Source organism: Bicyclus anynana, chromosome 1 (genome assembly GCF_947172395.1).
Source record: "Bicyclus anynana chromosome 1, ilBicAnyn1.1, whole genome shotgun sequence".
Taxonomy (NCBI): domain Eukaryota; kingdom Metazoa; phylum Arthropoda; class Insecta; order Lepidoptera; family Nymphalidae; genus Bicyclus; species Bicyclus anynana.
In genome coordinates, this window is record NC_069083.1 from 3751231 (window position 1) to 3823319 (window position 72089).

At 36.2% G+C, this 72089-nt stretch overlaps 2 non-coding genes across 2 annotated transcripts; both read left to right on the plus strand.

Moving 5' to 3' along the window:
• Window positions 1-18881: 18881 nt before the first annotated feature.
• Trnav-aac (transfer RNA valine (anticodon AAC)) lies at window positions 18882-18954 on the plus strand. The gene has a single exon. It is a non-coding gene; the product is annotated as a tRNA-Val (tRNA).
• A 3652-nt stretch (window positions 18955-22606) lies between these two features.
• Trnav-aac (transfer RNA valine (anticodon AAC)) lies at window positions 22607-22679 on the plus strand. The gene has a single exon. It is a non-coding gene; the product is annotated as a tRNA-Val (tRNA).
• The last annotated feature ends 49410 nt before the right edge of the window (window positions 22680-72089 follow it).

The following is a 72089-nucleotide window of genomic DNA, read 5'->3' on the forward strand; positions in this document are numbered from 1 at the left end:
TGTCGAAAGAAGAAAAATAAATTTGGAAAAGTCTGAACCCTTCCTAAGCTCACATCCGGGCAGGGATAACGTTCTTTCTTCCGGTACCAAGATGTTTTCTATTAGAATCTGTTTGAACAAGAAATTGAATTTATTACGATGTTGTGGACAGTGTTTTAATCGTAAGATAATGCGAGTAAACAGTCCTGAATTTTTGTTGTTTTATAGTCACTAGATGATGCCGCGCGGTTTTACCCGCGTGGTTCCCGTTCCCGTAAGAATATGGGGATATTATATAGCCTATAGCCTTCCTCGATAAATGGGCTATCTAACACTGAAAGAAGTTTTCAAATAGACCAGTAGTTCCTGAGATTAGCGCGTCCAATCAAATAGACTCTTCAGCTTTATAATATTAGTATACATTGAAACGTTAAAGTTTTTTTTGGCTAAACCTCGGAAAATTATAAGGCAGAATTTTCTTTTATTTCATCAAAGGAGGGGTGCCAACCGAGCTTGTATCCAAGTTTTAGGGAACCTTACCCGTCCGTCATAAGCATCAACTGCCATGTTGAAATGGATCGTTTGTTCTAGAAGCCGATCTATACAACTCACAAAAAAATACAAAGACATGTCTAGTAAGAAATTAAATTTCCTACAACTTTAATTTCATAACGTTTTGTCATAGAATCCAAAATATAAAGGTTATAAACTAAAATCCGTGCCAAAAATTTCCAAAATTAGTCGGACGAAATCTGCAGCAACGTAATAGAAATGAACGAAATATTCGTAGAAGACTTTTCAGGATGAAATTTCATCTATGACGCCCCGTCCTACGGCGATCATTCCTCAAAATTTCGATTTCCTGCAAAAACGTCTTTAGGTTTTTTTATGTTATGCCATATTTGTTGGAATAACCCTACAACCATTCCGTTTAGACCGCATCTTGGAGGCACAAATAAGCACCGATAACAATATTTCCCTGGACAAGCTCTGTCACTAAATACATTTTTATGTAATGTGTTAGTAAATCATCATTTTCGGCTCACTGCTGAGCTCGAGCTTCCTCTCAGAATGAGAGGGTTTTGGCCAATAGTCCACCACGCTGGCCCAATGCGGATTGGCAGACTTCACACACGCAGAGAATTACGAAAATTCTCAAAAGCAGGTTTCCTCGCGATGTTTTTTCTTCGCCGTTTTGAGACACGTGATATTTAATTTCTTAAAATGCACACAACTGAAAAAGTTGGAGGTGCATGACCCCGACCGGATTCGAACCCTCGGGTTTCGGAGGCAGAGGTCATATCCACTGGGCTATCGCAGCTCGCAGTGTTAGTAGATATTGCTGAGGCACGCCATTAACGATCAATCATTCTCACGCTTTTGCAGCACCCACGACTATAACTGATCGTGTATTGGTCGCTTCGTGCATGACGGCTCGACTCGTTTGCGCTGCAGAAACGTGAGAATAATTGACCGTCAATGGCTGACATTAAGTTTTCTTATCTACATTTATGTATATACCCGCAGATCTCAACAAGTTTTGATGGAGTGATATTAAAGTTGCTAATCAAGTCGTCTACAAAGTTATGCGTACTGTGAAACAATGTAACAGTTTTGCACTTAATAGAAATTTCAATTACACCGATAGTTTCGAGGTTACATCACAGCTGTGTTGGGTTTAGGGTGGGGTTAATTTTGAAAATAAATAAATAATAAATAAATAAATAAATATACTTAAACAATACACATCACTATCTAGCCCCAAAGTAAGCATACAGAGTAGCTTGTGTTATGGGTACTAAGATAGTTGATATTATAATATTCATATACATTTATATACTACATAGAAATACTTATATAATATATAAATACACACAGACACTGGAAAACACCCATGCTCATCACACAAATATTTTCCAGTTGTGGGAATCGAACCCACGACCGTGGATGCAGAAAGCAGGGTCACTACCTACTGCGCCACGCGGCCAAAATGGATTGTGAATTTTGATGCGTACTCTCAAATGCAAAGTTCAACTTCCAAAGTCAAGTCTGTTTAAAATAAGCCATCATTTTCATCATTATCAACATATTTTACGTCCCATTACATATGACCGGCAGGCTAATTCACTAACTCTGACGTATGTTAGTTGACATAGGTATACGAAATTGAGATTCTATGTAACAAATGTCATCCAGTGCCTATTGACAACCTTTCGTGGATATCATGAGTAGGTAGATGTTCTCAGTTGACTTGATATTTATTTTAATAGGTTGACCGATCTGGGGCATTGCACCTCCAGCTTTTCCAGAAGGAAACCTGCATACCAGAGAATTTCCTTTATCTTTATATATATATATCTCTATTTTCTTTATCTATATATCTCTATTTTCTTTATATATCTCCAGGGGTTCGTAAAAAATTCGTATTATTTCCATTTTGTAAGTTTTAACATAACTCGTAACTTATACACAGCACCGTTTTATGTGATCGCGTATAAGGATATTCAGTAATTAGGCTCCCATATCGCGTCCTCGATCTTCCGCCAAGCAAACTTCTTTGACAAGCTATCCGTCATCAAGAAAAGCAATTATTACTTTCCACGGAGCGTCGTTTGTAACAGTATAATAAGGCATTTTGATATGAAGATGTTTGCTTTGACGACGCCAGAATAACTTAATGTTAACACAAATTGATAAAGTTTCGAGGTTGTAAGTAATAATTGGAACGGGAACTATGTACTACAACTGATTGATGAACTTTGAACAATAGTTAAATTAAACTCGATGTATAAAGTTTGTGAACATTATCTGATATTGCTCATTTTGCCTTAAAGTTTATATAGATCATCGATTATCATTCAAATTACTTGTCTAAAACAGTTGACAATATACCTAGTTTATTTTTTGCCCATTGGAGAATTATTAACATAACTGCACACGCAGACTACGCGGTCTACTTCCGGGTATGTGTCACTATGTCTAAGAATAGTCCGGCCAATTTAGGCATTCATAGGTGCATAAAATTCCAACAAGCTGAAAATCAGTAAAATTAATCAAAACATAATTATAAACAATATTTAAAAGTTCCCCATCTTTCCCGTGTATGTAAAAATTTTATTCAAGTCAAAGATGAAAAAAATGAGTTTTTCACGATTTTCAGCAAATGGTAAGTTTTATTTTAAAAGTAATATAGACAAAAACTGTAGATTATAAAATTATCTATAAAAACGTATCAATACTTTTTTCTTACGAGCCACCGTTTGTGAAATATTACGATTTAAAAAGTTATAAAAATAGTGATTTTTTCTTCGGGACCCATCAGGCGATACTTCAGCGCTCGTTCGAATACCGTGATGCCGCTGCCGATCCCATTAAGGAGCCTACGGCACTTTCACATTTAGGTAAGAAATGCAAGACTTTTAGAACTTTTAGTCTTCATAAAATGACAGTTACAACAAGCTTATCTAATCCCTTAAAAACGTGAACTAATCCTTTAAAAAACGTGAAGGGTGTACCTACGTCATCCAAACCGCATACTCGAAATACATTAGCCATAGTTGAGGGCCGCCACCCTCCATTTAGAGCCTATAATAATGCCTAATTGTTCCCTAAACAGACAGGAAGGGGGAATAACTTCATTAGTAAGATGTCTGGCTGCTGTTTGATAATGTTTGAAGCGTACTATGTCGACTTATCTGAACGAGTGTTTACTGTTTATGTTATTATTCATTGAAATTTTTAAAGATACTTATACTTACTTAAAATCAAGACATGGATTATATCCTACTATCTATATCCTACTAGTATTATAAACGCAAAAGTTTGTATGGATGTTTGGATGTACGTTTGGATGTTTGTTACTCATTATCGCTGAACTACTAAACCGATTTGGCTGAAATTTGGAATGGAAATAAATTTTACTCTGGATTAACACTTAGGCTACTTTTTATCCCGAAAAAATCCTTGGATTCACGAGAATTACGAAAACTTTATGATTTTGATGGTATGAGTGTTTATTACTCTTTCACGCCTCGGCTACTAAACCGAATCGCCTGAAATTTGAAGTAGAGATAGATTATTGTCTGGATTAACACATAGGCTACACTTTATCCCGAAAAAAATCCATGGATCCCGAGGGATTTGTGAAAAAGTAAATTCTACGCAGACGAAGTCGCGGGCATCCGCTAGATAATATTATAAAGCTGAAGAGTTTGTTTGCTTGATTGCGCTAATCTCAAGAACTACTGGACCGATTTGAAAAATTACTTCAGTGTTAGATAACCCATTTAACGAGGATTATCGAGGATCAGCTATATATTATCCCCGTAACGTAGAGAATGAATAAACCTCCTATTTTTGATCGGTTAAACCGTATGCCGTTGCTACCGCATTTGGTATAGTAGCCTATGTGGTTTCATGTCACTAATTCTTGGGTTCAAGTTTAAGTCGGCATTTAAATCCTTCAACTTTAGGTGTGAAAGACATATTGCGGTCAAGCAGTACCTATATTAATTATCCATTGAAAAAATAAGAATTAATATTGTCATTATATCTAATAATAATGTAAAATATTAATAAATAAATAATCCATCTCAAACGGTTGAGTTACATCAGTGACCCTGGCTTATAATATTAAAATATAAAATAATTGAAAACAATCAAAAAGAAAATATAAAATAAAGTCAAAAGTTTCATAAATCACAAGGAATATTCTTTTATTCCGGGGACCTTTAGAAAATCCTCCAACAAAGGAACAAATGTACCTTTGTTGATAAACAATAAAAAAAGGGTTGAAGTTCAAAGAAACGTTTAAGGCGTAATTTATTCGTAGGGAAAATGGATGGAACGAGTACTTTAGACTCCCTTGATGTTTTACAGGAGCAATCAATGTCACGAGACCGTGTAAGGTCGGTATACACTGCGGTTATAAGAAGATGCGTAGCTAAGGATATGTCATCAGGCCATTTCATTACGGCTAGTACAGGGTACAGGTCTCTTTATAGGAGAGGATATGGAGCTTAGACCCATCACGCATTTCCGATGCAGGTTGGGCTTGGGGGCAACGCAACGCAACGATCACAATCAGACCTGAACCAACAGGCCATAGGGTAAAAACCCGTGGCCCCTGCCATAAACCACCAATTTCTCAACTAAGATGCTGCTGGAGATGTCTTTGATCTTAGAAGACAGAAATCTAATATTTTATAGACCGATCCAGGATCTAGTTGTCTTTGTATCTATCTATATTCTATCTAAGCTATCCATTGAGCAAACGTATGATATTGCAGCTACGAATAATAATTGAGTAAACCATTAACTACTTAACTCGATCCATTTGCTTCACTATAGCTTCATCCGTCAAAATCCTTTCAGCCATCGGATGCAAGATAAGCTCTGAAATAAACCTATTCTACCCTGTTAGCTAAAGTTAAAAGGCTTAACACCTACAAGTACCTAAAGGTGATAAGCCTCAATTAATACCTGTAATTTAATTTCAATAGCAACCTTTTGGGCAGACTTCAAGTAATGCTGTGTGGAAAATATGGCGATAGTACCCACTTCCCGGATGAGTTGTCACAAATGAGCTCTGCCACTTTTCCAAGGTAAAGTGTTCGCTAGATTTTCTATAGCATAGCACTAGCTTGGAAGCAAGAACATAAAAAGGTTTCAATTTTAGAGAGCGTATTTGCTTTTCACATCATTTTGAAATTAAAAGATTCGTAAAGTAGGTACAAATTAAAAAGGAGTTCATGATTTTGCAGTTCGAGAAAAATAACAATTATCTGCGTTATATTGCGAAAAAAAATTACTCTTTTAGGATGTCAATCGTTAATAATAAAAATTTTAATAAAAAAAATACAACCGACTTCAAAACCTAAAAACATACGCACTAAACTAAAAAGTGAAAAATAACATCATAATATGTTCTACCTGCTGATCAGTACGAAGGCGGTGCTAAGCCGGTGATGTATTAATTCAAGCCATGTGAGAATATCTTATAGATTTAGATTTTGCAGACAGTGTTTTTCCATGTGGTCCTGTCCGAAATGGCCTAAATTAAGACAACACCGGCTAAGCACCGCCTTCAAACTGATCAGCAGGTAGAACATATTATGATGTTATTTTTCACTTTTTAGTTTAGTGCGTACGTTTTTAGGTTTTGAAGTCGGTTGTATTTTTTTTATTAAAATTTTTATTATTTTTCCATTTTTAGTGTAAAATTTCATCTCAAACGAATACATCAGACCCCTAATGACAGTCATAACCCATCTTGGTACAAAATTCTCTGCAATACAAATTAATCAAGCCCAAGCACAAGGTAGCTACCGTAAACCGTTAAGGGGTTCTCTTTATTGACCTTGGTCTTCATCATCAGACCCCTAATAACAGACAACTCATCTAGGTCGAAAGTTCTCAGCAATACGAATAAATCAAGGCCAAACACAAGGTAGTTACTGTAAACTGTTAAGGAGTTCCCTTAATTGTCCTTGGTCTTCATCACCAAACCCCTAAATGATAGTCACAACCTATCTATGTGGAAAGTTCTCATTAATACAAATTAATCAAGCCCAAACACAAGGTAACTGCTGTAAATCGCCAAGGAGTTCCCTCGTCTGTTTTATGACTCCATCATCAGATCGATTTTAAACCTTCATAATTTTGTATTTCTTAAAGGTACTAAATGGAAAAGTTTACGAACACACTAGACACCCATATAATTTTCGAAAGTTCCCCTCAATTTCTCCAGGTTTCCATCATCAGATCTTGTCATGATGGCAATGGGACCAAATGGGGACTATACCGTTTCAAACAAAAAAAGAATTTTTGAAATCGGTCGATGGATGTCCACTGCGAGACATAGGCGTTTTGTAGGGACTTCCAAAAATCACGATACTGAGCCACCTGTGTCCAGGGAATCGCTGCGACTTGCTTGATGTCTACTGTGATATGATGTTGATGTGTATGATACTTACTTGTTGGAATATTGTTATGGAAAATAATAAGGCAAGTCCTGACAGATACTTACCTAGTGAAGTAGACACCAACTGACAGCCACATATTATTGAGGATAACAAAGGTTATATGGCTACCACAGCTCTAGTAGTAAACATTCATTTGCCAGTAGAACGTCATACCTGCTATTTAGTATGTACACACGATAGATAGATATATTTAATAGCAGATATCTGCGGTCATACACTCCTATGTAGACTAGTTTAAAGCACTCACTATAATGCGGATGGAAAAATTGAATACATTCAAATCTGAACTTTATTACAATGACACAAGGTATAGCAGAGGGTTGGATGACGGAAAAGTTAGTTGTGTTATACAGGGTGAGAGGCGTCGCTGCGTGCATCTGTGTTCACAGGGTGTTGCTAATATGCCAGCTGCCGTGCCATTGAGTGCTGCGTACTGTTTGTTCGAGTAGGTGGATGAACCAGACGCGGTGTGTGATGATATGGAAATTGATATAAAGTTTCACGCAGTTGGCAATTTGAAGTTTCGAGTACGATAAGTACTCGAGACTGAAACTAACATTTACAGCTTTAAACAACTCTATCGTAAAAGAGCAGGTGAATTTGCAAGGGTTCTGTGCTAGGTTCACACAGTTCAATTTAAGACAGGTTTCCCGATGATCATAATAAAGGTACAGGCGCACCGTGGTTTGTACGCAATAACGACCTCCATAAAACTGGTTCCTGCGACAAATCACGGGCGCACAGTGGTTTGCACGCAATAACGACCTCCATAGAGAATTTACCTTCAATAGCTAGTTACATGAAACAGCTCTCTCGAAATAATTTCGACAGAGCTGCCATACATCCCAACCAAGTAGTGGTTGAAGCCTGCAACTACACCCAACCTTAACGCTAATTTCAAGCAGAGGCGTCCCAAAAACTTCCTTTACGATCCAGACGATGACGTGACGACCGACAATGCTTCTCGGGCACCACAATCACACAACACAGCGTCTTCGCCGGCGAAGACGAGGTCCCCGATATCTAACGTCACCCGGACGTGGGTTTTCTAACTCACGATCTCGGGGGCGTCTGACTGATTCACTCAGATCACGGTTACACCCTCCCGAATGGCCAACTAAGCCGAGGTAAGAGTCTCATAAGAGACGCCCTTACAGAGCCTTTCCGTCCTCTATCTTTATTTCAGCCTTCGAGTCTCATCAGGCGATGCTTCCGCGCTCGCCCAAATCCCCCGGTGACGGCACATCGGCACTTACTCAATACGGAAAATAAATAAATAAAGGTATAGTCAAAATCCACCCGCCTGCAGTAAAGCAGCATGGTGGCTAGTCTAAATCCCTCCTCTATCCCTCTATAACTAAAGAGACCATTCTACGAGGCTCATATTGACAATTTAATACAAAAAATATAGTATTTAAATATACATTCATAGGTGCTAGAGAAGTTATCCAAAGAACTATTCAGACTATAAATGGCACAATTTCAAACGACAATAGTGCAAAGTAATATATGACATAGCAAAGGCAATAGCGCGGAGTAAAAGGAAATGAAGTCCGAAAACTTATAAAATCTTTCAAAGGATCGCTTGCAATAGCTACGTTCATAGACCGCTTTCCTGGCGATTGTGTTGGAATTGTATTTCCTAGAAAAATTTATACTGATTCCGGTGTTTCTTTTTTCTCCGTTGCAAAAGAGGGTTTATTAGTTTCGAAAAATTCTAAAATTATTTATTGAAATACGAGTACAATCAAGTACATAAGTGCTTTTCCTAATTTATTACTAGCTTCAAAATTAGTGCAAATGTATCAACATCTTTAACAGCCCATGGACTTCTACTGCTGGAATAGGCCTCTTGGATGGGCTTCCAAACATTGTGAAAAACTAAATTTCACGCGGACAAAGTTGCGGGCGTCTGCTAGTATGTCAGAAATGAATTACGAGTAGGTAGCTTTTATCAAAATCCTAAAAATTACGCCCTTAGTTTCATTATTTTAGCCAACCCTATTGCTAAATGAATCTCTGCTATACGATAATATAAATTCAGTAGGTGTACAGTTTTATAAATAAAGAGATATAGATTTCATATTGCAATTAGTCTCCAAAGCAAACAGTATGCATTCTAAAGTATCTACCTATCCAATTCATTACGCACTGAAAATCATAAAATAATAATATAAATTTTGTTTTCGTCATTAACGGACCTTATTCACTGTCATTAATTAAAATGAATGTGTAAAATATTTCAACATAAGTGCTGTATTTATTGGTCTTGCTGATTTATCTTAATGATTTACTTTTGAATCTGATATTAATAATGATTGGGAGTCATAGTATGATAAGTTTATTTTTAAATCTTGACTTTTTGAATATTTAGAAAATACTAAAGAGTATAACTTTTATACGATGCTCTCCTGCTTTGAATATGATATTTGATTATAGACTACTTATCGTGTTTGAAGAGCTAGTTTGATCCCCTTTTGTCACTTAGTGTCCATTTACACGAGTGGCAACTGCAGTCGATTGCAGTCGTCAGTAGCAGCTGCCGCACGTGTAAATGAGCACTTAGGAATTCATTTCTGTACAAGTTAAAATTGTGCATTAGCAATTAGTTACTAAATTGTTACTGTAGGATACTTCACAAAATCAAAAAAAATATGACACTTTAAGACTCATAAACTCTGTAGATCTTGAACCAGAAAAGAATGTAATCGAAAAAAGTTAGGAAAATAACAATATACTCCTGAGAGCTGAGTTATAAATTTCAGTATTGAACTTTTCTTAACAAGTCAGTGTACAGGCTCCATTACAGTAACCTAGGGGTGGCTCAGTGCTCAGTCTGTTTGCACGCTCTAACAAGTTTATACAGGGCCGCTTGTGTACGTCTGCCACTTTATATTTTCACCTTACACACCTCTGATGCTACACCATCTATCACAACATGCATCCAAGATATGATAACTTAAATTTTGTACATGAAAATATCAAAATACAAAAACTTAAGCATTAAAAAAGTTGATAGTAGTCCTAATGATAGTGACGTTAAAACGTTATCACCCTTAGTTCACAACCCCACATTGGAACACCACGGTGGCTCTAAGCTCCAAGTACTCTCTGGAAAGGAGGGAGGCATATCCCAGTAGTGAACTTGTGTGTTCAATTCTATAAATTATAAAGACTTTGCTGATACTTAACAAATTGTAGTTTTTGATAGAGCTAAAGTACTGTATTATTTACCTACAGCCATCTAAGGATATTATAAGGATAATATAATAATAAGGATAGGTCTCACCCCGCGCGCCGTTTGGAGCATACAACAATGTTTGTATAATTGTAATCTGTAACCAAGTTGTGATTAACTAAAACCTCGGAGACTTTCCTACCTGGACTATAATTTCTTAGAAGAAGGAAAATATCCCGACCCAGGACTGGAACCCAGGAGCTTGTGATCTGAAGCCACTTAGGCTTATACTGGATCATCGAACCAAATGAAATGTTGTTTTTTCCATTTTTTACTCAGAATACTATATTGTAACTTATGCTAACTTATCCTATTAACTATACAAATCATGCCCACGTGGGATGGTGGCAAGAATACTGACTGCATTTTCGCGTTGGGCGAGGAGATTGATCCTTTGCGCAAAAAGTCAGCTCTTCTGTCCAGTCGAGGGAACTAGCCTATAGTTTTTGACGTGACAACGTCTTATAATTCGATGAAGCCAGATGCAAACTCGAAAAAAGATGACGTCATGCATCGTTCCCTCGTTCCGGTTGCCAACTTTTTTTACTAGAAATAAAGTATATCTCGCTCTTTCTTTTGAAAAATGTAACCATTCCATCAGTATTTTCTGATGTTGTCACGTTCAACTATCGTCTGTAAACCGACTTTACAGACAACCGATTTTTTAAATTAGATTTTTCACAAATTAAAATCTAATTAAAACTCGAGACGGAAGCTACGTGAGTAGTACTTATACCATTACGTCAGAAAACCGTTCCCTTTGTTTACATATAAAAACTTTCAGTTTATATAAAGTTGGAAGACGAGGAAATGTTTTGATCGCCGTTTAACTAGAACAAGGATTGACTTTATCAGAACTCTGTGTTTAATGGGAGAAGTTTTGTTTTTGCGTTTGCTTAAACGAAAACTTTCGCCAGTCTCTAGGCTGTGATTTCTATTAATATTAACTATATTAAATATTATAATACTTTAGCATTGTGATTTTTATTTATCTGACTCATCATCGAAAGGTCGAGGTTCGATCTTAGCCCGCTGGAATATTGTCGTAGTGTTATCCGACTGGTTGGAGGGGAATAGGAATATTGGTCATATTTAAAAGATATTAGATCATATTTAAAATAGTACAGTGGTGGTGATAAGTGTTTTTCTTATTCTTACTTGCTTTATACCGTCTAAAGGGCATTGATTTTCCTGATCAATGGGGAGGGGTGATGTTTTAATTGCATACTGTCCTTTAACATGTTCGCACTGATTTTTCTGAACTTTCCTCTGGTGCGGTACGAGGTTTTTTTGACCTCATACTAGATTTTTATCTGGTCCGGTACGCCGTCCATAGACCTCTTAACTCTTAATGACGCTAGACGTACGAGGTCAATTCACCTCGCACCGCAGCGAATGTGTTAAGATTCTGCTCATGGAATTATCATAACGCTCATACTTGCTTCCTTCATAAAGAGCTGGTCTAAAGGCTTATGAGAGTATTGGGCAGAGTTTCGGTAATCGTTAAACGAACGAGGACTGAGGGTTAATTTCAATAAACAGTAATCTCGCAACTCGAAAGAGAAGAAACGTGTCACGTAGATTGAAAGAGATAGAGATCTACCCACTTCTACTACTTAAAAAGTGTGTGTGAAACTTGGACGGATTAGATAGGGACCTGACTTGCTAGATGTTACCCCTCTGTCAAAATATAAGATCAACGATCAAAAGCGTTTATAAAAGCTGTTTAAGAATCGATGTTTCATTATTGTAATCGTTTTCGTCGTGTAAACAGTTCCCTGTGTGAATTTGGCGATTTGGCTAAAATTTGGAATGGAAATGGATTTTACTCTGGATTAACACCTGGGCTACTTTTTATCCCGAAAAAATCCATGGTTTACCAAGATTTGCGAAAACTGATGATTTTAATGATATGAATGTTTGTTACTCTTTCACGCCTCGACTACTTAACCGAATTAGCTGAAATTTGGTATTGAGATATATTATAGCATTGATTAACACATATGCTACTTTTTATCCCGGAAAAATCCATGGTTTCTGAGGGATTTGTTAAAAATAAATTCCACGCGCACGAAGTCGCGGGCGTCCGCTAGTACTCCAATATAAAAATCTTTTTTCAACAAACGAGCTAATTATATGTTTTTGCGCATGATGAAGATCAAATGATCACAAAGCACTGAATACATGCGATACAGTGCGATGCGAGAAGTACCCGCAGTTTACGATTATTGCTTCCGACGGTTAATGCGACACCAGTGATCCCGGTTTTATTGTTTAATATTCTTTCAAAGGGGAAACGGAATCGTGTCGCCTTAAACCAATAAAAGTTGTAAAATATCACTTGTTCTGCATTTTATGGCAACATCCATTATTGTTGAGGGATGTAAAATGATTATTGTGCCCTATTATGAGCAATATTAATTTCGTAATGGATTCCATGGAAGAAGGTTCCGAAATTTATAAATAAAAGTTTTATGGATTATAATAAAAAAACATTTATTTTTCAAAATGTCAAAAATGCTGTCGTCTGTTTTGTGACGTCACAATGTTACTTGATGTACTAATCGTCGAATTAATTTGTTAACTAAAATGTTTGTCAAATGATATGGTAAAGGATTTGTTAACGAGACGTCATGAAACAGTTAAAATATAATTACACCATCGAGGCCGACAGCGTTTTGGCTCATATTGTCAAAAATATTTAAAAATTAAAATTTTCATGCAGGTCATCACATCTCAAAAAATATCGAAGTATTTCATTTTAATCTAGTAGAAGGTTAATTAACAATTTAAGACCATTTAAAAAAAATTGTCAAAATTCTAAATTCAAAATTAATTTATTTCAATTAGGCTTAGTTTACAAGAACTTTTGAAAGGTCTGGTACATGTCAAAATTTAATTTAAGGTAATGGTGGTAATAATAGACGAAAACTTAAAATTAAAGTTACGAGGGTTCGAAACGCGCCTTGGTCCGAGAAGAGCTCACAACAAACTCAGCAACTCAGCCAAGGTTTATCAACTAGCCCATTCTGTTTTTTATAAATTCCGCGGGAATGTAGCCAATGTTCATCACTTATATGTATACCAAATTCCATCAGGATTCGTTTAGTGGCTTAGCCTTGAGAATGTACTAGACAGACAGACTTAGTTTCGCATTTACAATATTAGTATAGATTTCAGCAAACTATTTCACAACAGCCCCTTTATTTGTAACGATGGTTCGTTAATACGAGTAAGACCGCAATATTATAAACAATTTCAGCTCAAGATCCTCGTAACAATTTTCAGTATCAGTCGGGACTTACCACTGACATGTTTGTACTGCAATTTGATACAGCCAGACAAGGGTTGGCAATTTTCCTTATTTATCGCCCTGAGGAAATTTATGAACGCCCCTTAAGCCTTGTTAGGACGGACTTCTCGTGTGAGGCCGTATGGAGTCAGGTTTTTCTATTAATTTAGAGGCAAAATTTATTCTTGCATATTCCGTTTTTGTTTACGTAACCTTCAGTATGTCCAGTCACTCTAGCTGATGCGTTGCTTGTTTTCAATGCTCTAAATAGTAAATTATGGCATTTTTTAGAAAATCGCTCCGTTTTTTTTTGGGGAGCGTTTAGTGGGATAAGATATAAGAGAGAAATATAAGAGTTTCCTCGAATAGAAGTATTAGTAGAGAACATAAACTTACTTCTTTCAAAATAACATTTTCGCTACTTTTTTAGACATGAGGTATCGTTATCAAGGTCAAATCCTTGAAAAAAATTTTGATAAGTTAGTTGCAATACCAGAAATCATTCATAATTTTATATTTCTCTTAAGGGGTTATTCTTTTAATATAAATACAAATGTAACAAACAGGTAGTATGCATTAAGCATCCAGCAAACGAATTTCAGCACCCCTGTAGAAAACGAAACGCTCCAACCATACTAAAGCCAGTGCAAAAGAAAAGTTAAAACCCATTACAAATTCACAAACAAGTCCGGATACGACTCATTACGCCACTATTTATTATTTAGTGCGGCACTTGGATGCAGCTCAAATGCTCACAAAGCGCAGCATAAAACTGCGATACAGTCTGATCCGGCGCGCGGAAGCGTGCCGCACTTTACGATTATTGCTTCCGCTGTGTAGGTACTCTGTGTTACCAGAGGACTGGCTTTTATTATTCCGTGATTTGTACTGTGTTACTTGTAGTATAAGTTTTAACATCTTATTTGCTCAGATTGAATACTAGCTATACCTTGACAAGGTGCATGCTAACACTAGAAAAAAATATAGCATGCATAAGAAAAAAAAAATTATAATATGTAAAATGTGTATTTTAAATATATAATTAATTAAATAACGAATTTTACTAAACTGATAATCTAATTCTCCTTGCAAACTACTATAATAGCGATGCATTATACGTAACAGTAGGTAGAAAATAGGTACGAGTCCTATATCAAACAAAATTCAGCACCCCTGTAGAAAAAGAAACGCTCTAACCATACCAGTGCAAAAGAAAAGTTAAAACCCATTACCCATATTTAATAACGATTTTTACTAAAGTGATAATCTAATTCTCCTTCCAAACGACTATAAAAGCAAAACATTAAATGTAACAAATAAGTAGAAACTAGGTAAGAGTTCTATAAAAAACAATATTCAGCACCCCTGTAGAAAACGAAACGCTCCAACCATACTAAAGCCAGTGCGAAAGAAAAGTTAAAACCCATTACAAATTCACAAACAAGCCAGGATACGACTCATTACGCCACTATTTATTATTTAGTGCGGCACTTGGATGCAGCTCAAATGCTCACAAAGCGCAGCATAAAACTGCGATACAGTCTGATCCGGCGCGCGGAAGCGTGCCGCACTTTACGATTATTGCTTCCGCTGTGTACTCTGTGTTACCAGAGGACTGGCTTTTATTATTCCGTGATTTGTACTGTGTTACTTGTAGTATAAGTTTTAACATCTTATTTGCTCAAATTGAATACTAGCTATACCCTGACAAGGTGCATGCTAACACTAGAAAAAAATATAGCATGCATAAGAAAAAAAAATAATTATAATATGTAAAATGTGTATTTTAAATATATAATTAATTAAATAACGACTTTTACTAAACTGATAATCTAATTCCCCTTGTAAACTACAAAAATACCAACACACTAAATGTAACAAATAAGTAGAAACTAGGTAAGAGTTCTATAAAAAACAATATTCAGCACCCCTGTAGAAAACGAAACGCTCCAACCATGCTAAAGCCAGTGCGAAAGAAAAGTTAAAACCCATTACTAATTCACAAACAAGCCCGGATACGACTCATTACGCCACTATTTATTATTTAGTGCGGCACTTGGATGCAGCTCAAATGCTCACAAAGCGCAGCATAAAACTGCGATACAGTCTGATCCGGCGCGCGGAAGCGTGCCGCACTTTACGATTATTGCTTCCGCTGTGTACTCTGTGTTACCAGAGGACTGGCTTTTATTATTCCGTGATTTGTACCGTGTTATTATAAGTGTTAAACAACTTGTCAGTTAATAATACTAGCAATTAATAAAATGAAATAACAATTGAAAAATAAAATATGAACCGACTGAGTAAAATCAGCTTTGAATAAAAACTGAGAAGAAAAAGTTCAGTCCCAGAAGTGTACAATTTATTTAGTACCACATTGAAATTATTTCATAATAATAAAAATTAACCAACTTCTAAATCCCAAAAATGTTTCTACTAAACTAAAAATCAGAAAATAACATCTTGTGTATGTGTCTGTCTTGGCACCGCTTGCAAAGTGATCAACACTTTGCAGGCGGTGCCAAGACAGTGGCGGTAAATGGGACCTTGGAGCAAACAATAGGGTACTTTTTGACCCTAAAATAAAAATAGAAAGGGATGAAATAAAGGTTGAAAGATTGTATGGAAATTCCTTAATTTTTTTTTACAGTTACAGTTTAAAAAATTTGTTCATAATTCACAAAAAAAATACAAAATGCAATGTGATTGAAATAATCCGAAATAGTTTACATTGATTTCCACGCGGACCAAGTCGCAAGCGTCCGCTAGTTCAATTATATTATCAGTAATAACAAAATGTAATTTCTAGTCCTAATGTTAAAAAGTAAAGATTTTTTTTTAAGTTAGTCCTTGATTACAATCTCACCTGATGGTAAGTGATGATGCAATCTAAGATGGAAGCGGGCTAACTTGTTGGAGGAGGATGAAAATCCACACTCCTTTCGGTTTTTACACGACGTCGTACCAGAATGCTTAATCGCTTGGCGGTACGAGGTCTTTGTCGGTAGGGTGATAACTAGCCACGGCCGAAGCCTCCCACCAGCCAGACTTGGACCAATTAAGAAAACCTCAATCGGCCCAGCCGGGGATCAAACCCAGGACCTCCGTCTTGAAATCCACCGCGCATACCATTGCGCCACGGAGACCGTCAAAATCTTGAATTTAAAATTTAAAAAGTTATCTTAAGCCTAACCAAGTTTTTCCAACGGTTGATTGAAAGCACTCCCAGGGGATACACAGTAAAAAACGCATTTATCAAAACTTGGACACTTTCCGTTACTTTAAGATATCAGCACTTTGTTTCAGACATTAAGTGTTTAACGTGATTAATCATCGCTAACTTGGTTTAGGTAACTTTTTTGTATGAAAGATCACTATTTGTATCATGAAAATGTCCAAACTCTTGTTGAGTATACTTCGAAAGGTCAAATATTTTCTAGATACGGTGGAATATTAATGACATAGTTACAACTTACTAAAATAAAGATAGCCGCATAGCTGTTATACGTATATGTATATCATTTATCTTTACCTCATATTTTTACTTCGTTTTATTAGACTCAAGAAGATATAAAAAACAATAGGTAATAAAATTATCTATCTATATTACAAAGCTGAAGAGTTTCTTTGTTTGAATGCGCTAATCTCAGGAACTACTGGTCCGATATAAAAATTTTCCTTCAGTGTTAGATAACTCATTTATCGAGGAAGGCTTTAAGCTATATATTATCTCCGTATTCCTACAGGAACAGGAACCACGCGGGTGAAGCCGCGCAGCGTCAGCAGCATACTTATAAGAAGAATAGCTTGTTCTAATACACATTATCAATACTTTATTAAATTCAAATTGCATCTATGGAGGCAATACATGAACTGTTTGTAATTATTAATTATTAAGTCACTTAATTTTAATTATTATAGTAAGTATATCATTCTTTTGTTACGAAGTGTCTCATGAGGAATGGTGATTGAATCAATTAATATTATTTAAATACATATAGGCCATATTTTATTACCATGAAAAATAAAGAAATATTTTTTGGTAGCTTTGACGGCCGCGTGGCGCAGTGGGTAGTGACCCTGCTTTCTGCATCCACGGCCGTGGGTTCGATTCCCAAAACTGGAAAATATTTGTGTGATGAGCATTGGTATTTTCCAGTGTCTGTGTATATTTTTACTTTATATAATTATTTATATGTAGTATTGTATAAATGTATATGAATATGAATATCTTAGTACCCATAACACAAGCTACTCTGTATGCTTACTTTGGGGCTAGATAGTGATGTGTATTGTTTAAGTATATTTATTTAAAAAAAAAAAAACAAAAACAAGCTAAATATTTTAATAATATCTCTGTTAGGTTAACTACAATATTCTCCTGACAGAATTTCGAGGACGCCTTGCAATCTCACCGGTGACCAGACAACTACACAGGACGCTTGTACTATATACTATAGTGTATAGTACAAGCGTCCTGAACCTACCTTGTTCTAACGTATACGTTAGAACAAGGTTCTAGCTTCTTTGACATGGAAATGAGATAGCTTAAGTCAAAGAGGCTTTAGATGGGCAAGCTACATCTTAGATCATTTAACGTTTCTAAGTTTATGCTCAAACGAATGCCTTCCTTCTCAGATTTACTTTTTATTTATTTTGTTATGTAATATAAAACAACTTTATTGCATATTATATTTTTTTTTCTTTTGTTTGTTTTATCATAATAATATTATCTTTTAGCAAATAAAATTTGTAGGATTATGTGATCTCAATCGCTTCTAATCACCTTACCGACAAGTTTTATTACAGCGATTACAGCAAGTAATTGGATTAACTAAATTGATATCTATATCTATCTATCTATACTATAATAAAAGAGTAGAAATCGAGTGTCTGTACTTTGCCCAAATTTAACTAAAATCAAGTTAGGGCGATTAGAAATGAGCAATAGAATACAAAAATATTTTTTTTGATTTTCTTGTTTGTCTGTCTGTCTGTCTGTCCAGGGCAACATATAGGCGTTGTATCATTAAGATCAGATATATAGAAAAAAAGTTATCTTGAAAAAAAAACGAATTGCTATCTTTGACTATGCTAGTTGACTTATACGAAATTGAGATTCTATGTTACAAATGTCATCCGGTGCCTTCTGGTGGATATTTTATGTAGGTAGATGATATTTTGTCAATTGATTTGATGTTTATTTTAATAGTTTGATATTAAGGACCAAAATAGTGAATAGGCCAGCAATCTAAATGGCATTCTATCTTTTCCACGGCCTACTTATTTAAGTTTGGTGACCACTTGCTGATTAATGAGCTACTTACTTTCACATTGTACAACATAATAAAATATACTTTAGTATACTAAATTCGTGTCCACATATCAAGTTTCCGTGGTGTAGCGGTTATCACATCTGCCTAACACGCAGAAGGCCCCCGGTTCGATCCCGGGCGGAAACATAGTTTTTTGCAAATTCCTATCATATCATACACTGATGAATGAATGTCTATAATTTTATCAAAAGGTTATCAATATGTTTATTATGCATTTACACTTTTTTTTTTGTTTATTTTAACATGTACTACAGAATTCGCGGACGGGAGTGATAAAAATAAAATTGCATCTTATCAATTGAGTTTAACTTTAATATTATCTTTTGGTCATTTGTATTTATACAACGTATGAACAAATTCCATTTATATTTGGATATATTATTAGAAATATTTTCACAAACAGTTATCTAAGTACTTCAATTTTATTCTATTTAACCGACAAATGATTTAAGGTTTATAGAGTTGTTTTATCTTTCTGTCTTTTTAACGTTAATCTGCGGAAGTACCTATTAACCACATTTTCTTACGTGTTCACAGTTACCTGGATCCAATGATGTTATTGCCTGGATCGAAGTATTGAGACACTACCCAGGAACTGTAGATGATGGCGGAGCATTGTACCACAGTAATCTGTGATTGTACTTTACTTTACATTGTACAAAAGATTACTCACGAAGGGGATGATCACAATCCTCAATTTTCAATCATGAGGGACTGACTGGAGAGAGATAAATAAACTAACAAAGTATTGTTAATAAAATATTTAATATGAAAAACTAATTTGCCACCAATGTTATCATATTATACATATCGAATTTCAAAACTGGTAATTGTAAAGAAGTAAGATTTGATATTTGTTTGTAACGATTTAACTCAAAAACTACTAGACCGATTTTAAAATTTCTTTCGCTGTTGAAAAACTACACTTTCACTGCATACATAAGCTATATTTTATCTCCGTATTCCCACGATAACAGGAAATATGCGGCTGAAACTGTGGGGCATCTGTTATTAATTGAATAAATAAAGAAATTTTATAATACTTGCAAAAGAACCGACACAAAAGACAAACAAAAACAACAATGTTACCATGGCAACGTTTGACGTCGACTTATCGAGTTGTATCAATTTACAGGGCCCTTTGATGTGGCGGAGACAGGTCTAAAATAATTAATTTTAATTAACGCCAAATTGTAGATACTACACTATCTAATAGCTCGAGTTTTGATTTAATTACGGCTTGACATTTCGAAGGCAGTCTCAGTTTCCCAAATTAAGTTTGCGTTGTAATAATATAGCCTTGGTAATGAAAAGCCTCATAGGTTCAGTGGTTACATTACTCCGATATTACGGTCTTGGTTTCTAGTTATGGGTTTGGGTATGGAATATAAGGATTTCTCTTCGTCTTCTTTTCCTTCTTGTGTTAAAATTTCATTTGGTCAACTGTGTAAGTGCCGTAGGCTCCATAAGGGACCTCAGCGGCGTCACCGAGAGGTTTGGGCGAGCACAGAAGCATCGCCTGATGGGGCCCGAAGGCAGAAGCAGAGTAGATGGGCGGAAAGACTCTCTAAGGGCGTCTCCTCTGAGACTTGGACCTCGGCTTAGAGGGCCGTTCGGGAAGGGTGTGTTGGCCTGAGTGAATTAGTTGTATCAGTCCGGGCGCTCCGTGAGTTAAAAAGCCCACGTCTGGATGACGTCAGATATCGGGGCTCTAGAGAGCATGTTAAGCCAGTTGTTATGGTCACGATAATTAGTTTTGTTGTGAAACTAAATTAATAATTATTTAGTCTCACATCAAAATTAATTATCGTATTGAAGAAAAGAAATTTTTAAAAAGGAGCACAAGCTAGAAACTTTAAATGCCTACTTGTATTTTTCATTTGCTACTTCAATATTTTGTATGTTAATTATTAAAAATCATTCATAATTAAATTGAACTTTTGAAATTGCTTTTATAATATATTTCCTTTGTATGTCTACGCTATAATTTATTGTTGATTAAAACATCCTCTCCCTGAAACGCATAATATACATTTATGAAAGGAAAAACCATTACACAAATAATTCTTTTCAACAAAACCAACTAACATAACAAGAGTTCAAATAATCATTGCAAACTTCTTACACGTTCTATTATAGCTTTTATATCATTACAATAAAGTCTGAATTTGAATGATTGGTTGTTAAATAAACAGGGGTGGTACGAACGAGATAATGATGTAGGCGAAACATTAAGTGTTTTGCTTAACTGTCAGCTATATGACTTCATAAAACATGGCAGCCCTTACTGTGTTTACGCGCCCATTCATTTCGGTTTTGTCTATGGTACAACGGGTTGTACTTGATTTTCTCGTGTCTATGCCTTTTTGTACTTGTAAATTCAATATGAAAAACAAAATCCCGACATGGCGCTAATGGTTTTCAGCGGCTTTGTGTTACTTGATGAGGAACTAGGACGTGTAAACTTTGTTTGAATATTTTGCAGCTTGCACTCTTCGTTTAGATAAAGATTTTTCAGGATTAGTGCTTGATTTTATTCCTTGTAAAACGTATTTTGTATTTAGGACACTTCAGTTATTATTCTTCCATCTATCCGGCGCAGATGACCGCTATTTTGGTTCAACTCGCTTGGCGGGACCTATAGCGACAAATAGGGATGATGACAGTTTTTTAAATTGTATAAAAATTAAGAGTTTGCTATTAGTAAAGCCATTTTGTAAAAGTAGCAGGGTATCTGCGATCATTACTTTTGGAGCTACAGGGATTTAAAGGATACAGATTTGCGGCACTGCCGTGGATCCCTGTAAACGCCCCATACAAAATGGCACGAACTATTGACGTCATAGGTACATAATGATCGTTATATCTGTATGGGCGTTCAAACAAAATTACTGATATTTTTGTTATTTGTGCGTTTATTTTATTTAAAAATGTCACATTTAATGTAGGGAAGCTAAATCTCTATGAACTTTCATCTAATTACGATAAAAGAGTTTTAATACATTTTGAAAGTTTATAATATTATTTATTTTGCAAATATCCAGAGAATCGTTGCTTTTTATGTATAAATTATTAGTATTGACCTTATTTACCCGAATGTATTATAAAAAGCAAATTAATAAAGCCATCATAATCATCATCCCCATTGATAACCCCTCTCATTCTGAGTGGAGACTCGAGCTCAGCAGTGAGCCGTATATGGGTTGATAACGATACGACGATACGATGTCCCATCTTAGGCCACACTACACTTACCATCAGGTGAGATCGTGGTCAAGTGCGAGCCTATTCCATAAAAAAAACTTTTAACTCTTCTAAATTAACCCATTTTCAGCTTTGACTGCAACGTCCATTATCATTAGATGTAACCGCGGGTTTATAGATATTTTCATCAAAAGGATAATTTTAAAAAGATTAAGAAACTAATAATAAAAATGCGAAAGTTTTTAAGGATGTTTGTATAAATGTTTGTTACTCTTTAACGTCGCAACTACTAAGCCGATTTGGCTGAAATTTGGAATGGAAATAGATTTTACTCTGGATTAACACATGGGTGAATTTTCATCTCGGAAAAATCCATGATTCCCGAGGGATTGTGAAACAATAAAATTCCACGCAGACGAAGTCGCGGGCGTCCGCTAGTTAACTGTCAATGCTTGTCCTTGTAGACTGGTTGCTATAATTAGTTCATGATCTAGATTTCGATTAGTCGCCAACGCACTTTCTCTTTTACAATAAGATCTAGATTGCGTGCGCACAATTTGGCACATGTCTTCAAGTTTCCGTGGTGTAGCGGTTATCACATCTGCCTAACACGCAGAAGGCCCCCGGTTCGATCCCGGGCGGAAACATACTTTTTGTTTTACTATTTTTATAACTCAGGATTCATAATAGCTGTGCCCTAAAATTTTACATATAAAAATTATATACAACCTGCTAAAATAGTTTCATGTAAAGTAACAGCCAAGCACTGTAAAAAAATACTTAACAGATCTCATGAAGAGCCAAGCTTTACTCTATATGCCTTTGTCTGACACTCCTCAGTTCTATCATAAGACCAACATTCCAACATTCGTGGATCGAAGAAAAACATATTCTGCCGATCCCTGAAAATGCTCCATACAAAATGGTACGATTTAATGACGTCTTAGGTCATAATGATCGTTGGATTTGTATGGGCATTCAAACAAAATAACTACCTAATATCTTTGTTATTTGTGAGTTTATGTTTATAGTTCAGAAACTGTATGAATTTTCATATAATTACGATAAAAGATTTTTAATAGATTTTGAAATTTCATAACCTTATTTATTTTGCTAATATCCAGACAATCTTTGGTTTTTATGTATAAATTAGTTAATATGGACTTTATTTACGCGAATGTATTATAAAAATCAATATATTCAAACCTAGTCATCATCCCCATTCTTGGAAATATAAAAAATCAGAATGCTTATTGTCCAACAATTATAATCAAAGTAAAAGAAACAGTAATTCTCTTAACGAATTCAACAAATCTACGGATATAACTACAATCCACCACTTCATTATTGAAACAGACTAGTCCTGAAGGCATCCCAATCAATCGGGGCATTCGACCAAACGGTACATATCGACGACCATCTTACCAAGACCCCTCTAACTCACACGCTCCGTTCTCAGTTTCTCATGCCGATTGTCGGACAACTGGTGGCTCATCGTCGAGTGGCGGTCAATCACATTGTAATTGGTACAAGGAACAAGATACCCGTGAAATGACTGCCCCCTGACGAAGGTCTGATGCTTCGGGGCTTTGTATTTAGTCCAACACCCAACACCCCGCTTGAGGGATACTTTTAATGAGTGCGTCAATTGAAATGCTCGGTTGGATAATTTGTAGCGATTTAAATTGAATATATTAGATGTGGTGCACATTGGATACAATTGATTCATTAATACAGTGATTTAATGAATTCAAATCAAAGTGGGATCTTTAAAATATACTCCGAGGCACAATTATACACCCACTTTAATATGACGCCTTTTTAGTAAAGTGGGTAGATTAGTATATATATGTGCCTCTGAGTATATATTTTTTATTTTTCAAGGATAAAATTGTAAAAAAAGAAATTAAATACCAATTACGTATATTTTAAAATACTCGTAAAATATATAGATATCGTAGATAATAGAGAGAGGAGTGAATTAAAGCTAAAAAAAATGTTTTTAATTAGAAAAATATTACTAACCTTACGAACTGCGTATCGTTCTAAAGACAAAATAGTAAATTAGGTAGAATTTTTTTTTTTTTTTAATATCATCAAAAGATAATATTTTGAAAGTTCTTGGAAGCCCTCAAAATAACACAATCTAGTAATTAGGTTATTAAGAAATATGATAATACGCTTGTGGTCTATTAATCGAGAGTCCAATTAAAATAATATTTCTTTCTAATTAAGGTTAGAAGAAATCTAACGATATTATTTCAATGTGAACTGTAAAGATAAATCAATGTTAGTTTAACTGAAAATTCGAAACAGTATTCACGTAAAAATGTGGAGAAATTTACTCTTGTCGTTTCTGTTTTGCTGTATAACTATTAACTATTCAGATTGTATACCACGAAGACATAAGTATAACAATCATTTGTTCAATTCTACAGCATATAATAACCAAAAAAATCTTACTGGACTTGGAAATAACGTGCCTTCATACCCTTCATCCCCAACTGGACTATCAGGGACAGGATATCAGCCACAAGCATCCGGATACCGTCCACATCAAACAAAGCCTTCTGGATTTGGAAATAACGTGCCTTCATACCCTTCTTCCCCAACTGGACTATCAGGGACCGGATACCATCCTCAACCATCCGGATATCCTTCACACCAAACAAAGCCTTCTGGATTTGGAAATAACGTGCCTTCATACCCTTCATCCCCAAGTAGACTATCAGGGACAGGATATCATCCACAAGCATCCGGATACCGTCCACATCAAACAAAGCCTTCTGGATTTGGAAATAACGTGCCTTCATATCCTTCATCCCCAACTGGACTATCAGGGACAGGATATCATCCACAAGAATCCGGATACCCTCCACATCAAACAAAGCCTTCTGGATTTGGAAATAACGTGCCTTCATACCCTTCATCCCCAACTGGACTATCAGGGACAGGATATCATCCTCAACCACCTGGATATCCTATACATCAAACAAAGCCTGCTGGATTTGGAAATAACGTGCCTTCATACCCGTCATCCCCAACTGGACTATCAGGGACAGGATATCATCCACAAGCAACCGGATACCCTCCATATCCAACAAAGCCTGGATTTGGAAATAACGTGCCTTCATACCCTTTATCCCCAAATGGACTATCAGGAACGGGATCTTATCTCCAACCATCAGTATATCCGTCATATCCAACAAGACTAAAGCGTAGTCAAACAGGACTTTAAGGATTTGAAAATAAGGTTCTGATTTGAAACTTGGTGTCATACAAAGTGTACATAATTATTATTCAAGTTTAATAAGGTAGACCTGCTCAACTCTTTCTTGTAAGAAGGTATCTATCAAGATTGCTTCACGTAAACAAATGTGCTCGAAAATTTTCCTAATTGCATTTTTGGCTTCAGTATCGATCACTTACTTACTTACACTCCCTGATAGTTATTTTGGAAATATATTTCATGTACAGAATTGACCTCTCTACAGATTTATTATAAGTATAGATTATCATCTTCTATTTTTAAATTAGATTAGCATCTTTGTGAACTAAACCTGTGTAAATAATTTCATTCCTTTGTTATTCTTCGTAAACAACCGACGAAATCAAGCGACGCTACAAACATATACTTAAGTACTTATGTTTCACTAAATAAGCAGCATTATTAGATGTTCTTCACTATGATCCATTGCGATACCATAAGTTTGAAGAATCGTCGGTTTTTCGCGTAAATTATCAAAATTAATCAATCACTGTTGATAATGAACTTTCGTGAAACAACCCCCGGTTCTAACCTATTGCTAAAGCTCTGCGGCCTTATTATGTATCTCAGTGTACCATTCAAACAATGAGTCACTACATAATTTTTCATGTCATTTTTGTTTTTGTTATCATCTAACATAGTTATTTCCCCGAAATAACATTGACTGTGCCATTTCACATCAAGTGGCAGTGATATTTCGTTTTTCGATTATTTATTATTTTCGATATAATTATGATCGTCTAACATGATTATTTCAACGAAATTACGTAAATACCAGTTTTTCGTTAAAATAAAGTTACTACTCGCTACTACCACTACTATACTAATGCCATTTTACTAAAAATGACGACATTTATGTAATTTCGTTGAAAAAACAAGTTAGATGGTTGCAAAACCGAAAATACAACGATAAACGATGTAGTGAGTGATTGTTTGAATGGTACAGCGAGTTACATAATACCCCTGGTCATTTTGAATGTATCCTGAGTTAGACCACAGCTAGCCCTCACGTGGTCGTCTGTTGTTTCAAACAACACTGCTTATTATTCCGAGCCCTCGGGCTTTGGCTTTAGCCAAACTAGATACAACAATAAACTTTACTAGCTTGGTTTAATAGTAAGATAACAGCCAAACTGTTTACCATATCTATACTAATATTATAAATTCGTAAGTGAGTCTGTCTGTCCTTTGTTGTTTACCTTTTCATGATTAAACGACTGAACCAATCATGATGAATTTTGGTATAATCGTAAATGGGACCTCGGAGCAAAACAAATGGTACTTTTTCACCCTATAATAAAAATAGAAGGGGGTGAACTAGGAGTTGAAAGTTTGTATGGAAAATTCTTAATTTTTAGAGTTACAGGTTTAAAAAATTATACATAAATCAGAAATAAAATACGAAATATAATATGATTCAAGAATTTTCAAAATCAAAATCAAAAATTCATTTATTTCAAATAGGCTCAGTATACAAGCACTTTTGATACGTCAGTTGACTATTTGTAAAGATTCTACCACCTGTTCGGAAGGCAGATTCTGCTGAGAAGAAACCGGCAAGAAACTCAACAGTTGCACTTTAAAAAAATCATACAATAATATTATAATTACAATTGATGACAACATTACAATTTCTTACAGTTTTACTTTCTGTGTGAAGGTAGGGAAGCTGATCCAATGGCCTCCAAGCAACTTTATTATTAAGGAACTCATCGATGGTGTAGTAACCTCGACTAAACAAATGTTTTTTAAAACATTGCTTAAAGCTATGCATTGGCAGGTCCATCACAGTCTTGGGGATCTTGTTATAAAATTTAAACTCTTATGTGGTGAAATAGAGGTTGAAAGTTTACATTGATTTCCTCGCGGACGAAGTCGCTGGCGTCCGCTAGTACTTATCAAATAAAACTTCTCGATAAATTCTTATCTATAGGTACGTCTAATTTATAAAGTTTACATAGCTTGGTGTACTGTCCCATGAACTGTTGAAGGTGAACCATTAAGATTTAGTTGATTTGCGCCTGTTGTTCTCTTTCAAAATAGCGATCGGGGACATTGTCACGTAACGTAAACGCGAATTTCTAAGGAATTGAAACAGCGCTATCTAGTGGCACTACTGCACAACTGTGTCAATTCCATATAAATTTGGGTTTACATCAATGTGATCGTAACAGTATGAAAATATTGAAAACTCCCACTAGGCACACAGTTTGTACTATCCTTATTTACTTAATAAAATCAATTTTAATCAAGTGCCCTACTATATTTTTATGAATTTCAAATTTCATAAATCTAAAAAATGTTTTGTTTAAAATTATAGTTAGGTTGTTGTATCAAAAATTTACACCCCAGATTTTCATTAAAGGAGGGTGAAACATAGAAGCCTTTTAAGTATAATGATTGTTGTAGAAACTTACACCGTTTCAGTACACAAAACTTGAAGCAACTATGAAAATAAACTTATTAATAACTTATTACAACGAATGCTGTTGTTTCTATTATGAATCCTATTTCTTATATACTAAAGTATCTTTTTGCGCGGAGGACTTATTTTGTTGAGTGGTGAGAAAATAACATTTGTTACTTAGTTAAAACTGCATACATTTTCAAAGGGAAGGAAGCTCAAGCTCTTGGTTTATTAGTGTTATAAATGCTATGAGCGTATTGCAGCAACGTCGTTGATGTTAATACGCTATAATTTCATTGATTCTAGTGCATAGGTGTAATAAGTAGTAATTTAATAGTATATAATTTGTAATTTTAATGTGTAAATACTGCCAATCCGGATTGGGCCAGCGTGGTGGACTATCGGCCTAACCCCTCTCATTCTGAGAGGAAACTCGGACTCAGCAGTAAGCCGAATATTGGTTGATAATAATGATGATGATGATGATGATGATGAGAAAATTTAATGATTTGAATCGAATTATAATATTAGTACTTAAATATCTAACTCGAGAACTGTTGTCATCGTTGTCCAAGGTATGGTTATAATTGGATAAGTAAACGGAAAACCTAAAAATTAAAAATAAATTAGATTTTAAGAACATAGTGACATATCAGAGTCAAAACTTACATGCTCCTTCAATGTGGAATGCCAAAAAACTTATACTATCCCTCAATGTGGAATACTTATTTGAAATAGTAAACAAAGAAAAACATTAGAGCGCTTTATGAATCTATACTAATATTATACAGCTGAAGAGTTTGTTTATTTACTAGAAAGCGCTAATCTCAGGAACTACAGGTCCGATTTGAAAAATTATTTTAGTGTTAGATAGAACATTTATCGAGGAAAGCAATATATTATCCCCGTATTCCTGTGGGAACAAGAACTACGCGAGTGAAACCGCGCGGCGTCATCGTCAGAAACTAGAAACGTAATTTCCTTGGAGAGGTATGTACTATATCACTTAACTGTGATCATTGGAATACGATAAAAAACAAATGAATCAATCTAATAACATCCTAACGTAGGCGGGATGGTAGCTATTACCGAAAAGTACGTTTTAAGTGTTCACTCTCAAGATATTTTCAAAATTTAATAAATTTTCATTAAATCTTCTACTCTGCCTTTCATATCGTGCGTAACCTTACGTAGTATTTTATGGGCGTATGGCACACGTAACTATAAATTAAGAGGCGGCCGTAGTGGCTCAGTAAATTAGCACCGTAATGAACCATTAGGCTGATATTAGCGGAACCGAGCCAGGAACTAATGCATGTTATTCCATGAGCTATCGATGTTTAAACGGAATTTATAGGTGCCGAATCGTAGCACAATAATTTTGGATCTGTTGTAATATATTCTTTACTAGCAAACTCGACAGATATGCTTTTGTCTGCTGGCTTGAAATTTATGATGATTTTTTTGATTATGAAACACGGCTAAAACTCACGTGATTTTAGGTCGGAGTATGCCCTAGTTTCGAACCCATACGGGGCCTTGAGCTGCGAAGCGGCTGCGCGACGCGCTGCTGCACGCATTGCGCGCGCGGAGAGGGGTTGAGTAGTGGAGAGTGAAGGTTCCGTTACACTCTCCGACGGTTCATTAATGTCATCTTCATTAGACTCGTCTTCTTGTAAGCAAACCGAACTAACGCTATCTTGTTCCAAATTTGTTGTATGTGACAATGAAAGAAATAGCGGTTTCCATGCTGTGCAGCAACCATCCATGATCCCGATTAAAATTCGGGTGACGACTAATTTCTATCGCTTCACGTATCTTACGAGGTACTAGATGATTTGTTTTTCATTTTATTTAATTCTACAGAGATTCTTCTATCGCACATATTCGTAAGTTAGGTTAAAAAATTATAGACACGTTTATCGTGTGGTCTATAGGATCTAGTGCCTAGTAAGTAGTACTATTCGATTGTAATGCGACGTTTAGAATCCAATTCTGTGTGCCTAGTGGGAGTTTTCAATATTTTCGATGTTACTATCGCGTTGACGTAAACGCGAATTTATATGGAATTGAAACAGTTGTGCAGTAGTGCCACTAGATGGCGCTGTTTCAATTCCTTAGAAATTCGCGTTTACGTTAACGCGATAGTAAAAGTATTCAACTGCCACTAGGCCCTCTGAATCTGAAGACATTGCGTTAATTCAAATCATCGATATCGCTTCAGCTGTTTTACTTGATGTGTTTACATTCATTCTGCAATCGATTATTTTTTTTTAAATACAAAAGGAAATATTGCCGGTGAAATGACACTTGAGGCTTATAAACTTCAATATATCTTATGTGTTATATGGCTGACCTCAATACATAATAGACTTCTTAAGTTCGATCCCGCCTTTTGGTCTAGGTATTGTCTTTAAGAGTAGTTGGAGGGTTAAGGAAGAATATTTACTATTATTTTTAAAATATATCAAATATAGGTACCTAATATTATTTTTTTAAATCATGTTCTATATAAATCTACGAGCACAAAAACAATGCACTTTTCAATTCCAAACTAGGTAAATTTCGTTTCTAAAGCTGACTTTTTCAATACCAAAGGACGTTTTTCGAATTCCCTTTAATTGACTTTAGCTAAAACATCGGCCAGCCTGAATGGAATGAAATTAACTTTTTAATTAACCTAAATCCCGTTTTTCCATTAAGGGTTCGATAAGAGAATTTAAGACACTAAAGGTGTCATTATGTTGAACCTACCTTCGTAGTAAATGACGAACAAAATGCGTTGCTCCATTACTTTAGTACTCGTACAAGGGGGCGCCCGGTGCTCTTTTCTCGCTATATCAAATACTAGTGGACGCCCGCGACTTCGTCCGCGTGCAATTTAATTTTTCACAAATCCCGCGGATACCTCGGATTTTTCCGTAATTAAAAGTGTTAAAATATATTATGTGTTATGTAGTAAAATCTATTTCCATTCCAAATTTCAGTCAAATCACTACAGCCGCAGCGTAAAAGAAGAACAAACATAGTTACATACTTACACACACAAACTTTCGCCTTTATATGTGACTATCTACATAATGTCACTCTAATATTATAATTGCGAAAGTTTGTATGGATGGATGCTCGATGCTAAATGGATGTCTTCTTTGCTAAATGGATTAGGCTGAAACTTGTAATGAAGATAGATTATAGGTACATACCCTTGATTACCAATTAGGCTACTTTTTATACTGGAAAAATCTATGGTAACTGGTGTCCGTGAGATTTGTGCTAAACCGTTTTTATTAAAGCAGGTATTCTTCTACCTTGAGAACTAAAGAACTTGGTTCATTGTCATTGATATAAAATTGACAAGCCGATTCCGATCGTCCCAATCACAATTCCACTAGCCGTAAGCCGATTACTGTCGGGCCTTCCAATTTGGCAGCAAATCTCTTCGCACCTCCCTACGGCGAGCCCTTTGTGCAGGTGATATTACACTGCGGATTGACAGAGGTTACGCCGCAGGGCTTTTCGTGTGGATAGAAAAACTTGTAAGTCTTGACATTGAGTACCTTTTGGCTGCAAAGAATATTTCGTAAATTACATTATTAATAATATGTGGTTCAGTCTATTGGAGGGAGGTTTTCTTTGCTTTACAACAAGTAGTTCAATTTTGATTCTGATCTATTTTATGTTGTTTGAGTTAAATAGAGATATAAAAGACTAAATTGTTCATTTGTTGTTCATTTGTTGTTCGTGCTATTAAGCTATGGAATGCACTCCCAGTCGACATTCGGAAATCCAAATCCCTTGATATGTTTAAAAAATCCGTTAAGACATATTATCTTAGTCACTAGTTACATATTTTATTTTATTAGAATATTTATCATACGACATAATGATATATTTATATATTAGTTTATTTTATGATATTTATAATTATTATATAATTTGTGTAGTATGGTTTATGTATTAGTGTGTAGTTATTTGTATGTATGTATATGTACAATATTATTACGTACACACCACCTACAGTTGTCCTAATAAGTTCCTAAGCCTAAGGTTGCCTGGAAGAGATCGCTACTAAGCGATAAGGCCGCCTTTTGTATTCTACTTTTTCTTGTGTTTCTGTTTTGCTTGTTTTCTTTTATTTTTGTGGTGTACAAATAAAATGTATTAAAAAAAAAAAAAAAAAATTTTTGCCACTTACACCTAGCAATTTTAGGTTCCGTAGGTACTTCAAAAGGATAAAAAATCCAAAAGTTTATATGAGCGTAACTCTATATTAGTTATTTAATTGATTGTAACAATTGCATATTTAACTTTGAAAGGCGTTTTGTCACAGCATATATTATAGTTGCGTTACAGCTTATTTTATCGATTTTCGGCGGTCTTGGTCCTAAGGGGTCTATTTTCTGAAAATAGAAAGAAGAAAAATACCTTTGTTTCAGTAGTATGCCACGCATCTTATATAGTTATATTATACTCTCCCAGGACAATATAATCTGCTAAGCGTGGCATTACTTAGAAAATGGCGCCAGCTCAGTATAATTCTACATCCTTAATGTTGTCATCAATTGTATATCATAATATTGTATGATTTTTTTTAATAGAGCAACTATTGAGTTTCTTGCCGGTTTCTTCTCTGCAGAATCTGCCTTCCGAACCGGTGGAAGAATCTTTACAAACTAAAAAACTGAGCCTAATTGAAATAAATGAACTTTTGTTTTTTTTTTAATTACATGACCTTTTAAATTAGATCTTGCAGCACTCATTATCATCTGAAGACGGTTAGCTTTAGATGTAGAAGTTACGTACACATAAAAAATATTTTTAAATGTTACGGAACACTCGATGCTCGAATCCGATTCGCAATTAGCTGGTTTCGTATTTCAAAATTTCAATGTTTATTTTATTAATTCTATTGGTCATCGCAAATATTAGTTATGTAGATATACATTAATAGATAATATTAATATTGTATTTCCCGTATTTTTTGTTGGACAAAGACCTTCCAGTGAACTTGCGTCGACCATTCAATTAGGTTCAGCGTAATCCGCTTACGGGCGTCACCAGCAGAGCTGAGACCGGATTAATTATGTAAATTGATGTTGTTTTTGTACCGTGCCTACAAAATTTTGAAGCCTTAAATAGCTCATTCGTTAATAAGGCAAATAGGGACACGTTTTCTTGTTAACTGTAAATCTTAGGAATACTAAGGCTTGTGAAAGAGAAACCCTGTTTTCATACAAACTTGGGCCAAAATTATACGAATGATACAGAACTGAAAATTGTCTATAAATTAGGACAGTTAAGAAGATCTCATGAGGCCAATTTAAAAAGATATCATAGATATTTGCCTAATCAGATAAATTACTTGTTACAGGTGGACAATAATTCGTATCTCTTTGTCATAAAACTCATTTAGCTGGTGGGAGGCTTCGGCCGTGGCTAGTTACCACCCTACCGACAAAGACGTACCGCCAAGCGATTTAGCGTTCCGGTACAATGTCGTGTAGAAACCGATAGGAGCGTGGATTTTCATCCTCCTCCTAACAAGTTAGCCCGCTTCCATCTTAGATTACATCATCACTTACCATCAGGTGAGATTGTAGTCAAGGGCTAACTTGTAAAGAATAAAAAAAAAAAAAAAAAAAAATGCATTATCTGTTAAACACAGATAATGCAATTTTTTTTTTTTTTTTACTGACAGGCGATAGTTTTACTAAGGCTTCGACAAAAAGAGGGGTATTAAATGTTTCACATCGTAGTCTGTCTGTGTGTGTGTGTCATTCTCTCTCAAACGGATGGACCGATTTCAATGCGGTTCTTACATTTGAAAGGTAGTTTCCTTAATGTGTTTCTTAGCTATGTTTACCCAATATGGGTCTAACAGTGAAGGAATATCAGCTCTCTTTTCCAAAATTATATTTTTGGTGTTTCCAAAAAGGTATTCCAATTCCATTTTGAAAATATGAATAAATATGTAAATAATGTTCTTTGATTCAGCTCACTTTAATAAAACTTTTCTGTTATGATAGAAAAAATGTAATAAATGGCATAAAAGTCATTATTCTATTAAACTTCATGAGCTTCCCAAAAATTTCAAGTTTGAATTTTGACAAGAGATGCATTATGAACACCACTGTTCATAAGTAACACTAAATTTTAATTCAATAAAATTGCAATTATCCATAAAACGAGTATTTAATCATTTATCCAAGCCACAAAATTTAAAATTCAAGGGAGAACACTCATGTACTAAATGATTTATTACTACAAATATCATCAGTACAATTTAATTAATTATGTAAATTAATATTGTTTTTGCTCTGTGTCAACAGAACGGTGTGTTATTATCAGAGCATAATTAATAAACTGCCAAAATATTTGACCTCTGTATTTGTGATGCATGATACATTGCCTTTGCCTCGTTATGTCAGCCACCGACGATCAAGTAGCTAATCTCACTTCCCTGTAGCGCTAACGGCTTGATAGCCGATAAAAATGATCGTGTGTTGGTCGCGATGTGCATGACATCATGTCGGTCGCGACCATTACACGATCAGTTTTATCAGACGTCAATCCGTAAGAGCTGCAGGCATGTGAGATTATCTACTTGATAAACTTAATGTTAACTACCTGATAACGAGATTACAATATTAAAAACTAGCAGACGCCCGCGATTTCGCCCGCGTGGAATTTAGTTTTTCACAAATCCCTCGGGAACCATGGATTTTTCCGGGATAAAAAGTAGCCTATATGTTAATCCATACTATAACATATCTCAGTACCAAATTTCAGCTAATTCGGTTAAGTAGTCAAGACGTGAAAGAGTAACAAACATTCATATCATTAAAATCATCAGTTTTCGCAAATCTCGGGAAACCGTGGATTTTTTCGATATAAAAAGTAGCCTATGTGTTAATCCAGAGTAAAATCCATTTCCATTCCAAATTTTAGCCAAATCGCTTCAGTAATAGCGGCGTTAAAGAGTAACACCAAACATCCATACAAACTTTCGCGTTTATGATATTAGTAGGACACTATAATGACCACTCACCATCTAATAAGTTCATGTGCTCGCGCATTAGAGACCTGCTCAAATAAGCTTTTTTAATGAATCTACTAAAGATCAACGTCGGTTGGATTTATTAGAATATCGTTATCCCCCATTTCGTTCCCCTCTATTAGTCGGAGGATTTCATTAGGTGGCGTATCCCATCGTTTAAGGTTCGCTTCTTTTTCTCCGCGGAATGAGCATGAAAGGTGGATTTGATGCTAATTGAAAAGAGGGGGAGCATCGATTAGTTATTTAATCAATTTTATATAAAGTATTCGTAATGAGCAACTTTATATTTTATGCACGAATATCTGGCTACAATGATGGGGTGGGTTTTAATTATTTTTTCATTTGGTGAGTAGGTACTTATTAAGTATTCAACTCTTGTGTTTTAATTGAGAAAGGAGACAATGAGAAACTTAAATTAACTTATCTAAATAGTTAGTTATACAAATCTTGCCCGCGTAGAATGGTGGCTAGAATATTGGCTGCATTTCGGCGTTGGACAAATAGACAGCTTTTGTGCAAAAATCAAAGGTCAGTAGTAATAGGTACCTATTTATATATATCGTTGAACGGTATTTGTATCCGTAGTCCTCCAACAAGGTTCTTTTTTTTTTTTATTCTTTACAAGTTAGCCCTTGACTACAATCTCACCTGATGATGACCTAAGATGGAATCGGGCTAACTTGTTAGGAGGAGGATGAAAATCCACACCCCTTTCGGTTTCTACACGGCATCGTACCGGAACGCAAAATCGCTTGGCGGTACGTCTTTGCCGGTAGGGTGGTAACCAGCCACGGCCGAAGCCTCCCACCAGCCACTATAATAAAATAGTTACTTGTACAAATCTTGCCCGCGTGGAATAGTAGCAAGGATACTGACTGCATTTCCGCGTTGGACAAATGGACAGCTTTTGTGCAAAAATCAAGGTTCAGTAGAAAAATTTGTAATAGGTACCTATTTATATATATTAACGGTATTTGTATCCGCAGTCCTCCAAAAAGGTTCGACCGATTTTATTGAAATTTTCATTCGGTTAGTAAGAAAATAGGTCGTTGTAATCCTCATTCTCCCATTTTTAATGCCAATTTCATTGTTGATTGATATATAAAAATGATAAGCTGAAGAGAGTGTTGTTTGTTTGTTTGCTCAAACGAGCTAATCTTAGGAACTACTGATCCGATTTGAAAATTTATTTCAGTGTTAGATAGCCTATTTATCGAAGAAGGCTAAATATTATTCCCGTATTCCTACGGGAACGGAAACCACGCGGGTGAAAGCGCGGCGTCAGTTATAGAAAGGTACGTATGAATGTATGTACGTATTTTATACTAATCTATAAAATGCAAAAAAAATGTATATTTGGTTGTCTGTCACTCAATCACACAAAAATCGAAACATAACAGTAGGTAATATTTACGAAACTACTTACCTGCAGGCGGTTATAAAACAAAAAAAAAAGGTACCTAATGCCAAAAATATTGTCAAAACTGCTCGCAGTTGCTGGATATATAATTTTATCGACTAAAGTTTTTTTAGGAAAAACGTTTCAAACTCCTTTACTTAGAGGAAGCAAAACATAGAGGAATGCAAAACTGCCCTTTCTTCTAGATTGCGGATTGGCACCGATTGGATTGCTGAAGCAAATCGGCTCTGCGGTTTGCGCTGAGTGTTTTGATTTTACAAAATGCATCCCACACTGTGACAGTACGGAGTGCGGGGCAATTCCATATAGTGAACGTAGAGGCGGCGCTAGAACAATGAACTCGATAGAACTTTGAAATTCAGACGCCTTGCGGCAATCGCCAGTTTTCCGCGATTTATATTCACGTCTTTCAGAAATCTGTAGAAATTTAGAGTTATTACGATTTTATTTCTTTAAAAATTGTCTTCAAAACCGGAGGCGATTTTTTGATGATGAGAAAAATGAAGATATGGCTTTCAATAACATTTTTAATAATCTATGGTCGAGCACTGAGACAGAGGAATTATTTTTCAGTTATCATAATCCTAATCACTCGAGAGATAGAACCCATTCACCATTGAATATAAGATTTCTAAACACTAATAAAACCAACCATCTACCTATGGTAGGTACGTACGACGTACTTTATAGCAACATAGATACAAGTACAATGACTAAGATATTATAATGTACAATAGTCATTATTTTTGAATTATTTTCGATCACGACGAAACAGCTCATCCTTACGTCAATAACTTGTCTCTTCATAAGAGAAATAGTGGCAACTTGAAAATATTTGGTAAACACGCGGACTAAGTCACGTGCGTACTTAGTCTTTAATTGACAAACGCAAAAGTTTATACGTATGGATGTTTGTTACTCTTTCACACAAAAACTACTGAATAGATTTGGCTGAAACTAGGAATGGAGATAGATGATGCCCTGAATTAACATATAGACTATTTTATGTCCCGGATAAACCCATAGTTCTTGCTGAATTTCTGAAAAACGGAACTTCACAAAGATGAAGTCTTGTGTATTCTCTAGTACCTGCAAAATGTTTTATTTATGAAGATAGCAATTATTTAATTATTTGTTTGTTTAATTGAAATCTAATTACATGTGTAGGGAATAGTAGTCTGAGACGGATATGACGTCAGGAGGCGCGACTTGTGCCCGTAAAGAGTTGGGGAGTTAGAGAGGGGTACCGATCGATTGGCGGAAACAACTTGCGATATAAAGCGCTCGTCGTGCGGTCGGCTTCAGTATGCTCGTGGGGTTTAAGCCGCCCACATTTCTTTTCGTGTAATTCTTTATGGGAGAGTGACTTGAGTGGAAAAGGGGAGTGTTTGGTAACAGTGAAAGGATCCTACACACAACGTTCATAAGTGCGTGCTTCCACTCAAGGTGCTTTCTCTTCCATTTTGGTCTTTGGTCTTACTTTGTTCGAGATTGGTTTTCTTATTTTAGTAATCCACTTCTGAGTCTGCTATAACATGAGTAAATAATTATCTTATTTTATTTCTCATGTAATCTTTTTGAGAAAATAAAATCTTAAGCCAGATGGAATGTCAGGTAAACTTTTGAATTTAATAAATTATGGCCGAATTTCGTCCACTGCATTTTCATCTAGTTATTGTAAACGAGCCAGTACCCTTACGTCAATAACTTGTCTCTTCATAAGAGGTATAAAAGCGGCTTATACGATGTTATAAAATAAAATAAAATGAACATAACTGTTGAAAATATAGATTTTACTTCCGGAAAAGATTGGAGTAAATCCGCTTAGCAGTTGTCGGTTATTTCCTTTGATTTTCTAAAATTCCTTGTTGTATCTCTTTGTCTGAGAATGTAGCAATTATAGATAGTTGTGTGTGTTAGTGCAAGATAATTGAAAAGTACGATGGGAAGTAGAACAAAGAAGAAAAGTTATGAAAATGTACAGGAAATTAATAGTACTTTCATAAGTAAGAAGCTTTTTCCCAGTGGAATTGAAGCGAACAAGTGTACTTCTTCACAGTGAAAGTTAGTTTTTTGTATGGAAAAGCATAAATAAATACATATACTCTTACAGAATAAATGTCCGGAGTTAGGAAGATGGTGGGTGAAACACCTCCGTCTTTCAAGAAAGAGCTCGTTTTTATTGTTTCAATAATCTGATGGCTTTAGTTCAACAGTCATTAGCACTGAAGCAGCATGGTCTCATACTTAGCTCAATAGCTTCATCTATGAATGTTGAACTTTTATTTTTAGCCGACTTCAAAAAAAGGAGGAGGTTCTCAATTCGACGCATATGTTATTTTTAATGTTTGTTACTATATATATTATATCGCTGCTTAAAAACAAAAGGGAGACAAATCAAAATTTTCCAAAATCACTTTTATTTCATAAATGGGGTTTAATTGCCTATATTCGAGTTATATTTTTAAATAACTCGAAGACACTCGTCAAAATTGGCTTAGAAATGACTAAGTTACGTATACCTTTTAGCATTTTCATAATTTGGCAACTAAGTTCTGAGCAAAACGGCCACCTTTTTAGTTACGCCCCAAAAGTCGGTGCAAACGCTCGTCACTTTTTAACTAAAGGGCCACATCGCAAAATTGTGATTGAATTTTATGAGCTAAAGGGCTTTATTTCGATATGCGGCCGTTTCGCATATACCTAAAAGACGATTCCTTTACACTGTAATCTATACTAATATTATAACGAGGAAAACTTTGTTTGTATGTTTTTTGTTTGTAATGAATAGGCTCAAAAACTACTGGACCGAATTTAAAAATTCTTCCACCATTCGAAAGCTACATTATTCACAAGTAACATAGGCTAAATTTTAATGTGGGAAAACATAGGGTTCCGTAAGATTTTTGGGTTTTTTGGACACAAGGTGTAAAAAATCCACCAGAAAAGTTACTTATTTTGCGTACGCTGCCTAAACTATAGGGTAGGGGTAGGGTAGGGTTTAGCGTAGTGGTAGGTAGGGGTAGGTAGGGGTAGGGTAGGGTAGGTGTAGGTAGGGGTAAGTAGGTTGAAAGTTTACATCGTATTTCACGCGGACGAAGTCGCGGGCGTCCGCTAGTTTTTAAAATAAAAGAGCAACATTTTAAAATGTTTCTTTTAGCAAATAAAAAAATGCTGAATTATGTTATTTTTATTGTAAGCTTTAGAGTTGCTTTTGAGAAACGTCTGTTTTGCGTCAAACATTTTTGGATCCCTTTGGGTATTTTGTTCTTTGATAGGCTTTGATAAAAACGAGAATTTATTTGATAATGGCTCTAAGATGGTTAGTTGAAATTTAATGTTTGATTTTGTTACTTTTACAAAAAACCAGATAATCTGTTATATTTACATAGTTATACCTAACCTCATTTTTCCAATACCTTCGAATTAACGAGCTTTGTAACTGTTTTAAATTCAACGGAACGGACAAGCTACTGCTAATTTACTTTGATTATTTCATGGCTTATTCATTGGGAAAGTAAAGACTGCAAAGAATTGGGAAAGTAAAGACTGCAAAGACCTGGTTATTTTTTCCTTAAAACAACAATTTCATCCATTTCACGAACTCAAAAGTAGGAACTAAATTTGCCTGCACTGGAGAAAGGAGAAAAATTCACGATGATTCGTTTGATACAAATTTCATACCTGACATATTGGCTATGTTTGTTGTACCCTAAAAGACGAATTTAATTCTACTGACCTTTAACGTTTTAAACGTGATTTTGGACCGTCAAATGATTAAACGTTCCGGTACGATGTCGTGTAGAAACCGAAAGGGGTGTAGATTTTCATCCTCTCCCAAACAAGTTAGCCAGCTTCGATTTAAAATTGCATCATCACTTAGCATCAGGTGAGATTATAGTCAAGGGCTAACTAAAACAATTAAAAAAAAAATACAAAACGACGTACGACGTTTTTGATCAGACGCACTTGTTTGACTTTCTATACACAATACGCGAAGAGTCAAATACGTACAATGCGGATGATATACTGAGGCTTAAAGAGTTTTCGAAAGTCTCGAAAATAATCACGAAAATTACTTATTGAAAAATTAAAAAAATATTGGTTCAAAATGAACGATCAATGTAATCGACTGCGTTGCATTGTTACAACTGAATGACACCAATTTGCATATTTAGTGGACGTACAAAAATTTCCAACCAAATTATGTAGTTTGAACATTTTAAACGGTATTTTCGTAAAACTAGAAAGTGGGACAAAGGAAGATTACCGCCGGGGTAATTTATTCAGAATCACGTACGTATTCTGAAACTCAAATGGCGTTAATCGTCCCAGTCCCCAGGGACACACGTTCTTCCCGCATCGCTTGCGGCTGAGAGCTTAGGCCAGCCACACACGTTCAAGTATACCGTCAAGTCTACAGCGCGTTTAGGGGTGTAGACAGTGGAAAGAACATCAAAACCGAAAAAATAACAGGACTTCGCAATCTGAAAAATAAAACCCTGGTTGAGTTTGTTGTGGGCTCTTCTCGGACCAGCGTTTGGAATCCTCGTAACTTTAATTTAAAGTTTTTGACCAATTAATTATTATCACTTTTATACAGTAAGTAATATTATTACCTGACGTTTCGAAAGTGTTGGTAAAATAAGCCTAATTGAAATAAATGAATTTTAAATGTGAATTTGAATTTTAAACTCAAAGGCTCACCACGGGACCAAGAAGGCAGAGCCCAGAGAGTTTCAGTGTACGTACATACTACATTTACATAGCCCCATCCAAGACTCGAGTCCAGAACCTCTTGATTTTACACATAACTCCTGCCGCACACGATCAAGTATACTGTCAAAATATCGAAACCACACCAACAAGCATAATTCAAGATGTTTCACACTCAACGCCCACATCCAAAATTCATTTATTTAAGAAGGCTTAGTTTACAAGCACTTCCCTAAGCGCGCTGCTGACTTGACGATTTACTTGAATGTGTGCGGCTGGCGTTGTGTGTTTGTCTCATGTTACGTAATCATACTTTTTGGGGAAATATTGTAATAAGGACACTTCGTAACATCTTTCTTGGTGGTAGGTACAATGGTGGCTTGTGGCTTCGAATCAAGATATTCTTAGTTCGAATCTTGGATACGGATATGTAGTATTAAGTACGTAGTCTGAAACTAAAATTACGATAATCGTCTCAGTCTCCAAGGACACACGTTCTTCCCGCACCGCTTGGAGGCAGACTTGACAGTGTGTGCTGGCGTTATGTGTCTATCTGATATTACGTAATCATAAATTGTAGAAAATTCCTAATAAGGACTCTTCGTAAAAGCCTGCGTGTTGGTCCAGTGCTTAGCCTTTGTGACTTTGAACTTCTGGGTTCGAATTAAGACTTATTGAGATTTTTTTTACATTATATGCATAGACTAGCGCTTGGCTGCACTCATGCTTGACAGTAAGCGATGATGCAGCCTATGGTGGAACGCGCTTGCCTAGAAGATACCTCTACACTCTTGACTTGAATATACCCATGTCGTAGGTGGTAGGGAAAACGGAAGCTGAAAAGGCATAACTTCGCAGTGCGGATCAGGAACGAAGAACCAAAACGATCTTTAGCCGTCCAGGGGACATCAACTACGTATGGATCACATCTGCGATACCTAGCAGAAGAGGCGAAGCTAGATCGAAAGGTCTTTAGCGCACTCTCCGAAATAAATCCTGTAGAACACCGACAGACAGGCAACTTTTCTTTCTTGCAATGCTTACAGAATAATATTATTCTATCCCGGAGTCTGGAAATTGGTGATCTTACACCCCTGTTCCTAGGAGGTCCCGGTCACTATCATTAGCATCTGATAGACGGTGAATAATGAATTTAACATTATCACCCTAAGCAACCCAACTCGTATTGAAGCAGCGTCGTGGGTCTAAGTTCCATATCCCGTCTCGTTTATGGGAGGAGGTCAGCAGCCTAATTCACTGTCTTTGACGGTTGACATTTACGAAATTGAGATTCTATGTAACAGTTGTCATCCGATGCCTACTTGTGGATATCATACAGTAGGTAGATGAGATTTCTCAACTGTAGTGGACGTTAAAATAGGCTCATAATGATGTTTCAGTCATAATATAATATTAAACTAGCAGACACCAGCAACTTTGTCAGCGTGGAATTTCAGTTTCTCACAGTTCTCATCAGTTTTTCACAAATCCCGCTGGAACCATGGATTTTTCTAGGATGAAAGTAGCCTATGTGTTAATCCAGAGTAAAATCCATTTCCATTCCAAATTTCAGCCAAATCGCTTCAGTAGCCGCAAAGCAAAGGAGGAACAAACATACACACTTACACACAAACTTCCGCCTTTATAATATTAGTGTGATGATCCGAAGATCCGAAGAAGAATTGCTCCTATATATTAGTTACGATATCTAAATACGAGTGTGTTCACCACTATTCCGGGCGGCACCTTGGTGAGCACAGCCGTCCTTACACAATTTGAAACAAATGGAAATATCTCGGGACGGAATGCAGATTTATTCAATTAATCCGCCGGCAGCCTGTATTGGGTGTCACAAAGCTGTGGATTCCGTTAAGCCGTTCAGTCGCATGAGTAGTTTCACGCTCCGAGGGTAGCTTGCATATTATTACAAACTTTAAATAGTTCCGCTTAGCTTTCGATAGCTTCGGCGGTGTAGTGGTTAACTTGTTGGGTTACCAAAAAAATTGATAGCACTCGAATCTTTAGCATTATCACTCTACGGCTCGAATCTATTGTAAGCCTGCGAAGTGTAACTTGGACTCGAGCAAACAGGGTTCTGTATTTTGAATATAATGGAAGTACCGTCCATTGATGTAAGATAACTAGATTCAGGGAAAGCTTAGCTTTGTTATAAGAAACTGTTATACAAACATTGACATAGAAAATTTATTAAACTGACCGCAATGGTCATCATCTTCATCATGAACCCATATTCGACTCACTGCTGAGCTCGAGTCTTCTCTCAGAAAGAGAGGGGTTAGGCCAATAGTCCACCACGCTGGCCCAATGTTGCGATACACATGCTGATAAGTAGCAACTGCTCAATAGTAGCATGTTTTCATGCTTGAGTTACAGTAGCTATAGCGTTTGTAAAAAGAATCGCCTTGCCACGTGGCTAAGGCCGCCGGTAGGCTAATAAATAATTAAATAAAATGCACTATGACGTGTTAATTGGATGACGCTAGAAATAACTCAAACCTCAGCGTTCTACTCATTTAAAGTTGCAAATCTGAAAGCCCTCAGGCAGCTAAACATCGCTGATGTGCCGCCAATCGCAGCTTTGCATCACCAAGTATAGACTGGGGAGGGATTAATTGAATAAATTTACATATCAACCCGTTGCATTTTCATTTACGTCAAATTGGGTGAAATCATGTGCGAACTTGCGTGTAGGTACTGTAAAGAGTTTTCATTTCGCTAATAGTAAACTAATTGACTCCTGTCGGTTTATGCGAAGTAAACACTACATTTTATGTTGTGACTAGCTGACGCCGCGCGGTATTACCAGCGTGGTTCCCGTTCCCGTAGAAATACGGGGATAATATATAGCCTTCCTCGATAAATGGGCTATCTAACACTGAAAGATTTTTTCAAATCAGGCCAGTAGTTCCTGAGATTAGCGCGGTCAAACAAACAAACTCTTTAGCTTTATAATATTAGTATAGATATTAAACCGACTTTAAAAAATGAAAGAGAAAGATTTTGATTTATGCAACCTTACTGCTTTAATTTTTATTTTTGATAGATAGAGTAGATATATTTTCAAGGTGGCCCCATATTTTTCAGATTGACTGTATCATAGACTAACTCATCTAAATAAACTTAAGCTACTAGTTCTAGAAAAGTTATTAATTTGGATTTAGATGAAATATAATACTTTTTTATTTATAGCGCCTTTTCGTCCTTTGTCTCTCACAAAACATATAATTTATTAAACACTATACAAATATAGATACTTATTATACCCTCGAACCCTGGACCTTCCTGTATATCACATCACTTTAACAGACGGGACCATATTCGCAGTTTGCAATAAACCAGTTCTCGTTACTTATGTCCCAAAGGCACCGATTTTAATTAATTGCTTCGAGCAAACAGGAAATAGATTTACTCAACAGTCTAGCAAATTAATACAGGATAAAATTAAAAATGCAACTGCAAAGTTAGATGCCATGTCTTACTAATATTTTCATTATATTAGACCTTCATTGATTTGTTTAAAAAATAATTCAATTTATTAAATAGTCAAATATACCTTAAACTAACTAGTAATAAAACGGACTTTCAATTTCTTATGGTTATTATTAACAAGGAATTTCTCTACCAAAGAAATTTTCTCTAAAAATTCCATACACCCACTTTAGTCTACAGTCTGTACCTACTAGGTTGATTTTCGAGACGCTAATAAAAATGTAGTTCCAAAAATACTTCGCTTTTTTTTTTGTTAACCTGTGTTTCCATGGAAGCTTGTAATAGTATACTATAGTGACTAATAAATTCATGTAGATACCTCAAAATGTTGAGAGTAATTTATAGAGTTCAAATGTTAGGCTTTTATAAATGTAATGTTAGTATTATTCTTTACAAGTCAGCCCTTGACTACAATCACACGTGATAGTAAGTGATGATGCAATCTAAATTACAAGCGGGCTAACTTGTTAGCGGGAAGATGAAATCCACACCCCTTTTGGTTTCTACACGACATCGTATCGGAACGCTAAATCGATGCGAATTACAACACGATTTTCTTAATTGGTCCAGGTTTGGCTGGTGGTGGTAGTTACCACCTTAGCGTTCCGGTACGGCGTCGTGTAGGAAACGAAAAGAGTGTGGATTTTCATCCTACTCCTAACAAGTTAGCCCGCTGCCATCCAAGACTGCATCATCACTTCCCATCAGATGAGTTTGTGGTCAAGGGCTAACTTGTAAAGAATAAAAAAGGTCAATTTAGAACCTCGTGATTTTAAATCAGAAAGGCTAACCATTGTACTAATGAGACAGTACTAAACATACTACGAGTTATTGACAATACTTTCAGCCTATTTACTACAGCCTACCTATTTCGTCGTCATCAATCCATATTCGGCTCACTGCTGAGCTCGAGTCTCCTCTCAGAATGAGAGGGGTAAGGCCAATAGTCCACCACGCTGACCCAATGCGAATTGGCAGACTTCGCACACTCTGTTATGCAGGTTTCCTCATGCTGCAGGTGATGTTTTCCTTCACCGATTGAGACACAGAACTGAAAAGTTGGAGATGCATGCCCCGGACCGGATTCGAACCTACACCCTCCGGAATCGAAGGCAGAGGTCATATCCACTGGGCTATCACGGCTACCTACTTACAGCGAGTAATAAGCCATGATTACCTACACGATAATTCATTAGATACTCGTACTTATAACTTAAGTCAACCGAACGATAAGTTATTAATATCCAATCCTCCAGAAAATGACGGAAAATGAGATACGGGATAATAAAATTTGCTCCGATGTCTTTCTTTTTAAAAAAATTATCTTCAGATAACGAGTGGATTATGGTGTATAAGAATAAAGGGAATATTTCTGTCCGTTCCAAGCGCAATTTGAATACATTAGGATCTGAATGTTGGTTTTTATGGTTACCAAGTGTCTGCTATTATTGTAACGAGGTGGAGTTGTGCTGACTTGGTAGTTTTTGAATTCGAATATTTGAATCTTTGGTATGAAATTTGCATTTTTAAAATGTGTAGTCAGACTTAATGAGTACCAATTTAGTAGAATCTCTGTGACAGCGTTCATCCCGGCCGAAGATTTCCACAATGCTTATTTGAGCTGGTAGTATCATCCAAAAACGTAACACTTTAGAATGCGTAAGCGTTAGTAAAAGAGCCGTGATAGCCCAGTGGATATGACGTCTGCCTCCGATTCAGGAAGGTGTACATTCAAATCCGATCGAGGGTATGCACCTCCAACTTTTCGGTTATGTATAAATTAAGAAATTAAATATCACGTGTTTCAAACGGTGAAAGAAAAACATAGTGAGGAAACCTGCATACCAGAGAATTTTCTTAATTCTCTGCGTGTGTGAAGTCTGCCAATCCGCATTGGGCCAGCGTGGTGGACTATTGGCCTAATCCCTCTAATATTAAGAGGAGACTCGAGCTCAGTAGTTAGACGAATATCGGTTGATAATGATGAAGCGTTAGTAAATATATTATAGTCAAAAATAAATTCTTGGAAGTGTTGGAAAAAGTCAAACCGGCTAGGAGTTATTATCGAAAAGGCTGCCTAATATAATAAAATAATGAATGGTGTATTCCACTTCTATAAAAGAGATCTACGCGCTAAAATCAGGGTCCTTCCGTGGTCGGCCAAAAGTAAATTAGAAACCAACAAATTAAAATTATAAAGCATAAAATTTTACTTCTACATTGCTTCCTAGTAGATCTTTAAACTATCTCATAAAACTGTTGTCGTTACAAAAGCAAATATATAAAGCCAAGGAAGTCAGTCGAAACCTAAACTAAACAGTCTGTTATGTTTATTTGAGTGATATCCTACTTTCAAATATAAGCTACGAATAAATATCCTCAATCTGCATACAAGTGCAAGTACCTTCAAGAATATTTGCAAAGCAATAACTCAGCCACCCGATAGATATATATCTCAACTCTCGACCACGCGTTCTCTCCCACGGGATGGGAACATTGAACATGCATTGATATGGTTCACTTGTCACTTTACGAGTATAATCTACTCGTGCAGCAGATAGTTTTCGGCCTTTCGTCCCCGTAAAAATACGGGGAAAATATATACTTTGATTGCCTTTGAAACTCACGAATAACGTGGCTTTATTTGTTTATTTATTTATTTGTTTGTAATTAACAGCGTTACAGTTCAAGATTATTAGAAAACATTGACTTATACATAGGGCCACAAGGATTAAACTATTGATTATATTGCAATTCTTCAATACAATACAGTTTCAACTAAGCATAACAATTAAATTTAAGTAAAGATAAATTACTTTTTAGTGGTAAAAGAATTTTCTAATTTTTATACCGCTAGAAAGATAATTGAAGAAAAAATATTGGTTTGGTAGATCCAGAGATAACTCTTACTAATATTATAAAAGCGAAAGTTTATATGTAAGTGTGTAAGTATGTTTGTTCCTCTTTTACAGCGACTTTTTTTTAAAGCGATTTGGCTGAAATTTGGAATGGAAATAGATTTCACTCTGGATTAACACATAGGCTACTTTTCATCCCGGAAAAATCCACGGTTCCCGCGAAATTTGTGAAAACAGAATTCCACGCGGATAAAGTCGCGGACGTCCGCTAGTAACTTCATAATATACTAACAAAGTATTTTATTTTGAATTATATATTCTAGAATTTTTTGTTGTTGTATTATAAAAATATAGTACTAAGTGGAATACACCAACTCGTCCTGCAATCTACAAGATTAAATCGTGATTAAATGCGTTTTTTAACCGAAACCATGGGCTTTCCACAACACTTCCCGGTCTTTGTTTGTTATAATTTCCCATTGTCTAGCTTTCCGGGTAAAATGGAAAGTGATATACTACATTCTTTTCAGTAGATACACAGTGAAACGTTATTGTGTTGTTAAGCTTTCGATTAAGTTAGTTAAGCATTTATTTGTTCTTAAATATTTATACTATATCTTTTTACTTCTTAGATAACGTTTTCTATATTATTTACATTTATATTATTTATTTTATATTACTTGAAAATCGGCCTAAAAAATGCAAATTAACCGAGAAAACTGAATTTTTGATATGACATGGGGGGAGCCTAGAAAAGCTTAACGTAACTAAATTCTCGATTAAAATTTCCTATCTGCATTTTCACCATATATAAAAGGTTGAATTTAGTATTTTTTACAATCTTTCGGTTCTCAGTTGAGATATAATAAAAATTTTAATAAAAAAAATTCAACCGACTTCCAACTCAAAAACTAACTTAAACTAAAAAGCAAAAAATAACATCTTACCTATGTGCTACCTTCTGATCAGTTTGTAGGCGGTGCCAAGCCAGTGATATTTTAATTCAAGCCATTTAAATTACAAAATTTCTGTGGTTCTTTCAGTAATGGCTTTAATTAAAACATGACATTGGATTGGCACCGCCTTCAAACTGATCAGAAGGTAGCACATAGGTAAGATGTTATTTTTTGCTTTTTAGTTTAAGTTAGTTTTTGAGTTGGAAGTCGGTTGAATTTTTTTTATTAAAATTTTTATTTTTTTATTTTTAGTGTTAGCATACCTACTGAATGAGAACAAAAATTAATAAGCAATTAGCTAAAACGTTTTTTTTCTCATGATAAGTACCTAAGTCCTACAAATCCAATTTTAAAATACTACCTTAACTCATATACAAATTGATCCCCTATGTAGTCACAATCCATATGGGTGACAAGTTCTCATCAATATAAAATTAATCAAGTCCAAACACAAGGTAGCTACTGTGAACCGTCGAGGAGGTCCCTTAACTGTCCTTCGTCTTCATCACCAGACCTTTAATACAATTTCAACCCATCTAGGTGGAAAGTTCTCATCAATACAAATTTATCAAGTCCAAACACAAGGTGGCTACTGTGAACCATTGAGGAGTTCTCTTAACTGTCCTTCCTCTTCATCATCAGACCCTTAATACAGTCACAACCCATCTAGGTGGAAAGTGCTCATCAATACAAATTAATCAAGCCCAAACACAAGGTAACTGCTGTAAATCGTTGAGGATTTCCATCGTCTGTGTTTCGGCTCAATCATCAGACCAACTCCAGACCTTTATAAAATTGTAGTGGTTTAAAATACCTTATGGAAACACTAACAAACACACTAGCCGTCTCTATAATTTTCAAAAGTTCCCCTCGATTTCTCCAGGATGCCATCATCAGATCCTGACATGAAAAAAATGGGACCACCCTGGAACCAAACCCTTCAAACCAAAAAAAGAATTTTCAAGATCGGTTTACAAATGACGGAATTATCGCTGGACATACATAAAAAAAAAAAAAAAAAAAAAAAAAAAAAAAAAAAAAAAAACATACATACAGCCGAACGTAGAACCTCCTCCTTTTTGGAAGTCGGTTAAAAATGTTTACTAATAAGTACTTTTGTGTTGCTCTTATAACGCTGTGTCATTTTAATTTTTTAATTTAATGTAGGATCGTAGATCGTAATGTATGATTTATTTTTTTACCTATTGATATTGATCGAAAAAGTAAAAAATTTAGTCAGTGAAATTTGTTTTATTTCTGTTTTCTCTTTCGGCTCCCTATTTATATCTTTATCAGATATCATCCAAATCAGTTCAGTAATTTAATCGTGAAAAGGTAACAGACAGACTTACTTTCGCATTTGTTGTAATATAAGTATCAACTACACGATCGCACCTCTATCTATCTTTTGACGGCCTCCATGGCGCAGTGGTATGCGCGGTGGATTTAATGACGGAGGTCCTGGGTTCGATCCCCGGTTGGACCGATTAAGATTTTCTTAATTTGTCCAGGTCTGGCTGGTGGGAGGCTTCGGCCTTGGCTAGTTACCACCCTACCGACAAAGACGTACCGCCAAGCGATTTAGCGTTCCGTTACGATGTCGTGTAGAAACCGAAAAGAGTGTGGATTTTCATCCTCCTCCTAACAAGTTAGCCCGCTTCCATCTTAGATTACACCATCACTTAACATCAGGTGAGATTGTAGTCAAGGGCTAACTTGTAAAGAATAAAAAAAAAAAAAAAAATCTACAATATCAAGAAATTACGTGTTTTATTTATGCATTGGTTTGGACCTTCCAAAATCCTCCACAGTGCATTGTAGTACAATTAAATATATCCTTTTCTCTTTTTATACGACCCCACGAAAGTAAATATCAAAGGATCGCGTACCTAGACTGAATCCGAACTCAATAAGCCAAATCCAATAAGCCCACCTTGTCTTCACATCAAGGAATGTTGGGAATGCCGTTCATTACTTCTGTGCACTTTCAACTTGTTACCTATCCAATTTAACCGGATTTTCTGAATTCTGGAAAATTTCCACCGTTATATGAAATTTCTTTTCGAGTTTCATTTGAAATGGCATTGCGTTGATGGGAAATGGAATTAAGTCTTCGCCACTCGGTTTGTCCCCTTCAGCAAATGCTGCTTAATGAAACTTACTATTTAGTTCTAGTCCTTTATTACTTGTTAGTTCTTGAGATTATTTTCCTATCGACCAACTTTCGAGTACCGTAATTAACCTCACCTTTACCCGCAGAGGGGTTCCTACAGGATAGTTGCAATATAATATTAACGTACCTAACTATAACTAATTTAATAAAACTAAAAGTACTAACTACTAAATAATAATCGTCTACTTTTTGATACTAACAAAACTGACCTAAACTTATCTTAAAACATTGTAAAATAGTACTTCTGTAAGAAATAAATGGCTTATTAATTTTTATTTTATTTTTATATTTTTATTTATTAATTAACCTCATCTTGATTCTAACCGTCTATTTAGGTGATATTATAGTATGGATAGAGCCGTAATAACCCAGTGGATGTGACCTCCGATTCCGGAGGGTGTAGGTTCGAATCCGGTCTGGCATGCACTTTTAATTACGTGGATTTTAAGAAATTAAATATCACTCAAACGGTGAAGGAAAAACATCGTGAGGAAACCTGCATACCAGAGAATTTTCTTAATTCTCTGCGTGTGTTAAGTCTGCCAATCCGCATTGGGTCAGCGTGGTGGACTTTTGGCCTAACCCCTCTGATCCTAAGAGGAGACTCGAATTATCAAATCAAATACGTCTCAGCAATGAGTATTTGGTTTGATAATGATGAAGTAAGTTTAAAAACTGTATTTTCAGTATAGTATTTGTATTTGGACTTTGTCTTACAGATATTAAATAAATACAGCAGATAACTCGTAGTCTGAATTCAATAAAACAAGATTCAAGAAACGCTAAACCCAATAAACTCACCTTTCCGCTTGTTCGCGTACCGGAATGTTGCGAGTTGTTTATTACTTTTATATATTTTGATACTTTTACCTTTTTACTCTTTTGATTGGATTTTATTGCTACTAAAATTATATTAATAGTATCACCCGCGTTGTTTCCGTTTCCGTTGGAATACGGGGATAATATATAATCTTCCTCGATAAATGGGCTATCTGACACTAAAAGAATTTTTCAAATCGGACCACTAGTTCCTGAGATTAGCGCATTCAAGCAAACAAACAAACAAACTCTTTCATCATCATCATCATATCAGCCGGTGGACGTCCACTGCAGGACGTAGGCCTTTTGTAGGGACTTCCAAACATCACGATACTGAGCCGCCTGCATTCAGCGAATCCTTGCGACTCGTTTGATGTCATCAGTCCACCTGGTGAAGGGTCTATCAACACTGCGCTTTGTAGTGCGGGGTTGCCATTCAGCACCTTGGGACCCCAACGTCCATCGACTCTTCGAACTATGTGCCCTGCCCATTGCCACTTCAGCTTTGCGACTCATTGAGCTATGTCGGTGACTTTGGTTCTTCTGCGGATCTCCTCATTTCTGATTCGAACAAACCCTTTAGCTCTATAATATTAGTAGGTATAGATTAATTTCTCAGTAGCACGGAATTGTTGTATTAAAACTATGTGACTCGTAAATAACTATTTATACATCAATAAATTTGTACCTATACCACTGGAATTGAATGGTACAGTTCCTACTTAGGAATGGGGTACGGAGTAAAATATAAAGCCAGTATTCTTGCCACCATTCCACGTGGACATGATTTGTGTAGTTATTAGGATTTGTAGGCTTTTACTCAATGTCAAGTAAGCTTAAACCTTGATTGCTATCTCACCTGACAATGTTTTGACGACCTTTGTGGCACAGTGATTTGCGTGGTGGATTTACAAGACGTAGGATTTTGAATTTTGGAGGTCCTGGGTTCGATCTCCGGCTGGGCCGATTGAGGTTTCTTAATTAGTCCATGTCTAGTCTGGCTTCGGGCGTGGCTAATTACCACCCTACCAGCAAAGACGTACCGCCAAGCAATTTAGCGTTCCGGTACGATGTCGCATACAAACCGAAAGGGGTGTGGATTTTCATCCTCCTCCTAACGAGTTAGCCTGCTTCTATCTAAGACTGCATCATCACTTACGAGGTAAGATTGTAGAGAATAAAAAAAAATATAGATATCCTAAATAAAAAAAAAATGTTAAAAATATGATTGGTGGTTTGCTAATTTGTAGAGAGTAAAAAATATATAATTTTCTAAATAAAAAAATGTTATAGAAATGTTATATATGATAGGTGGTTAATATAACTAACCATTGTGTAAATCTCGCACGAATGTAACAGCACTTTGGGAACAACTTGGCATGGCGCGAGCAAGTTGCGATCGGCCGCAACATCTGCTAGAGCCGATGTACGGACAGGACAGGATACTAAGCTGGGAATTGAAATTCAGCCTACTACATCGCTTGCAGGGATATTGTAATTCGTAACTATGGTAGACTTTACTATATCGTAATATTTGTTTTAAAGTATGTATTGAGTTTGTAGATATTAAAAACAGTATTTTTTGGTTCCGGAAACAATTCCATTTTTCTATTGGAAAAGTTACAAGATAGCACAATAAAAATGTCAGTAAATTATCATCTTAAATCGCTCTTCTTTAATAAAAGGATTTCAAATATTATAGGTATGTTTATATATTATATCTTAAAATACACTAACAATTTTAACAAGTAAAATACTTTAGAATTTCTTAACTAAAGGAGATGATCCATTTCAGGTACCCCGTATCATTAAAATTTAAAACCCAAGTTTTTAAGTTATATCAAGATGGCGCCTCTAAAAAAAACTGATGACATGACAATTGACAGCAAACGTCAAAACGACTACTTCATTGAAAACGTCATCAATCCGCCATTATTAGTGTTGCATTTCTTGGGAGAGAATGAATATTATTTCTAAAGTAAATTCGCAGATTTGTAAAATCAAAGTTAGTTAAAAACCAGGGTACAATGATTGATCCTGTGCTCCATCTAATTTTGGACCATCTCCTTTATAAGATTTACGTACCTACTAGAGATACCTATACAAAATTGCGTGTTTTAATATAAAAAGTAATTTGGATGTGTTTAACAGGACAGTATTAATATTAACAACATCCCTAACAATAAAAATAAACATAAAACGCACATAATTTCCTACATTTGACAATATTGTCTTCCCCTCTCTATATCGCGCAGTATAATGTGAATGTAGTCATCTTTTCCGCGTAATTAAGATATGGCGTAAAAAAATCAATAAAAACAAAAATGTAGGCGACGCAGCATACGTACGATAGAAAAAATGAAGTCGTCAAAGGAAAATTGTGGACCAGCACAAATAATGCGGCCCAAACAACACGGCAATAAAGATTTATTGCGGAGATTTTTCACGAAACTGGAGGCTTTGGCGCGAGTGACTAGCGGGAAGCGATTCTTGTTTGTGAATATAAAGGAACAACATTAGTTGTTGTTGTATAAAATAAGATTTTATCTACTGGTTGTTATAAGTTGGAGCGCGCTTACCTAAAAGATGCCTATTCACTCTTGCTTTGACAGCCTCCGTGGCGCAGTGGTTTGCGCGGTGGATTTACAAAACGGAGGTCCTGGGTTCGATCCCCGGCTGGGCCGATTGAGGTTTTCTTAATTGGTCTAGGTCTGGCTGGTGAGAGGCTTCGGCCGTGGCTAGTTACCACCCTACCGGCAAAGACGTACCGCCAAGCGATTTTAGCGTTCCGGTATGATGCCTACATGACTACAGCTCTGAGACACGATTGGTGTGTAGACTATGAGAACATTTCTCAGAAAAAAGGAAAACTCCAGATTACTAACGACTATTTTGTGGATGGATCGTTCACGCCTCAAGACGTCAACAAACTTTTGGTACGCCGGGGTTTGTACTCTGAGTACCTAGAATGTGTTCGAAATTTTATAACTTAGACCGTCGTGTGAAACATGCGAAAAAGTTAATGAACTGACGAGAGATGGCGCAGGCGTCGCCATGGCGATAATTTGAGACGAATCGAACGAAATTGTGACTTATTTGATTAAGCAACAAACGGGCGTGTAGCAAAAATAATTTATTATGTTTTATTTAGCAGCGTACAAATTGGAAACAATTTCACTGTGATTTCGGGCGTAAATTATTTATTTGGTGAGCAAAATGCTTATCTCGATAAAGATTTAACAGTTTTTTATATTTCATCTGAAATAAGACTTCGTATTTTTATTTGATGACGGAGTTTGATTATTTATTCAGGAGATTAGTTGTGTCATGCAATATTTCTACGAATATCCTGGATGCTAAATCTGGTATCCATTATTGATACGTAATATTATAAAGGTAAATGTGTACCTACATAATATGTTTTGCTCATCGTTTGTGCCGGTAATGTTTGCGTGAGGTGATAGCTAATGGAATCGGATTTGCTTTTTAAATTGATACCTACTTTGAATTTTATTTACCTGCATGTTTTCTAGCTGAAATGTTTTTTTTCTGAAGATTAGATTGTTTCTCTTTCTTGTAAGGTATGTCGCTGGGATGGCGTCATCATCACAGCATTATTATTTATATAATTAAGTGGAAGGTTTTTACAGTTGATTACTATTAATTTAATTTTCCGTGAGTAGCTAACTGGGTTACCATGTAATAAAAATTTCTGAGCGTCGGAATTCGTAAAACATTGTGGCTGTTAAGTTGTGTAAATATTAATTATGCAACAGTAAAAAACGCTTACTTTGGGACTAAGTACACAGATCACAATCTCATGTGTATTGTGTAACTACATTTATTTATTTTTATTTATTTATTATTTTTTTTAATAGATAAGAGAGCCATGATAGCCCAGTGGATATGACCTCTGCCTCCGGTTCTGGAGGGTGTGGGTTCGAATCCGGTCCGGGGCATGCACCTCCAATTTTTCAGTTGTGTGCATTTTAAGAAATTAAATATCACGTGTCTCAATCGGTGAAGGAAAACATCGTGAGGAAACCTGCATACCAGAGAATTATCTTAATTGTCTGTGTGTGTGAAGTCTGCCAATCCGCATTGGGCCAGTGTGGTGGACTATTGGCCTAACCCCTCTCATTCTGAGAGGAGACTAGAGCTCAGCAGTGAGCCGAATATGGGTTGATTACGACGACGATTTTTTTTAATAAATAACTAATGCTAAATATTTTTACTATCTACTACTAATTCTAAATAATATTCTCGAGTGTTGACCTGAATGTGAGGAAAGTAATTTAATAACGTAACTTCCTAATTCAGCTTTCCATATTTTTTGAGTTACACATTCTCGTAACTATAAAACTGCATAACACTCCCGATGATCTGAGCGGGACCGGCGGGGGGTAGCGATGCCCCGCGCGCACGACATCACACCCGTGCAGGCCTTTCCCCCAGTCGCCCGCATATCATGGGAGTGGGAGCTATAGAAATAATATTCTAGTTATACGTACAACATTTGAATCCTCTACCCACATTTGTAACAACATTCCGAGCTAGTAATTTACACAGCAGTTACGCTAAGAGGCTCTTCAGACGGGCGCATAGCTCGCTGTACGTAATAAATGACAATTAACATGTTGCAGATACGTTGTTGTAATGCATCTAAACCGAATTCACCTGTTTCATGTTCTGCAATGTCAGATAGAATGGAATTATGACATCATTTATCGATGCATGTATTTTGTAAAAATCTGAACATTTCACTAAATTATCTAATAATAATTTTTTTAAAAACTGGAATGATGGGAAACTTTCAAACATTGTTTATAATTATATTTTGAACAATTTAACTGATTGTCAACTTATTGGGATTTTATGTACCTTCACTGTTATTTTTTGGTCTAGATTGACCGGACTAATACCTGATATTTCATTTTTTAAAACACACATTACTGAAAAATTGGAGATGCATGCCCCGGACCGGATTTGAACCTACACCCTCTGGATTGAAGGCTGAATTCATATCCATGGGGCTATCACAACTCTTTTACCTTATAGTATTATTATTACATCAAAGTCCTCACAAATTCGTTGTAACAGCGCATAATGTATGCATAACATTAATTTTACGCGGTGTTATACAAAAATTTCTCTTTTTCCGTACTAGCATGACGGATTACATGGTTTATACGCTTACAAAGTATTCCTTTTATGTCACTTTTACGTAAATCGAAGGTGAAATTTTCATACATAAAATATTTTATTACATTAAAACAGTAGTTCATTATGTATTCGATTTTTGTAATCTCTTAGTAAAATTAGTTTGGAATACTTGTATTTGTTAGTTATTATTATAATTATTTATTATTGGAGAGCCGTGATAGCCCAGTGGATATGACCACTGCCTCCGATTACGGAGGGTGTGGGTTCAAATCCAGTCCGGGGCATGCACCTCTAACTTTTCAGTGTGCATTTTAAGAAATTAAATATCACGTGTCTCAAACGGTGAAGGAAAACATCGTGAGGAAACCTGCATACCAGAGAATTTTCTTAATTCTCTGTGTGTGTGAAGTCTGCCGTCTGTGGCGGATTATTGGCCTAACCCCTCTCATTCTGAGAGGAGACTCGAGCTCAGCAGTGAGCCGAATATGGGTTGATAATGATGATGATGAATGAATTATAATTATGTCTTTGAATATGATTAATATTCCTCTTTCATTTTTAAAGCGAATATAGTCTGTGCTGTGAAATAATTCAGTAAGCTGGCGAGGATCGAACTCCTGACCTCACAGAATAAAACCCTTGGACCTATTTTTTTTTTTACAAATTCTAATACATATGTAAAAAGTTGTTCCAAAAGAAACTTCATTCAATAGCATAAATACTCGTAGGCTACTGTTAAGTCCAGTTTAGAGCTTCAATAGCTCAACGGTAAGAGCGGTAGGACTCATCACCAAAAGGTGATGGTTCGGTCCCCGCCTCGTTGGTCTATTGACGTACCCATTACCTCCAACTAGTCTTTCCCGACTAGTTGGAGGGAAATGGGAATATTGGTCATATTTAAGATGTTCATTAAAAAAATCCAGTGGTAGCAAACTTGATTATTTTATCGAAGCTATGGCAATATTGTGTCTTTCGCTAGTGTCCCGTGTTTCTCACACCAATGTACCTATTGAAATTATTTAATAATAATAATAATAATAATAATAGTTTATTTAAAGGTAAAAACCCAGTGTAAAACAAACAATAATATTAACAATACAAAAATAGTAAAAATAGTAATTAAAATTGACATTACACTAATTTAATTGTCTAACTAGTATAAGTATTATCTATACATATTCGTATGTTCTGCTACTTTCTATTAGGCTCTTGGTGCACTGAAAGCCAATGTTTATAGATTGAGCAGTCCAGACACTCAGCCAGCGTGGTGAGAATCTCATTTTTTGAGGATCGCAAACGGTACCAAAAATTTGCGATTCGCGATCGGATGATCGCGAAGAAGTCCGGTACTCTGGCCATCGCGAACATGCCCGACGCGCTGCAGTACCGCGGCAACTTCATCAGGATACGATACGCATCATTGTATTGTACCCTGATGTTGTTGATTGCGGGTCTGGTGTACTTGGTCCAAAGTTGACATGAGTAGAAGCATAGACAGTATGCTCTAAACAATGTCACTTTGACCTGTTCGCTGCACTTTGCAAACCGACGTGCGAGCATGTTGCATCTGACAGACAGAGCACGTCGCTCCCTCTCTATATCTTCATTGTCATTGAGATCCTCAGTCACAACGTGTCCGAGATATCTGAACCGCTCAACCCTTTCAAGTAAATTTCCTTCAAGGAACACCCCAGGGATCCTCTCTGGACCTCTGCCTGCACGGAACACCATCGTAACTGTTTTCTTGACGTTATATTTTAAGCCATGATCTAAGGCGTAACGTTCGCAGATTGCAACTAGTTTACGAAGTCCACTGATTGAGGGACTGAGAAGAACCATATCGTCCGCATAGCTAAAATTATTCATGCAGGTGGGCCCGATGTGACAACCCACCTTGGCTCTTCTCAGTTCCTCGATCAGATCATTCACATACAGGCTGAAGAGGTCAGGAGAGGTCAGCCCTCCTTGGCGTACACCGCATTTTAGCTTGTATTCGCTAGATGTCGCGTCGCCCCATCTCACACTGTTTGTTTGGTTTCCATACCAATATCTCAACACATTCACCGTTTTCACAGGAACGTTCGAATCGTGTAATTTCTCCCACAGTAAATTATAATTTACGAGATCGAAGGCACGACTCAAATCGAGGAAACACGCGTAAACCGATGTATCTCGTCTCACATAGTAGTCTACGGTTGCTTTTAAGCTGAAAATCGCTGAATCCGTCGAGAGACCAGGACGGAAACCAAACTGTGCATCACTTATTTTAATGCTACGTTTTAGGGTTGGATGTAACAACCTTTCCAGTATTTTTCCTAAAACAGTCCCTAAAGAAATCGGTCTATAGTTTTTAAGACTGGAAAGATCACCTGTTTTTATTTTTGGTATTGGAACTACCACGGTATTCATAAGCTCTTTAGGCAAATAACCAAAATTTAAGCAGGCATTAAAAAAAGTAGCCAGAGTCTGAAATATAGGATATCCAGCATAAATTATATGCTCTAAACTTAATCCGTCAAATCCTGGAGATTTGCCTTTTTTCATTTGATGAACCACAGTAGCCACGTCATCAGCAGTATAACAAACCTTGTCAGTATTATCTATAGGTTTTGTAGTAGGCATACATGTAGTACGAGCTGGTAAGGGGTTGACCTTGAAGTGGTGTGAAAATAACTCTGCAATTTTTATTCTATCATTAACACCTTCCACACTAAGAGGAACACTCGTTTTATGGTTTAAAGATTTTGTAGTTCGCCAAAATTTTACAAAGTTTTTATCGGACCTGTGCATTGCCATCGCATCTAGTTTTATTTTCTCTTCGTTATTTTGACACCACTTCAATTTATTTTTAAATATCTTACGACTTTCTAACATATTGTCATGAAGTTCACCTGAACTTGGCTTGCCATATGAACTCCACCACCCGTAATAGAATTTAGCTGTCTCATAACTGTCCCTCACGTGATAGTTCCAACCAAATACTTTTTTGGGCTTCTTCAGTGCACCTTTCGGAGTAGCGGCGCTCTTCTTAGCGCTAGTTTGTAAAATATTTACAATATTACTGTAAAAGTCGTCAATAAAATATAAATGTTGTTTACAGTTATACACTAAACAATTATCACAATGACTAGATTCATTCAAACATAATGAATTTAATTTATCACAGCAGTGCATAGCATATAGTTCAATTTGTTCGTCACTCCTATGACCCCACCTGATCCCCTGTAAGGGGTCCACACTCGTAAGGGTAACTTTACTTAATACTAATTCCATTTGACAAGTAATCACCATTGGAAAATGGTCCGACCAGTAAACACCATACTCCACATGCCCAGAATGAACCGTGTGCCGAGCAGCTTTAGTTACCACACAATGATCAAGCCATCTCCTAGTTCCATGAGCATCACTGACGTACGTGTACGTGTCAGCAGGAAGTATTTCCTTGTCCACCCATAGCAAAGAATGCTCTTCGCAAAAAGATTCGAGTTCGTCTCCAAAACTGGCACCAGGATGCGCGTTGAAGTCCCCAAGAATATACACGGCCTCTGCATTGCTATCATCTATTAATGCCGACATACTGGCCAGACAGTCTGTGAAAGCGACCAGATTCTCAACAGAGTCCGTAGGTAGATAGACGCTCAGGATTAAAAATTGGCGACAGTCCATATTTATTTGAACCGCAATCAATCTGTCACCTGGGCAATCTATGAAAGTGACATTTGGAAACACTGATTTCCTCCACAGCAACGCCAAACCACCGTATGGTCGTCCTTTTAAAATGCTTTGGGACGTATCGACCGAAGATTTGGCGTAACATCCAAAGTCGTCATCAATTTCATTGACGAAGTCAAGGTCGTGAGGTAGAAGCCACGTTTCCTGAAGTGCTACAATATCTGCAAAGCGACAGAGGGATCTTACGTGTTCTACAGACTTTTTAACACTCCTACAGTTGAACGTCACCATATTAACTAATCTTTTATTGACTCCGTCCATTTAAGGGTTGACTAGCGACTGTTGGATATCTACGTTCTCGATAACGTCTGAAAACAAGGCCCGCTGGCCAGAAGTTCGAGTCAAGAAATTTTTCTATTTTACTCGTCGGTATAGTAACCTTAAATGAGTTAAACGACGTTTCTTTGAACTGCTTAAGTAATTCGACGCTAGAACATGTTTCACCTCTGTCCGCAATATGCTCTAATATATCCGATTCAGTAACAGATTTCGATAATCTCGAGACATACATTGAACATTGCGATTCCACCACCTGTATCTTTCCCATACTTTCCAGGGTCCCTCGCATGTTATTAATTTTGTGTTTGCGTTTTTTATTTCTTACTAACGTAAAATCGTCATCGCATACTGCTGTCAAACTTCCACTAACTTCGTTCGATTTACACCTCAAACCGACGTCAGCTGGTACACAATTATCAGCCTTAAGATTATTATGCGTAGGGGTGATATTCGCACGGCGCGAACGTGCCGCCTTGTGCACAATATCTCTGTACGTCGGTGTGAATGACGTTTCGGCTGGTTCCGACGGGCATGCTTTTTTAGCGTGTGTCACAGTTACAAGCGGTGGCGTTTTAGTGTTCACAGGAGTCATAGGCATTGAACTAACCTCAGTAGCCTTGAAGGTGTTAAATGAATTTCGTAGTTCAGTAAAATCCGCACTCATTCTCGACTGAAACTCGGACAGTTCTGTTTTCATGAAAGTCATGTCTTTCAAAAGTCTTGTTACGTCAACATAATTGAAGGAGACAGGTGGCAATTTGTTCAAATCTTTAGCAACAAAGATTGGTTGCACGTCAGGTTCCACTTCTTTTAACAGTTTTATCACATCTTTTATGTTGCGTTTTTTCTTCTCATCCCCTTTTCTTGAGATATTTCTTAATTTATCTCCGCACGCCGTATACAGAGTGTTTTTTCCAGCTTCAATTTCCTCGTCAGTAAAGTGAGTAGCACAAATTTGCACAATGCTCAACTCATCAAGCACATCTATTTTATTTTGCACAAATGTCAAGAATTCATTTATTATAACTTGACTCGCCATAACTCGTGACTTGAGCCAGCGACTTTAATAACATTACGAACGTCCGATCTGAACTACCCGCACTGAGTGACTGATATTTGAAACATTATCATCATAAATCATTTATTGCCAGAATGTGGTCATATACAGATATTGTTACATTTTAATGTCCCTACACAATCTGCCTCATAGGCGTGCAAGCCGAGTACATTATTATAATTTTTATTTACTAATATTAGAACTGTCAATCATTTATAATGTCATTTCATAAATTAAAGTCATATAACAAACATAATAAAATAAAATTAAACGAAAGTAATATTGTCAAAACATTAAGTATACATTTACATGTTATTAATATAAAATAATTTGTCATTAAGGAACTCTGCTACTGTGTAATGTCCTTTATTTAAGAGTATTTTAACCATTCATCCTTTGAATTGCATAGCATCTAACCTTTTCAAACTCTCTGGAATATGGTTGTATATCCGTATGGCCATACAATATGTGTAATTTTTAAATATATTCATTACTATTTTTTTAATAATTAAATTGTTTTTATTAAAGACAGTGGTAACAAACTTTTTAGCTGCAATGGGATTGCTTGTATTAAAAAATAACAGGGGTGGCAAACCTTTTGGCGTTCGGATACTGTAAAACACGTTTCCGACAGTCGTGTTCCGTTGTGTCAACAAAAAGTGTCCACGTTTTCACAACGCCTTAAAGCATTTGTAAGGCGTCCCAACAACAGTTCGCATCAGCGTTTTGCTAATACATACTGCCGTTTTCTGTCTAAAATTGTCTAACTCACAATTGGGCAGATTTAACTTTTCTATGTGATCTGTAGAATATAGTAGTAATGTAAATGTAGTTAGTTAATAGTATTTTAACATAAAAATTAAACCGACTTTAAACACGTTTTTCAGTTATTTTGGTTTTAATACAAAATTGCTAAACCGATTTTCATGAAAATAAAATGGGATCAATCTGGATGTATACTCTTTCAAAAAAAAAATAATTTCAAGATTGGTTAATAAATGATGAAGTTATGAGGTAACAAAAATACACCTCCCCCTTTTTTTTGAAGTCGGTTCTATTTTCTAATAAGTATTTTAAATTTGTATAAGATAAAATAAGTATTTTCTATCTGTTTATTAATTTTGTACTTTTGAATACTTTCAGAGATCCTAAAAACTTTTACGGAGTACAGTGACTTCTTTTCCACTAGCAAATTATAGGTCACCAGACCTATAATTTGGATCGTATTCCAGTTATATTTGCGTTATACAAAATACTTAACTCAAATGCTGCACAATTTCTTAATACCTATTGAAAAATTTGTATCGTAATCTCATAGTGCAAACGGGAAAGAAGGAAACTTTTATAACTTTATAATCACCACAATTTTTTACTTTTTGGGCTTAGCCACTTTTTCGTAAGAGGACAACAAAATAGTTAACATGACTGCCAAATCGACACCGTAACAGCTTCGGAGCGATGCCAACGAACGAGCCAAATATTCACATGCAGTTAATGAGTTGATTCCGCGCTTGCGTTTCAGTAAAGTTACTGTATCATCCCTTTACAGAGGTACTTGCAAATAATCCTTTGATTTTTTCCAAATAGTTAAAAAAAAATTTTATTTGATTTTTTTAAAAAAAAAATTTCTATCATTTAGAGCTGTCAAAGTGTTTGCTTACACATAAATAAGCCCAAACAAAAATAATTATTATACTATACGTTTTTTTGGTTTACTGAATAGATGACCATCTTCTGAATTTATCAGCAGACCATAGACATAATAATTATAGGCGTATTTATTGCATTTTTAGTGGAGACACAAAACTATTTGAATTCAAACGAAAGCCTGAAAGCGATTCGTTTCGACCGACATAACCTCTTGTTAAATAAAAGCTTGTGAAAAATTAAATCACTCGTTTGTCCAGAGGATATTGGTAAATTCGGATCACGAGGTTTTTGAATACTAGGGTTTTCTTCTAATCTAGTTCAAACAGAATTAAACATTGGAGCAGCATAATTATGGTAGATTTAAGCTCCGTGACACCTCTTCCATAAGGAAGGAAATCTAACCCTGTACTGGACCATTAAAATAGGCCGATAATGATGAAAAAGAAACCCTAAATTGTAAGTTTGTAACCCATGTCTATAACAGTGATAGCAAAACTCGGTTGTTTAGCGTTCACTAATGCTGGCCAGGGGTGCCAAATCGGCGATTTCGTTGTAACTGCCACAACAACGGTTGCCAAGAATCGTGCCAAACGTTCGTCTGGTGTTAATTCCGCATACGTATTGCTTGATAACGTGTTCATTTTGTTAGCTAAATGTTCCTAGTTACGTTAACATATCTAATTTTTCATTTCAAAATGTCATTTTCAATCTCAATTGCAACGCCCTACTTGTTAGATGTTCACAAACCGATTGCAGGCTAGTTCAAAAGGAAAGAAAATTCTCAGGTAAACAGATTTCCTCACGATGTTTTTCTTTCACCGTTTTAGAGACGCGATATTTCATTTCTTAAAATACACATAACTGAAAATTTGGAGGTCTATGCTCCGGACCGGATTCGAACCTACACCCTCCGAAACGAAGGCAGAGGTCTTTGAGTTCTTCGCTCTGAAATATTTCTAACGGTTTTGTCGCGGCATTATTATTCTACTCCCGAGTAAATAGTGTAAATATACTTCTTAATCTGCCAGAATATGACCCAAAAGTCACACGGTCAAATTTTTGCCGAGTAATTTGAATATTATGTAGTTACGCTATACTCAACCTCAAACGTTAAGCTGATAAACCCGTCAAAAACGTCCGGATTTCGTACAGAAATACGTCACGCATATTATATCTCTAATGTATGTACATATTTTCAAAGCCCCGTAAGCAAATTAAGGTTCAGATATTCACCCCTCTGAATTGGTGCTAATAACCACATCTACGGAACCCCCTCAACCTTCCAAACCTATATGTACAACTGACATAAAACTAAGCAAAAAAATCGCCATGCAATTTTAGCCTTTATATCTATAATCAGATGATCTATATTGGTGTTGTGATCTTTTCATAATTTTGTATGTAGATCGCTTTGTCATATGACAAGGGGACGTGTATTGAAAAAGGTCGTATTTTGTATTACGCCTCTTTTCACGGGCAGACGCGACGTGACGCGATGATCGATGACGTGGAGGTTTTTTAGGGTTAGTGGGGTTAAGGCGATATAGCCTTTTTTTTTTTTTTTTAATCTCTCAATATTCCTGCAATCTGTCTTGAGACATTCAGCGGGATTTTAAGTATTTATATTAAGGCGTGTTAGGTGCAAAATCCAGTGATTTGCCCATATATAATAATGTAGTGTCTATTTCATGACATCTTGTGGTGCTCGTCTCTTGAGCCTTTTGAAAGTTGTACCAGGTTTCTTCATCATTAGGTTCCTTGCAAGTTGATTTGGATGTTTACGAATACGCATTTGGTATGTTTTCAGTGAGTGTGCAACTTCTGTCTTTATAGTCTTAATTTTTAGTTCACGATGCAGGCGATCATTTTTGAAGTACCAAGGAGCATTGGTAATCATGCGCAGCATTTTTGACTGGAACCGTTGCAGAATTTCTAAATTCGAGTTTGATGCTGTACCCCAAAGTTGCACTCCGTACGTCCATACCGGTTTAAGTATGACTTTGTATAATAAAAGCTTATTTTCCAGCGATAGTTGGGACTTTCGATTTAAAAGCCAATACATCTTTCTCACTTGTTGGCCAAGGGCTTTTCTTTTCGTGAAGATGTGTTTCGTCCAAGTTAGCCGTCTGTCCAGATATATACCTAAGTATCTCACATTCTCTGACTGAGGGATCTTAACTTGATTGAGTTCCACTTCGGGACATGTATCGCGCCTTAGTGTGAAAGTCACATGTACGGACTTCGATTCGTTTGCTTTTATTCTCCAGTCCTTTAACCATTTCGATAGACAGTTCAAAGTTCCTTGGAGTTTAAGAGAAGCTCCAGATGCAGTTGCATCAGCTGCTAAAATGGCTGTGTCGTCGGCATATGTGCCGGTGACCACATTATCTGCATTCGGAAGATCATAGGTGTAGATCAAATACAGTAAGGGGCCCATAATGCTGCCCTGAGGGACTCCTGCTTTAATCTTGAAAAGTTCAGTCATGCTATCACCATGTTTTACGTAGAAATACCTTTCCTCAAGGTAAGACTTTACAAACTTGAAATAGTTGATAGGTAGATTTAGGTGTACTTTGTAAAGGAGTCCATCATGCCATACTCTGTCGAACGCCTGTGATATGTCCAAAAATACTGCTGAAATATACAGTTTCTGTTCTAGAGCATTATTGATTTGCTCTACTAGTCTGTGTACTTGCTCTATTGTCCCGTGTCCTTCCCTGAATCCGAACTGGTGCTCTGGGATAAGATTGATTTCAATCAGTTTTACCATTAACCTCTTTATGAATAGTTTTTCCATGACTTTAGAGAGAAGAGGTAAGAGGCTGATAGGACGATAAGATTTAACATCTGTGGGATCTTTACCTGGTTTCGGAACTAGAATTATTTCTGCCACTTTCCATTGTGGTGGAACAAAGTTTCTATAAAGGATAGAGTTGTAGAGCTGAGTTAAGAAAGTTAATCCCTTGGTTGGTAGTTCTCTTAAAGCTTTTGCCGTGATGAGGTCATAACCTGGGGCTTTATGGATTTTAAGACTCATGATAGCCGCCTTTACTTCTGATTTTTTGAATTTCTTAATAGGCAGATCCAATTGGTGGGGTGTGTTCAGGAGTTCAGTTACTGTTGCTTCTTTAGTTGAACAGAAGCCCTCATGAGCTGTAAATACTCCAGATAAATGTTTCGCAAAAGTTACGCTTTTATCTTGGTCACTTTGGGCTCAGCTGCCGTCAGCTTTTTTTTATAGGAGATTGATGAACAATTGGTCTTTTCAATTTTTTTGTTGCTTTCCAGAGGGAATAGTCTGTAGCTTGTGTAGCATCAAGGTTTCGCAGATACATACCAACATCGCGATTAACAAAAGCCGCGAGTGCGTCCTTTAATTGTGAAGCGAGCTGATTGAATTTGAATTTATCTGGTGGGTACTTTGTAGACTGCCATGTTTTTCTAGCCTGGCGCTTCTTCTTTATTAGTTCGAGAATGGACTTTGGATAGAAGTACATGTCTTCTGTGTATGTTGTGAGGTCGGGAGTAGATGACCATGCTGCTTGTTGAATGCAGTTATTGAATAATTCCACTGCCTGAATAACTTCAGAATCAGAGGTCAGAGGTATTCCGCAATCAAGTGAATTTTCTACTATCTCTCTGAAGTTTGTCCAGTTTGTTTGTTTCGTATGCAGCTTACAAGTTCTTATATTTTGTAAAAATTTACAGCTTAACAGCACAATCACAGGAGAGTGGTCAGAGGTTAAATCGTAACAGGAAAAGCATCTTACATTAGAGCCAGGTACTCCTTTTGTGATTACGAAGTCAACTAAATCAGGTTTCTTTTTTGGATCAGCAGGCCAGTAAGTTGGTTCACCTGTAGACGAAAAGGCGAGTTGTAGTCTCTTGATCGATTTCAGCAATTCCCTACCCTTTGATGTTGTAAGTCTTGAGCCCCAATCTGTGTGTTTCGCATTATAATCTCCACCCGCGATAAATCGGTGACCAAGTGTTTGAAGAAAATTGGAATAATCTCTTTCCTTTAAATTATGTTTTGGTGGTATGTATACTGCTGTTATATTGAGCTGATCCTTAGAGTCACTAATTATTATGCTAGTCGCCTGTATTTCTTCAGTACTGTACGAGTTTGTAGCGTAGTGTTTGATTTTATCTTTTATTAAAATAGCGGAACCACCGTGAGCTGTGCCATCTGGGTGCATTGTATGGTATAACTTGTAGTTCGGGATTTTAAAGTAGCTCTTTTGTGTGAAGTGGGTTTCCGATACTAATAGTATATCGACGCCATTTGTTTCTAAAAATAGTTTAACTTCTAAAGAGTGGTGTGACAGGCCATTTGCGTTCCATAAGACTATTTTGAGTTGCTCGAATTTTGACACAAGACTGTCATTAAATTGGTGAGTAGATTTGTCACGGTGCATAATTGATTCATGATTTGATTGAACATATTTATTACATTATTAATATCATTTGGATTATCGGAAGATTCTTGGATATTAGAATAATTTTTTGGTTGTGATTTGTTTTTAAGGATATCTGCGTAGCTCGTTTCAGGCATTTGCTGTTGTTGTCTCAGCGTTATTGGATTGATTGGTATTTTAGGCTGCCCTGATTCTGTAGCAGGTTTTTTAGGGCGTAGAGGAGGATATTTCTGCTTCTGTAGTTCTTTATAGACACTGCATCCCTTGTAATTTGCCGGGTGATTTCCACCACATAATACACACTTGACTGAGTCTGATCGTTCTTTGCGTAAGCAGTCTTTTGAAGCGTGATTCCCAGCACATTTTATGCACTTGGGCTTGCGGTGACAATATGCTTTGGTATGTCCATAGTTTTGACAGTTAGCACACTGTGGAATGTGGCGGGTTGGTCTGGGAGGTTCAAATGTTATCCGACAGTTTAGAAGGCTTTTGACGTCGTATATTTCTTTATTGTTTTGTTGTGGAGATAGTTCCACTATGAACATGTAAAGTGGTTTCTTAGATATTCTTTGTTTTATATTCCAGATATTAACTGTTTTGTGTCCAAGATCTAGCAGAGCTGCCTTTATTTCTTCCAAGTCAGTGGAAGGGTGCATCTTCTTTAGGACTACCCTAAATGATCGTTCTTGTTTAGGTTTATATGTGTAGTAATCTGTACCTCTCGTATCCAGCTGTTTCTCTACTTCCCTGTAGACTTCTTGAGTTTTGAATAGAATTTTTACTCTATTACCGCTTAATATTTTTAGCTCATAATTTTTACTTGCATATTGGTCTAGAAGCTGTTTTAAAGGTGTGATATTTTCTACTCCATCCACAAATATTGGAGGGGGCCTTGGTATTTTCTCAGCTGGCACAGCTGATTCTTTGTCTTCAGCGTCCAAATCCAACTCTTCAAAAGAGTTGGAGGTTTGAATTGGTTGACTTAGCCAGTTACTATTAAACTTGGTCTGTTTTTGTACATTGAAATTGTTGGTAGGGCTGGTCATAGGGCGTTTTTTGTAGTTTGATTTGTCTGTTTTTATATTTTGTGCAGCTTTTTCGCCAACGATACGAGATTCTTCAACATTACTCACAGAACTAGGTACACGTTGGAAGAAACTTGAATGTAAGACTTGTTGCACATATTTTCTGTTTCCAGTAGCATGAACTTCGGCAGCGTCCTGAGAACTCTCTCCTGGAGAGTCGTCGGTCACATTGCCTGGTCCGGGAACCGGGGAGCGCCGGGGGTTAGCCGGGTTAAAAGACATCGCATTCTCAGTATATTACTAGTATTTAATAATACTAGTGTAAATAAATTATTGTTTATATCACTTATTTATTACGCCTTACGCAACAAATAATGTAGGCCATCGTAACTCGCGCGGCGAGGCCGGTAAGAAACGCGGACGGTAGCGCTGTGTCAGCAGTTTAACTGTGAGCGCGAACGCGGGTGTTCTAATTGGAGTGAGAATTACGAATGAATTAGATTTTCATTTTTTTTTCTTGAGGAAAACTAATCGGTGTCATCATTATTTTTTATCATCATCATTATCCTATTTAATAACCAACTGCTAATGCCCTTTTTGCTAAATGAAAGATTATAAAAAAATTCTAGAAAGGGATTTAGATTACATTTGATAGGAATAATTATAATTATGTAATTTCGTTGAAAAAAACAACGTTAAATTGAACGTAAAAACAAAAAATCGGTGAATTACTTTGAATCGTACACATACGTAGATACATCCCGAAGTATTTATTCATACAGAAACCGTACGATTAAATGTAATTTATTCACAATAATAATATGTGGATAAATAGTATATTCTCATTAGTCCGATAATTAATTAGACGCGCGACTAGCTGGCAGATATAAGACCAAATCATAGCTTATTTATAAACCGACTTCAAAAAAGTAGGAGGTTATCAATTCGTAGGAACCTTTTTTTTTATGAAACTATCTTTAGCCTGTGGTTTTATCAACTTTAACATCAATACTTTTTACTAAAGGAAAAGGTTAACTATATCATTTTTGACGGCCTTCGTGGCACAGTGGTATTCGCGGTGGATTTACAAGACGGAGGTCCTGGGTTCGATCCCCGGCTGGGCAGATTGAGATTTTCTTAATTTGTCCAGATCTGGCTGGTGGGAGGCTTCGGCCGTGGCTAGTTACCACCCTGCCGGCAAAGACGTACCGCCAAGCGATTTAGCGTTCCGGTACGATGCTGTGTAGAAACCGAAAGGGGTGTGGATTTTCATCCTCCTCCTAACAAGTTAGCCCGCTTCCATCTTAGACTGCATCATCACTTACCATCAGGTGAGATTGTAGTCAAGGGCTAACTTGTAAAGAATAAAAAAAAAAAAAAATTTAACCGTGAAACTACAACCTACCATACCTATTGCAAATAATGTCAACGGATCATAAATTGTTTTATTGACCCCAGGAACTTCTAAAATAGTAGTCGTAGATAGCTCCACACAGGTGGATAAACGAATTAAGCATGTGTGTATTCTAGGTGGAACCAAAAAATCTTTCTTTATACACACAAAACACCAGTTTAAAAGCGTAATGTTCAAGGAAAAAACATCGTGGAACAATAAACCTGAAATACTGAAAGCTTACCCCATTCATTGGGGTTCCACGGAAGCTGTAAAAAAACTATTTGTCCACCTCCACCCTGCGGCGATAATAATTCCACAATAGCAATAAAAAATCAGCGACAAATCTCAAAATCCCTGCGACGGCCAACTAGGCACGCCTTCGAAATTATTAAGCCCGCTCAAAGAACCGTCGTTGTTTTAAACAATCCACGCAAAAATAGAACTTATAGTACAACGTTTTACAGTCTAAAATCCATTGCGATCTTACAGAATGTTACGGCGTTTTTTATTTTAAAAACGTGTTTACGATACCATTGAATTTTACGCTGCAGAGTTTAATAGTCGACGTCATAGAGCTACGAAGGCGTCCGAAGAAGATAATAGCAGCTACAAACTCGATTTTACTACGAATATGTATCGTAAATCATAATCAGCTTAGTAAGAAAAAAACATAGATTTATTATTGAACATGAAATGTATTTAAAGTAATAGAAAACATTCTTTAAAAAATATCATCACAATATATTAATTTATTTCTTATTTATAGGAAGAACAATTCGTCAAATAGCTTGCATGAAAATCGCGGTGGTACAAACATATACATAAATACATTATACATACATACATACAGATAAGAGAAGATACATCTACATACAAAAAAGATAGTAGTCCTGACGTCTGAAAATGACTTACATGATCTAGATTTAAAAAAAAAATGTTCTACAAAAAGTTCATAGACTTGACAGATTAAATCACATTTTCTGTAACAGACTCTTCATGTCATGTCCTCGTCGATCTCAACGTCTCCCTTTGACCCCAAAGTTCCTTATCGGTTGCAGACTCGCTCTATGCCGAGTTCTACCTACTCGACTTGTAGAGCTTATCTGGTAACATTGGTGTTCTGTTAAAAATAATAAACAGCAGAAATTATGCAGCATAAAAGAAGATAATTTTATGCAATGGTGGTCTTCAATGTCAATGAGGCCAAATGCAACTCAACGGATGATGTTCTTCTCTGTCCTGCTCTAGCGGCAATTGCTATCCTGTTTTACGGTCAAGCTCATTCAATCTGACTTCCTTTAATCCAATACGAGACCGGACAGTCGGGATTTGTAAAGCACTTTAGCTCCGGTATCCGGAAAATATCATACGTAGGTCTTAGCGCCGGCTTAAGGAAAATTGGTATGAGATGGACTTTAAATTTGCCATTCGAAGCGCTGGTAGATGTGGACTAGGTTATTGCATTCAGTAATGCAATCAAAGAAAATAATGTTATAGGTTTCTGTCATTCTATTTTAATCCGCATTCAACCTATTCTGCATAAAGAATATCATTTTGTGTCTTTATATTTTTGTTAAATTTAAGTTGATTAAAGACACATTATTGAAATAAGCTTATTTGAATAATGTGACCATAAAGCTTTTCGGGAAAAAGTTATTTATGTTGTTTATTGAACTTTATAATGCATACGTTTGAAAAACATTATAAAATCCCAGAGGATATTGCTATTTCGAAATCTAGACCAGACATTTTCCTTTTTTCCAAACAAACTAAACGTACCTACTTGTGGAGCTTACTACTAACATTCCGAAGGAGCACAGTACAAAAGTGACTAATTATTATGATGAAATGAACTAACTAAAAATGGTCATGTGGTTAGTTTGTACGCCGTAGGTCCGTGAGGATTACCAGTAAAATCTCTCTATAACTTAATCAAAGACCTTGACCTCTTTAAAGAACTGCAGCAAATTCTGTAATAGAAAGGATATGAAAGCTACTCTAGTAGGATCTTACGATAATTAGGCTAAGCAGGGAGAATTACGCAAGCGGAGAAGGAGAATGTTAGTTAACTGTCGTTCTTAACCCTACACCATCGGTCACAAGTCCGGGGAACTGCTCGAAGTTTCTGTCTCTACCACATCATGGACCCCACA